The 53,207-nt window shown below is 44.9% G+C and overlaps 5 protein-coding genes across 5 annotated transcripts; 3 read left to right on the top strand and 2 right to left on the bottom strand.

Annotated features, from left to right (window-relative positions):
* Window positions 1-11,303: 11,303 nt before the first annotated feature.
* On the top strand, window positions 11,304-20,859 carry LOC139661875 (PR domain zinc finger protein 1-like). The gene is made up of 7 exons (XM_071540444.1): window positions 11,304-11,479; window positions 13,237-13,494; window positions 15,226-15,345; window positions 16,418-16,670; window positions 18,354-19,378; window positions 19,652-19,780; window positions 19,938-20,859. The coding sequence occupies exons 1-7, from the start codon at window positions 11,453-11,455 to the stop codon at window positions 20,490-20,492; spliced, it is 2,367 nt and encodes a 788-aa protein (XP_071396545.1). The 5' UTR covers window positions 11,304-11,452; the 3' UTR covers window positions 20,493-20,859.
* A 1,729-nt stretch (window positions 20,860-22,588) lies between these two features.
* xkr5a (XK related 5a) lies at window positions 22,589-29,645 on the top strand. Its single transcript, XM_071540442.1, has 7 exons — window positions 22,589-22,721; window positions 24,230-24,413; window positions 24,766-24,950; window positions 25,481-25,693; window positions 26,350-26,519; window positions 26,791-26,902; window positions 27,431-29,645. The coding sequence occupies exons 1-7, from the start codon at window positions 22,589-22,591 to the stop codon at window positions 28,375-28,377; spliced, it is 1,944 nt and encodes a 647-aa protein (XP_071396543.1). The 3' UTR covers window positions 28,378-29,645.
* A 267-nt stretch (window positions 29,646-29,912) lies between these two features.
* On the top strand, window positions 29,913-38,679 carry tram2 (translocation associated membrane protein 2). The gene is made up of 11 exons (XM_071540437.1): window positions 29,913-30,092; window positions 31,944-32,007; window positions 32,450-32,559; window positions 33,829-33,945; window positions 34,116-34,174; window positions 34,708-34,792; window positions 34,966-35,036; window positions 35,583-35,687; window positions 36,416-36,559; window positions 37,171-37,328; window positions 37,821-38,679. The coding sequence occupies exons 1-11, from the start codon at window positions 29,973-29,975 to the stop codon at window positions 37,895-37,897; spliced, it is 1,110 nt and encodes a 369-aa protein (XP_071396538.1). The 5' UTR covers window positions 29,913-29,972; the 3' UTR covers window positions 37,898-38,679.
* A 516-nt stretch (window positions 38,680-39,195) lies between these two features.
* On the bottom strand, window positions 39,196-43,590 carry efhc1 (EF-hand domain (C-terminal) containing 1). Its single transcript, XM_071540449.1, has 10 exons — window positions 43,528-43,590; window positions 42,461-42,682; window positions 42,064-42,351; window positions 41,749-41,898; window positions 41,130-41,322; window positions 40,624-40,850; window positions 40,211-40,351; window positions 39,816-40,029; window positions 39,462-39,626; window positions 39,196-39,286 (listed from the first exon to the last, which is right to left on the bottom strand). Exons 1-10 carry the CDS (start codon window positions 43,588-43,590, stop codon window positions 39,255-39,257), a joined length of 1,695 nt encoding a protein of 564 aa, XP_071396550.1. The 3' UTR covers window positions 39,196-39,254.
* Window positions 43,591-44,432: 842 nt separating this feature from the next.
* On the bottom strand, window positions 44,433-48,398 carry LOC139661874 (protein eva-1 homolog A-like). The gene is made up of 2 exons (XM_071540443.1): window positions 48,201-48,398; window positions 44,433-46,475 (listed from the first exon to the last, which is right to left on the bottom strand). The coding sequence occupies exons 1-2, from the start codon at window positions 48,280-48,282 to the stop codon at window positions 46,093-46,095; spliced, it is 465 nt and encodes a 154-aa protein (XP_071396544.1). The 5' UTR covers window positions 48,283-48,398; the 3' UTR covers window positions 44,433-46,092.
* Between the last annotated feature and the right edge of the window lie 4,809 nt (window positions 48,399-53,207).

Below are 53,207 nucleotides of genomic sequence, written 5' to 3'. Positions count from 1 at the left end.
ACAGAGTAGGTAACTTAAGTGCTTAGCTGAGGAAATGAATGGATCCTCTATATTTTAGAGATATTGAAATGATAAATTTTAGGTAATGATTTTTTTCTTTCTGCTGAGAATACTGAAGATGAGAACGATCTGTCTCTAGCCTATATCGGTGTATGGTTACATATGGAGGCTGTCCTCCTACAATGTTGTGTTATTCTTCTGTGACGCCAGAATGTGACTGTACCTCATTCTGCAGCGATGCAGATAAGAGGCTCGAGACAGATTTAATTACACACCGGTGCGTCGGTCAAAGAGTAAACACATTGTTTGGATACCGCCGCCGATCAGACGCTCAGATGTCTCCCGGGAGATGTCAAGCCACTTGTTACTTTCAGATTTGGCCCCTGTAAGTGCGTCAGGGGCCAGACACAACACGCCGCAAGAGTTCAGCGGGAGAAGAAGAAGAAGAAGAAGGAACTCTTTGCTTGTGGCATTCCCTCATGGGTGAATGCACAGTGAAAGTGGAAGAGAGAGAGAGAGAGAGAGAGGCTGTCATAAAAACACAAGAAGCTTTTCACCTGTGCTGTTTTCTTGGGGCCGGTTGGGGGGGGGGGGGGGGGGGGGGGGGGCGGAAAGTGTCCCAGGTGGTTTTGTTCCTCATCCCAGGTTGTTACATTCCTCCTCTTGGCTTGCTCTCTCCTGATTGGCAGACTGTAGGTGTAGGGAAATGTTTGTGGTGTTGGTGGACGTTTTGGGTCAGCGGATGAACTTTGACCCCCCCCCCTTCCCCTGTCCTCCCCTGTCCTCCCTTCCCCTCCTCCCTCCATTCTTCCTCCCCTTCTATGAGCTGCAGTCAGGAATACCCCTTCTATGCAAAAAAAAAAAAAAAGGGGGGGATCTCTTCCTGTTTGCTTATGTCAGCCTCAGATAGGGGTCACAGAGCAATTGTAGGGAGAGAAAGAGAGAGAGAGAGAGAGAGAGAGAGAGAGAGGAGAGAGAGAGAGAGCAAGAGACAAAAAAGACTGACAGGAGCACGTGTGAGTCTGCTATGTGTGTAAGTGCAGGAGTGAGTTAATGCGTGCATTTGTGTCTGTGTGTGTGTGTGTGTGTTTGACGTGGGGGTGGAACCGTACATGCATGAATTAGCGGTCCTCACCCCCCCCCCCATCTTCCTCCATTGTCCCGGAACCCATGGTCAACAGTGGGAGGAAGCACCTGTCTGTGCTGTTGGGGCAGAGAGAAGGATGGCCACCTGTTGTCTTTCACTGTGCAGGGTGACTCCAAGGTTAACTCCTCCACAAATCTCTATGGTTTCACTATTAATCACTGCCGACGGTGATGAGAGGTGTTTTGGTTTTTATTCCTCCGCAGATACTTCTCTTTTTCGGATTAAACAATAAACCAGGGGAGAGGTTTTTCTGTCGGTCATGGCTGGCTGTTTGTCTTGTGAGTGTGAGGCCATCGGTGGCGTGACATAATGGAGGCGGGCGGACAGCGTTTTAAAATGTCAACATCACAAGATTAGAGATTAGATATACTCATATTAAACATACCAGCGTGAGACCGTGTCACATTTATCTTTTGATGTGTCAGCGGCTTTGTTTATAAGAACAGAGACTTCCCTTCTTGAGCCGGGTAGCGTGGCGTTGGGTTCGAGACGTGTGACATCATAACCTGGGTGAACTCATATTTGGATTAGGGGAAATCCAGATAAGATGCCTGGTTTACGCTGATATTAATCGGGTTACTGTAGCATGGAGACTTCTTACTCTTTTCACTCTTGGTTTTCGCTGTCTGTGTAAATTCTCAGATTCAGTAAAAAAACGAGGTGGTAAGCAGGACTTACTATTACTATTGGGATCATTATGTCTTTCCCCTGTATTAGAAGTAGTCAACTACTGCTCAGTCAAATAGGGAGGGGGTAACTTGCCACACCTTTTCATACCTTTTTTTGTTTTATCTGTGGATAGGAATATTCTGTTAATTGGTTAATTCATGGCAACAGGGATACTGAATCAAAGGGTATTGAAAGTGCAGTAAACAGCTTAACCCAAGCTTAATTTAACCAATAGTCATGTTAATCTGTGCATGTCAGCATTGCCACTGTTTTGTCACTTAGTAGTTGATGTATCAAATCTCTCACATTTCTTTTGCACCCCAAACCTCTTTATTTTGGACGATTTCCGGTTCCTATCTTCTTTTGATATGTCTGACCAAACCTCAGCTAAAACCTGCATCACGGCCCTACGGCTTAATAACAGCAGTCCGAGGGATCTCGAAGCGACAAAACAATACACAAGCGATAATAAGGACACTTTTAAACACAGAGATCACAGGAGGCGTCTTTCCTGTCTGTTTTTCTCATTCGGCTGTCATTAGCCGGGGGCCGGGATAACAGCCTCCGCTCTGTCCCGTCCCGTGTGTGATGTGGTGGTGGGTCAGCGCAACCTGTCCCCCTCAGATGTCCTCAGAAGACAGGATGTTATTGAGGATCCAGGCAAGGAAATTACAGCGCGCGAGGAAGAGGGATGTGATTGGTGCACAAATTACAGGAAGTGTGAGATGTGTTTGTCATCGTGCGCGCGTGTGTTTGCTCACTAAGGTAAAGTAGGTTCATTTGGAGACTGTGCCAATTTTATTGGTACCCAGGTAAGACAATGCAATGAATAATATTATGGTTTGATTATTGACAAAAGAACCACTATTCGTCTTTATTTAAGCAGTGTAAATATTGTCCTCTGATGACTTCAGTTTCTTTCTGTTTCAGGATGACAGCGGCGGCACTTCTAATAAGGTCCTGTCAGTTTCTTTTCAGACGTACAGTCTTGACTCCTTTCAACAGCAACAACATATAATAAGAGCGACAATAAGAGCGAGTCAGTCACCCCGAGGAGAGGGGAAGTTTGTCATTGTTTGGGCCGATCATGTTGAAAAGGCTGAGAGAGCACTCAGGTTGCCCAAAGCAGAGTTGCTGAGAGAGTTGAGGAGAAAAGGTTTAAGAAAAGTTTCACACAACACAACTTTTCAGGTGAAAGAAAGACAAAAATGTTTAGGAGGTTCAACGACTGGCAGGGGGGAAAAGAAGAGCTGATGTCACACAGTCTGCAAACGGACGTTTATCTTTGAGTCAAGGTGAAAGATGTGTATCTGTGCACTGGGACCAGGTTTTGCACCTTGTCAAACTCGTCAGTGCGCTCTCTTTCCGACACAGCCTACGCTCCGATTTCAAGTCTCGCCAAAGCTCGACAGTCGCATTTCCAGACAGAGCTGCACACTTCTCACAGACATCTGGAGAGCCTTTCTTGTCTTAATTAGTTAGGCAAAGAGCAAGCGGAGCAGCAGAACAAAGCTGGAGACCTAATGACACATCGACTCCAGTGGCAGAAGTCTGAGTGGTTTGTAATCACTGAGCTAAAGTCCACGCTGACCGGAGAAACAGGGCCAAAATAACAACATGAGTTTCCCTTGTCATTACACACACACACACACACACACACACACACACACACACACACGCACACACACACACACACACACACTCTACCCATTAAGGTGTGTCTATCATCTCTCTGTATCTCCTCTCCCTTCATCTCCTTTTCTCTCTTTTGTCTTTGAACCTCACCCGCTTTGTTTTCTGGGTTTGTCAGAAGAGAGAGAGAGAGAGAGAGAGGGAGAGACACAGAGATAGAGAGAGAATGAACGTATCGCTTGCGTGCAGACGGATATTACCCTTTTAAAAGCAAAACAAACATGTGTGTGTGCGTGCCCTGTAATTTGCTGTTGACATGTGCACTTACAGTGGGGCTCTGGGACCCGGTTAATGACTGGGGCAGGTAACACTGGAGACAGGTGGAGGACCTTGCTGTCTGACTGGTCCTGAGAGAGAGAGAGGGGGAGAGAGAGAGTGTGTGTGTGAGAGGGAGACACGGACCAAGACGTGCAGACAGACACAATGGCACCTGATGATGTCATTGATGTTGTCACTGAGTGGCAGTAAAGTTCCCCCTTTTTTTTAATGGACACAGTCATTCCAGAGAGGTCGACTCACCAAAACCATTTGAACACATTTTACTGGAGTACATGCTACTGCACTCTGTTCTTGCTCAATCAGAAAATTACAATATTGCGCCAGCGCTCTTACCTCCACGCAGTCCATGAATGCAACACGGTTGGCCAATTCTGACTTTACACTCTTTATGTAATGTTGACTGTATTTTTGTCAATGAACACTGTTGTATTTTTGCCTGCCTGCAACTTTTATTTTTGTGACTGATGTATTGATTCGGCTTTTTTGACCTAGTCTCTCTCTCTCAAAATATCATTTTGTAATGGGACTACCTGGCTAAATAAAGGTTTGATAAAAAACAAAATGATATTTTTGTCCCTTTGCCCCTTTAATAATGAAGCAGCAGGAGAGATCCATGTCAGTATCACTTACTGCAGTGTAAGGGATTGGTGACACACAGCAAACAAGCATGCGCACACAAAGGCTTATGCATGAACACGGCAACATGCATGCATGAACACACACACACACACACACGCACAGTGCATAAGCTCCTCTGCAGGGGTCACAGTAGGCCCTACGTATTTATCGGGCATAAGGCTGTCTGTGTGCGTTGTGTGTGTGTGTGTGAGAAATAGAGAGAGAGAGGAAGAGAGAGCGAGAGAGAGAGTTAGGGGAAACTCTAGCCTTGTGCCAGAGTGTGACAGCATGGATCAGGTTCACTTCTGTTTGTTCAGCGGCCATCCAGAAATATGGCAGGAATCTGAGAACGGTAAGCTACCCAAGACTGACTGAGCTGAACTGGCTAGCTGGTCCTGAGAGACAGAGACATACAGATATGAATAGATGGGGGCATACACACACACACACCCACACCCACTAAAACTTCCCTGAAATCCATTGTATCATGTCATCATCACTAGCAATGTTGTCACACTTGAAACTACCATTTTGATACCAACTGTATGTTTCCTCTTTAGATGAGACAAAAGCTCTAGGGGAAATGTACAGGAGGTTGTGTGTGTGTGTGTGTGTGTGTGTGTACGTGCATGCATGCCTGTTTGTGTGCATCCTTCCCGGATGGCGCGTCTCACTGTTGGTCATCATTATAGCCTGCCTCAGTAATCAAGAGGAAGACAAAACAATGTGAGGAGCCTTTTAATACAGTCAGGTGTGTCTCCCGAGGGTCCGGCACTTCCTCTGCTGTCAGCTATACACTGCAAAAAATATTTCACCTTTAACATTCAATCTTGTATCCAGTGGGAAAATCTTACTTTTTGAGACTTTTAAGATTTGACTTTGATTCTAATGCTGCGATTCACCTTGTTTCAAGAAAAGTGAAGCTGGAAATAAGCGACGAGTGGCACATTCTTTCACATGTTTAAAGAAGAATTAAGATTTTTAGAATGAATACAAGGTTAAATTAGGATGGATGTTGTTTATAGTGCACAGTCCCTGTAGTCACAAGGCCTGGGTGGAAAATCTGAGTACCAGGTATCACTGTGTCTTATGGTACTGTGCTGTGTTGTTGTAATAGTGATAATAATAATAGTAAGCAATTTAGTGTTGTGTATTGATTTGGTAATAAAATATGATGAGTCAAATGTAACAACGGTGAAGATAGAGTATATGTTGGAGCTACTGCCGGTGAAAAAAGAAATAATAGCAGCTACAGACGAGCAGGAAATATTACATCAGATTGCTGTCAAAGTGTTAGTACAGTAAGCCTTTGAGAGTGGCTGATAAACAGAGCTGGCAGAACTGAAAGCAAGTGTGGGAAAAAGGAAACACTTCACTAGAGACCACATACCCAGGAAGGATGTTTTCACTCTGGATGATGAAATCAACGGTCGACCGCAGCGGCTCGAGTTCCAATTAGCAGCCGTGGGTTTACAATAAGCTCATGGGGATCTGTATGGGAAACTGTTTGTGTGCTTGTGTATATTTGTGTATGTGTGGGCGGGTGCGATCACCCATTTAAACATAGCCTACTATAATATGCGCTAATATACATAAGAGATGCAGCCTCTGTTGTTAGTTTGTCAGTTTTTGTCACTTTAGTGTTCTTGCAGCTGTAACTTGTTCAGTTACAGTTGCATTTTGCACATGAGAGCGGCAGCCCTCCTTTTCAGTAAGTCACATTTGTCAAAAAATGAGATGGACTGCAAACTTCAATCATTAAAAATCCACAGAGATTCTAGGATCATCACATTGGCTGACAAAGGCAATCAGGAGGCTGAAGGAGAGGGTGGGTGAGGATCTCAGCTCCAGCCTCCTCAGCCGCAGGTTAAGTGGTGATGCTGGTCGTCCCCAAAGTGCTCCAGGGTTTCTGGCTTCATCCACTAAACCCCTCATTCGTGATCCTCTCTCAGCTGAGCGACATAGCTGTTAGTCACACAAGCTATTTTGGATAAACTCTCTGAACATAATGCAGCATCAGGCCACATTTTCCCACTGCATCTTGGATGAGCGGGTGCTTTCCATACTACTACTACTACTTTTCCATGTCATATACACCTATTTAAGAACGAATGCAGAAAAAAACCCTATTCTTATTTTTATATCAAAATCCCCTTACTTTTACTTCCTGGAAAACTTTAATGGTGACCTCATTGTGTACCAGGATAATAAAAACCAACCAATAAAACGGTCACAGCTTTTTGAACAATCTTTCCCATCACATCAAATACACTTCCCTTCTCTCCCTATTAAAGATTATTATAACTGATATCGCATTGGTTTACACTTAAAGTTTGAAAGATTCCTAACCCTAACCCTGTGTTAACCATGTGTAACCATGTCCCGCTGTAATATCCTGTTTCAACAGGAAATACATCACATTAAGGAAGCAAGATGCTCTCAAAATGCTGTTTCATTGTGCCACAGCTGTTGACTACCATGGTGGATATCGCAGTTTAAGATCATTTCCTCCCTGCCCCTTTCAGAGTGATCAGATGTAATATCACACCAGTGTCAAGCCTGTGGTCAGCTCTGCCAATCACAAGTATCGATCAAAATAGATCACTGCCTAATTTTATTTGAGACAAATGTAAAACCCCAAATAGTATCAAATCTGTACAGTAAAGCCAAATTGTAAAAATTACAGCCAAGATGTATAAATCACTAATTTGCACTTACTAGCATTAAACTTGCATTAGTGTGTGTTGGGTCTTCAAAGTCACACCCCCTTTCTTGGGCCCCTGGTAATATATGTCGGCGAAAACTAAACTGAGTGTGAATAAATGAAAGCTCTCATTTACGTCATCCTTAAAAACAGGTGTTGTTTGTTTGTGTGTGTCTTTCTGTGTGTGTGTGTGTTGTGCGTGCGTCCATGCTTTGTCATCAGTATTGGACACTGCCTATCATTCATGCGTCTGCGCTCTGGGTCAGCCGAGCCCAGTGGCAGCGTGTTCTTCTCGTCTCTGTGGGTGGTTTCTTCGGGATTTGAAAAGACATCTGTTGTGAAGTGCGGTGGCATTCCTCTTAGCCTTGAAATCACGATAATAACCGCTGGCCTGTCAACAGGAGATCAGCCACCAGTGGGGGTGGGGGCATCGAGGATGTGTGTGTGTGTGTCTGTGTGGGGTGGGGAGGGTGCTGACATTCACACCTGATGAAATGGAAATGAGGAGGAAAAAGAGATGGGGAGAGACAGGTTATGTCACCGCTTTACTGTATTCACATCACATTCGTTACTGGCATCGTGTTGGTTTGGCCTCAAAGCTCATATTGCTCCTGTCACGTCAATAACGCGTTTCTGAATTGAATCGCTCTGACAAGACCAGCAGAAAACTGTATGTGCGTATGAGTGATTTCTGAACCACAAGATGAATACAGCACGGGGTAATGCATGGTAAAAGAAATCACTTTAGAGAACATGAAATGGACGGGGGGGGGGGGGGGGCTGACAGGCTGATATGAGGGCGACACGGGTGGGAGGAGAGGGGGGCCGCGACCACGAGACAGTTGTGACAGAATGTGAAATATTTCTCCCGGAGTCAGCCGTAAAACTTTTCGAAAGGCAGAGGTGGAGGACATGTCAAGCGTTTCACCTGTAATGGGTTGTAAAAAGGGCTCAGTCCTGACCGTCCCCGGCAATCATCATTGTCCCCCCCCCCGTCCGCGGGGGAGGTGACAGGCGGGGAGGGGACATCTTTGGTCCCGCTGCGAGAAATGTCCCTAGGCAGGTACAGGCTCCACCGTGGAAATTACAGGGCTAAAGACCATTTACAGAAGCCCCAGAGGCGCCCTTACTTTAGCCTGTATACAAGCAGGACTCTGTGGGCTTGTACTGTGTACTCTCCAGGTAACCTCCTGTAAATTTTTTTTTTAATATTTATTTTCTTAAAAATGGCCCATAGCCTCAGGGGGGTATGGGTGCACCGTGTGCATGACCTTTGCTGCATGTCACCCATCTCTCATACTATCAAATAAAACACACATGGAAATTCAGAATATATCAATGCCGCTGTCGTTGTCACTCAGCGAGCTTGTTCCTCCTGTGACAGGTAAATGTCACTTCCACTTCTTTTTGGGACAGTCATAAGCCCTTTCATCATCTTGGCAGTTTAAGAATGTTGTGTAGCATGCAAATTACCAGGGAGGCCGAGCCAGCACACATCCACACACACCAGACAAAAGCACAGGTATATGCGCCCACACACACACACACACATACATACCCAGAGATCTGAGTGCAATCTCAGTACAGATACCTCTTTACGACTCATACTGAAAAGTACATTTTGTCATTACTCATACAGTGCAAATGAGTAAGGAGTAAGACATGCCATATTGCGAAGTGTGCATTCAGGTGGGAAGGGATTTGAGAAGAGGAGGAGGAGGAGAGGAGAGCTGAATAGAAGGTGATGAATGAGATGTCTGAGGGGAAAGAGAGAGAGAGAGAGAGAGAGAGAGAGAAAGAGAGAGAGAAACAGTGAGAGAGAAGTGGACTTTAAATTACATGGCGGCTCATGTCAGCGGCCGTAATTAGTAGCTTGGTCAGGTGTGGTGAGTGGAGCAGGATACAGCAAAAGAAGGACCGGGCGTAAAAAACACAAAGACAAACCACAGAGAGAGAGAGAGGGAGAGAGAGAGAGAGAGAGAGAGAGAGAGAGAGAGAGACTATGAAGAACAGCACCCTATTGAATCACAAACTTCCTGCAAAGTGGAGAATGGGAATGAGAATAGCGTGTATGCCGAATGCACCTCTGTGAAGTGAAATCAGCTCAAAGACACACACGCACACACACACACACACACACACACAAATCACCGAGGCTGTTTGTCGCGTGTCAAGCGCGTGGAAGATAAGTCTGCAAATTCAGACAGTTCTGCAGAGCGCTGGCAGTCTGCCAAGTCAAACGTTGCCTTCGGAGAAAAGAACAAGACCAAAGCGCGCTGGGGTGAAAGCTGGGCTGCCCATAAACTCACAACACAACACAATTACCCACACGGTGCGGAGATCACCCCCGCCGAGCAGCACAGTGCGACAGCTGGACACTGGGTGAAGCCTCCTCAAATGGGGAAACACACATTCAGGACTGTTCCATTCATTCATTATCATCTATTTCAGCCTATCAAGATTCGTAAGCGATGGCACAGCTTGGTGTTTCGGCCTGCTGCACGTGTCGGCAGCTGAGCATTTGATGCATTATAGTGTTTTGGGGGGGGGGGGATTTTTCAGGATCCCGCACCAGTTCTGCAAGTACAACAAAGAATTGTATTAGGGTGAGAAGACAGAACAAAGGAGCATACTGCATCATTTAAGGTGAAGTCGACCCTTTAGAAACACCTGGAAAGAAAAGTGGGAAAGAGGAGGAGAAGAGGGGAGAATCAGAACCAAGCTGCTCTTGTTTTGTCTACACTCTTCAGTCTTTTTTTCTTTATTTTGTCCTTGACATTAATGCAACATTGTGTATCCGCCCAATGTTTATAGTATATGTCTAAGTGTAATGTCTCATTTGTGCTCATGCAATAACAAGATATTTGCATTAAAACAATGCTGTTTTCTATATTATCCAACAGTTATTTTCATGTGTACTCCACTTGGCTGTTGATTTGTATAAAAAAGTTCTTGAATATTCTAGATCTAGATTTAATGTTCCAGGATTGCAATTATAATTCCAAATACTACTTGCAAGATATACATAGAGGAAAAATGTTTGCTTAGTCTCGAACAACACGGCTTATCTCTTTATCTCTTTAGTAACTTTCTAGAGATCCACATCAGGAAGTGTCTGCATCAGTCAGTCAGACAGGCAGCGCTAATATATACAGTGACAATATTTCAGTCTGCAGCTGTTGTGAGGAAGAGTGGGCTATTACATTTCTTCATATTCATAAAGTGTCATTTTACTCGCTGCATTTTACACTGACCATCTAATTAAGCTGCAGAACATCCAAGGAATAACCAATGATATGACACATTTTGACACAATTTTGCCAAATTTGATTTACTCACTAAGACTATTACAGATGATTAAGCCTAAATGTTAATCAAGAATTATTATATCTGGCATTTTCTGGATGTTGGTTTGTATGGTTTATGATGTGATGATTCATATGTGCTCTTTTAACCCTGTAGGCAAACCAAATGTCCCATATGAGACAATGAAAATTAATTAGAATTTGAATTGAATTGAATTGAACTGAATTGAATTGAATTGAACTGAACTGAACTGAACTGAACTGAACTGAACTGAACTGAACTGAACTGAACTGAATTGAATTGAATTGAACTGAACTGAACTGAACTGAACTGAACTGAACTGAATTGAACTGAATTGAACTGATTTGAATTGAACTGAATTGAACAGAACTCAACTGAACTCAACTGAACTACCTTTCTGAGGAAAAAAAAATCCTGTTCTGCTTTGATTTTTCACAACCTACTTTACAAGCAAACTACAAGTACACACACACACACACACAAAAATCAAATCCTGTCCTTGACTTCCGAACACAAGGCAGGTATGCCCTCTCGCCCAGGGAAGGAGGAGGAGACTGTCAGAAAATGGAGATGTATTTGTCTGATCCGGACATAGCTGTGTGACAGCCAGCGCGCCTCCTGGAGAAAGCTCTGTTGTTGTTCTTATCAGCCTCACGCCCCGGGGCAAGAGAGTGAATGAGCAATGGACAGCTCACCCCTCTCCCCCCCCCAACACACATCCACATACCCACCCACTCCAAGGAGGAGGAGGAGGAGGAGGGGGCAAGAGAGGAAAAGGGAGTGTATCTCTGTCTCTCTCTCTCTCTCTCTCTCAAACGCACACCTTCCCTCCTCCCATGTGAGCAAAGAGAAAGAGACACACACTCAAGTGCTCAGTCAGTCACACACAGGTACACAGGATACTGAGGTTGATTGAGAGAGAGAGACAGAAAGAGAGAGAGAGAGAGGGGACAAGAGAAGGAGCGCTGCCACCGGTTGCTCATAGACACTCAAGGAGGGCACAGACCGCCTGCCTTATGTGTGGCTCTTCTCAAGGCTTCACAGTAAGTTGTGCAACATCACTTTCATCTCTTTTTGGCGCTGCTGTAGGATGGAGAATGTGCTTATTATTCTTATTTATGTACCAGCATGGATTGGAGTTGGGTATTTTTCACTTTTGTACTTTTTAATTTTTAATTTTTTTTTGCATTCTGACATTGTCCCGTGAAACGCAGCGCTGTCACAGTGAAGAAAAGAGTGCTTTCTAAAGTCAGCCTATTACTTGCTGTCCTGCGAGGCACAGCTGTGCGCCTTTGACTCATGTCTCGATTTTCAGAATATATTTTCTGCTGTGTCACTGGGTTCGACGGTTTCGGAGTGAGCTGTCACGCTTGTGACAGTCATTCTGAGTCAGCTGTGGTGACACGGTGAAATGTCAACCATAAATCTCATCTCCGTGCGCTTATTTATTTGCATTTCTGTCTTTTTCAGCACAAGTTCAAATAGAGTGTCATATTTTGTTCGCTGCAGCCCGTGTGCCACTGCTGCATATAGATGCCAAGTTATTGTGTTGCTTTGACAGGTTTCTGATTTATTTATTATTTCTGGGTTTGTTTGGGAGTCTGGAAATTCTTTCAAGTGAGGAAAAGTGAGCGTCGAGACGGGAATGAAAGCCAGTGCAAGAAATGAGGTGAAAAGTTTGTTTCTCCCCGAGCTAGAATAATATCTGACAAAATCCACATGATATGATAGGGTGATATTTGGGAATTTGACGCTTTAATGCAATCTTTTTGGTTGGGTCTAAGATTGATGACACTTCAGGAGGTAACTGAAGTCACATGAGCCCCACTCTTACCAGCCAAAGCCCTTATCTATTACTATCTCCAAGGCAAAGAGATGAACCCAAAAAAAAAAGGAAGGAGTTGTTGACATTATTAGATCTGAGAGGACATTTCTAAACATTGTCTTTTAATCACAAGCCGTGCTATCTTCTTTTTTCACTCTGGTTCAATGCTTCATCACATCAGTCGGCGCACTTTGCCTTGCTGTCGGGCTGAGTTATCCGCCAACTGCCTTTGAAAGACAACAATCTTCCTGAGGAGGGAGGGAGAAACACAGAGGGGGGAAAGAGAGAGCGGGGTAGCGTAGACCGGGCTGAGAGCCAGGTCCCAGTCAGCTCGGAGGAAGTCTGGCCGATTCACTGGGAGCACTGGTTTCCTTGTGAAAGTGGTCCTGACGTGCACAGGAACCTCCCTCGTAGCCTGGGGGGGGGGGCGCGATTGGGATAGTCACAGGATGTTTGGGACAGCGGGGGCAACGGGGCAGCGAGCATGAAGGTTCCACTTTGAAGTTTGTTTGTCCGGTAGTAGCGGTCGATGGGAAAGTTAGATTCCCCCACCGCCACCTTACCTCCTCTTGTCTCACACCTCACGCTCGGGAATCTAATTTTGGCTCCATTCAAGACTGGACTTCCCCTGATCCCTCAGCTGTTGTTTGTGGTGTTTATGCTTTATTTGTTTCCTTGAATAGTACGAGAAAGGGACAGGGTGAATGGGGTATAAGGAGGAAATGTAGAGCGGCAAAGATGAGGATGGACTCAAGAGGAACAAGGAGTTTTGTTTTTAAATGAGATATCTACCATTTGAAAAAAAAAAAATCCTACTCTTACAAAATGATTGATTTCAGGAAGTTACTAGTAGGTCACATTTGATAACACTCTCATAGCCAGAATCCTCTATTCTTTACAAATACGGAACGATGAACATAAGGCAATATTTTTCCCATCTTCTTATATAGACACATCTCCCTGTCTCCCCTGTAGGCCTCCTCCTCCCAGCACAGCACAGCCATGTTAACCTCAGAGGGGTCACCGCAAAGCACGGGGGTCATCACTGCGGCAACGCCAGAGACACGGGATGCGGACATGACATCGTGGAGCGAGGCCGAGTTCGAGGAGAAGTGCACTTACATCGTGAAGGACCAGCCTCTGGAGGAAGACTCGGAAAACCACGGCAGGACGCGGGCCGAGAGATCCCTGCCCAGAAACCTGGCTCTGAAACGCCGCCCCGACTCAGCAGAGGTACGCAGCAAAGTGGGCCGCACTTTTCCTGTTTGTGAGCGAATGGTTAAGAGTGTGCAAGCAGTGGAGTTGTTGTCAGGTTGTTGTATGGGACTTAAAGGGATGCCTTGACTTCTTGAATTTTTCTTGACCAGAAAAAAGTCAAAATGTATTTTTCAGATGATTCAGATTTCCTAAAAAGGCTTTTCGGAAGTGTTTTCTTCAATAAAAACCAAGGCAGTAAAATGACGACGAAAACTAACCAGCTAAAATTCCAAATATCTCAGTAAATCTCATGAAGTGGTGTGTGAGTGTGCGCTGTATATGTTTATGTTTTGTGTAACTGCCGACCCCTTGCGTCACTCCAACATCCTTCCATCTGCTCATCCATCCTCGGGCAGGAAGTACTTGACATGTTGTTGTCTAATTTCAGCTTTTCCTCTCTGCGATGTACGTCCTCGTCTTGAGACAAGGACAGAGACAATAGCCAACCCCCTCACCACACAGCCTGAGGTCCCTATGATTAGCAGCTACCACAGATTCCCAACCCATTGTCCCCAGCGCACAATTACACCGTAAAGCGGAGGCAGTGGGTCCCACCTTACAGAGTGCACCATAAATAATCCTCCGGATAAGGGCACATCAGCCACAGTTACTTACATGAAAGCCGTAGATGGTTGATGTTTAACTGGATGGACCGTGGCACCGAGATCGCAGATAGCGCGGCATCAAAGCCGCTTCTTCAAACGGACAAGAAAAGATTTTAATTGTTTGTGAGGATGCGTGGAGTTTCCTGTTCAAATACACAATAGAGGATTAGGGTAGAGTCTCTGTAGATGAGAGATCATAGTCAGGTGAGATCAGAGGAGATAGCCCAGGTGTCTGCCGCTGAATACCTGCACTACCACTTTGACCTTCTAATAAGGTCTGTCTGGAGTCTGGATGACACCAAAGAGCAGGCCGCAGGTTACATAGGGGTACAACTGTGTCACATAGGGACCTAAAATGGAGTTCTCAAACTAAGCCAATGAAAGTGGGAACAGCTACATGGATAAACTGGAGATAAAACGTATGGCTAAGCGCAGATATATATATAGTCGGTGCATACACAGGGGAAAATCCAACTCCACAATGCCAGTATTGCTCTGAGATGAAAGAGAGAATACATTACCATTGCTTTAGGGGATTTGAAGGCAGAGCTTAAGGTGCCGTTGACGGGCTGGGGTGTGCCCATGACACCCTATCCTCTCTTCCCCACCCCGGAGGCTTGAGACGGGGGCTGAGTTTCACACCTGGAGGTAGCAGAACAAGAGTAGTGGTTAAATTTTAATACGGCAGAGAAACTGAAGATAACTCGTGTGATTGGCTCATGAAATATTCATCGTGTGAAGGAAAGGACATAGTCTTCTGTCACAGCCTCGCGAATTCTCATTTACAGATTTTTCACAACGTGGAAATATAATATATTGTCGTGGTCGCCTGTACATGTTAAGAAACTCATCTGATTGCTCATTTCCTTTTCTCGGGCCAGTAATTCTCGGGAGGCAATTTCCTGTTGAGCTGACCTGATCTTTCTGATTAGTCACCAAGGAACCGACAGATAGGGGATCTGATAAGGAAGACTGTATTCTCTAGAATCTCATCACTTTAATCTTGGCTTTCTTACTCAGAGGGCATCCTTTTGCTTGTTCAAGTCCCCATTTTGAGTAAGAGCCTACTGTTTGATGATGCCATATCCTGCTTGTTGAACAGGTGCTCGGCGTGACCAGTAAGGAGCTGATTCCCAAGGGGACACGCTTTGGCCCTCTGGTTGGGGAGATCTACACCAATGAAACAGTGCTGAAAGATGCCAATAGGAAGTACTTTTGGAGGGTAAGTGAGGTGCATGTGTGCCTCTGGATTTGTCTCTACATGCATGTGAAGTCTGAACATATGTGTTTCAAAACTTCACATCCTGTGTCTGTTTCTGTGGAGGCTGGTGTGGCTGTGGTCTGGCACGGGATGGCAAGTGTGGTCCGCTTCTGACATCCTGTGAAACTGTGACTGTCTGTGAATGCTTAGGCAGCTTTAAATGCTACTGAGTTATGATATGCCTGTGTGCGTGTGCGTTTGTTTGCCAGTTGTGGATATGGCTGTTTGAGGTCACACACAGCTGTTTGGTTTCAGTGACGCAGCGGTTCTCTTCTCTCTCCGCTTCTCTCGGCAGTGCCACGGTCTCACTGCCAGTAAATACACATGTACACACTCCTCCTGATTCTCAAACTCTCACACTGACTAAGCAAGGAAGTGGCTTTGAGCCTGAGAGCCTCTACATTATGCTACATGATGCAGTCAGCAGGATCAGGACATTAGTCTACAAAAACGTATTACACATGTCTGTGTAATTCTACAGATAAGACTCAGCAACCTTGAAATAATGAACCGCTGACACAAACTTAATAGTCATAACACAGACAATATGTTTACATTACAGCCATGACTCAAGCAATAATGTGGCTAAGGAGCAGATAGCATAAAGAGTATAGACCTAAAGAGAGGGAGCGAGAACTCTCTGTGATACACAAAAGCAAATAAGCAATTCATTTAGCTGAGTATTTAGCAGATTTTTGAGAAGGATGGCAGTCATTCAGATACACAGTAATGATTCATTCACGCCGAAGGCAATGGGGAGTAGAGAGTGGTAGTGGGCGAGCATAGTATAGGCAATACTATATCCAGTCATAAGGTGAAATTCTTGTTCAGTGGTGCTATCATAACCCTAGATGACTTGTGTGCTGCAAAGACACACTAGATGTAGCACCCCATCATCGACTCCCTCAGCTGAAAGAATACATTTACCATAAAAGCCCGTGGAAAGTGATAACGTCATGGTCTCAGATTCAGAGGAGGATGTGATGTTGACGTGCAGTCATCTGAACGTCTTTCTGGTTCTCTCGTGCCGCAGGTCTTCTCCGAGGGGCGCTTACACCACATCCTGGACGGTTTGAACGAGGAGCGCAGCAACTGGATGCGTTACGTCAACCCGGCCTGTGGGGCGGAGCAGCAGAACCTGGTTGCGTGCCAGAGCGGCCTGGACATCTACTTCTACACAATCCGGCCACTTCAGCCGGGCCAGGAGCTCCTGGTGTGGTACTGCCCCGAATTCGCCCAGCGCTGTAACTACCCACCGCTGGGGCAACTGGTGACTGAGAGTATTGGTAAGTGTCTATGTGTGTGGTAGTATCCATTTAGGATGGCACAAACAGAGTTGTTGGACACCTAAGGTAACGGGGACCATTGCCTTGCCAACACTCTGGGACATATCTGGTGTGTGTTGTTATTTGAGGAATAAAGCTCTCACTCAAAGCGCTGGCCGACTGACACACTCTTTGTGTGGGTGTTTAACAAGCTATACAGTCACACCCACGGCCCTTTGTTAAGGGTGGACACAAAGGAAGAGAGGAGAGTCCTGAAAGGGGAGAGGGCCTATCTCCAGGTGTAGCCATAGTCCCTGTGTAAGGTGAGACCAATTTCAGGACTTTAGGCAATGTTTCAGTTTCCCTTTTTTTTTAAGCCCACATAGAAGCACAGCTGGCAACTCACTCACACACACACACACATATTCATTCGCACACACTCCAGCAGTGAGACACGAATGCATGCGCCCCCTAAAATACTCATACAAACGCACACACGCACACTCCCACACAAGAGGAGTGGGGGGTTTGCCTGAGGTGCTGACAGCGTTTTGGCACGACTCCCCTTATTTATTTGGCTCTTAAGGAGGAAGAGGGGTAGGAAGCGCTCCAGTGACTACTTGAACTTCCTGACGAGGCATCCCGCTGACAGATTGATATCTCACTGAGTGTCGGCTGTTTGTTTGCCGAGAGCTCGCCTCTCAGAAAAGGGGGAAGGGCAACACAGGGGAGCACACAGTAGATAAGGGTTGCTCTGTGTTTGTGAGCTTGTAGCTGGATATTCCTGTGTCCAAGTTTAGGTGAAATGCACGTGTGTACTGTATTTTGTCTTCCTCTGTTTGTCAGCTCTTGTCCTTTGTCTGTTCTGGAGTGAGTCAGTTGAACAGAATCTCTCTCCCTGACTTCCTGGGTATACAGTGGAACAGAGTGCTGAGACAAAATACAGATTTGGATCCAGATTTCATAAACTCAAGCTGTTTGTAAAACCACAATGGAAAATCAACATTAGCCACCAGTCAAATGTCAAAGTGGTGAAATGGTGAAACTGACTGGTGAATTCTTTGGCCAATCAATCACTGTTGAAGGCAGATGAAAAAATAGTTTCCTATCCTGTGTAAGTTTGTGGTGTATATAGTCAATTGCAACTGTACCTCATTTACTCATCCAGGCCTCTAATGCAAGTAACATACTGTAGCCACTCACTCCTCTCCTCCATGCTATCTGTATCCTGATCAGACCCCTATTGTTTCACTTCTGGTATCCGCTTTCATAGAGTGCCCAGGCAGGTCTGGGAGACTGCAGACGATCTTAACAGACGCATACACACATGTTGGCCTACGCAGACACACAGACACATCAGATAAAACCGCACTTGGTTGTCTTTTTCATCAAAGCAGACAGCAACAGGTTGGAGTAGTTTCCTTTAAGAGGAAAGCTGCAGGCTGCGGTGATGTCAACAAGGAACTGATGAGTGTATGATCACAGACGACATGACTGTCAGGAGTGTCTGTATCACTGGATGCCATTGCTGGGAGATGACGTAATTCTATAAATGTGTCACTGGTGCGCATATGACATTTTTTAAAACCTGTTATGATAGTAGATACTTGCAATGCAATATCAGGCTTAGGCTTACATGTCTACTAATGATTTCACCTGATCCTGATGTCCTGTATGCATTTCTGCATGTTTTTTGTCCCACAGAGCAGAGTCAAGCTCAGGAGAAGACTACAGGGAAACGAGGACACAGCGTCTCTGAAATCCTCCGGGAAGAGCCTTCCAAATCCCTGACTCCCTGCCCCAGGCGCCCGGACAGTCCTTTGTCCCAAACCAGCCTCCCCATCTTTCCCTTGTGTCCCCGTGTTGTCTATCCCCTTCGCCCCCACTCAGAATCTATCCATGGCCCTAGTTACGCACCTATGCCGTATTGCGGCCCTCCGGCTCCCAAAAGGCCAGCTGTGAGTAGTCCCACCACCTCCCATTTGCACTTCACCTTAAAGCACAATCAAGGGCCTATCGCAGCCAAACCTTACCAAGAATCCTCTGTGCCTGACCGTGTTCATCCTGGTCTGAGGCCCGCGCCCTACCTGCTGCCTCACTACCCAGTTGGCCTCAGCAGCATTCTACCTCACTCATACCCATTCTACGGTGATCGACTAAAACCTCACATGACACTCTCATCTCATTTACTGCCCTTCAGTGGCTATGCACACTTCCTCCATGCTTCAGCCAGTGGACACAAAGACTTGACTCTTGCACTAACCAATACCAAACAAGACCTCATTCTTTCACCGACCAGTGGGCACAAAGACAACAAGGACCTCATGTCCAGAAGGGCAAACTACCTCAGGATCCCCAATGTCACGTCACCTGATGACCTCAGAGATTACAAACTCTCCCCCTCCAGTAGTGTCCATGCGGACCTCCCTATACCTGCCACCTCCAGTGCCTCATCTATGGCCACCTCCCTCCGGGGGGCACTGCCCTCTCTTGCGGCGAGGGGAGGCTCACCACCGGCGGGCATGGCTGCCTACTCAGACTGTCTCCCTTCCAAACCCACCTCTGCCACACAGAGCAATGATGAGGATGCAATGGACCTCAGGAAGACCAAACGAGGACAGGCCATTGGCTACAAGACCCTGTCCTACCCTCTCACCAGGCAGAACGGAAAGATCCGGTACGAGTGCAACGTCTGCGGAAAGATCTTTGGCCAGCTGTCCAACCTCAAGGTTAGTTCCTCCTCATCATGTCAGTATGAGCAGAGTGGGAAATAAATGCCAGCCTCCAGCCAAAATGTGGCTGGCAAATCTGACTACGCTACAAGTAACTTTGTTAGATAACAACCATCATTTGGAGGTTCTGCTAATTTCTAAAAATCTAGCTGGCTTACAAAACAATGAAAGTGGCTGGAGAATATTAGAATTTATGAGCCACTATGGTGTGGTGGCCTCTTAAAGAGTTTGACAAAATAAATGCACTCATCCCTGACATGCTGTCCTCAGGTCCATCTGCGAGTACACAGTGGAGAGCGTCCCTTCAGGTGTCAGACCTGCAGTAAGGACTTCACCCAGCTGGCCCACCTGCAGAAACACTACCTGGTTCACACGGGAGAGAAGCCACATGAATGCAAGGTACAGCTATGTCCAGAAATTGTCCCTACAATTGGTATTGACACTGTTTCTCAGTGGCTTATTGTATCAAGACTAGAAGCCGTAAAAGCATGTTTTTATCCTTTGACTGCAACCGAAGCTTCTCTAACTTATTCCCATTCTTTCTGTCTTGACTTAGGTGTGCCACAAGCGTTTCAGTAGCACCAGTAACCTGAAGACCCACCAGCGGCTCCACTCAGGTGAGAGGCCCTACCAGTGCAAGCTGTGTCCGGCTCGCTTTACTCAGTTTGTCCACCTCAAGCTTCACAAGCGCCTCCACACTGGGGAACGACCTCACCGGTGCCCTCGCTGCCCCCGTGCTTACCTCCACTACTGCAGCCTCCAGGTGCACCTCCAAGGCTTCTGCCCTCTCTCCCCCTCCTCAGCCTCCCACGGACCCTCGCCGGAGGAGCTGCACCGAGTCAACATCGAGATCGAGAGGTTTGACATAAGCGAGGCAGCAGAGAGGCTTGAGGCCATGGCTGCAGAGGCCGAGCTGGACAAGGGGAGTGTTATTGGCCTAATAAAGGAGATGGAAGCCCAGAGCGGCGCCGGAGGGGAGGCCATGTCCTTAGAGCTGAGCATCTACAAATCAGCAAAGGAGTCTTCCGCCTTTCAGCTGCCTCACGGCAGCTCTCTACCTCTGCATCCAGCCAGCATCAAGCTGGAGTCAGGCTGCATATCAGAGTCCTAAGACATCCTTGCTAATCCATCCATATAATCCTTAGAGGTCAGCTCAGCAGCTGTCTGTTACTGCCCTATTTGAAGTAAAGCCTTATCTCAAACACGGATTGCCTAGCCTACAACCTACCAGGACTGCATGTGAAGAAGAGGGACTTTAACAGAGCGCCCAGGGAGCCGTGACTTCATTGTGTTGATGTCTACATGTTTGTTAATTTATTACACAGTTAATATTAATCTAAAATTCACAAACACTGAGAGATTTGTGATGATATTTGCTTAGCAGGGTTTTCTATGTTTTCTACTATTTGTTTTGTATCTCTAGAATGTTTGTCTACATGGAGTAACAACTAAACATGTGATTATGCATAAAGAAAGTTTGCCCTTCTTCATGTTCTTATTATATTTTTGTGTTTGCACTGTGTGAAAGTGAGTCTTTCCATCTGTGTACATGTGTGTGTATTTATGCCTCACAGAGTTGAAGTGATAACAGGTGAAAGCTTGGGTGTGTGCATGTGTGTATGTGAGTGACACAAATAGAGAGAGAGAGAGAGATAGAGAGATAAGGAGAACAAGGGAGACATAGTGTGCACATTTTGTTAATGTTCACACATGCATGCTTTTGTATGAATGTGTGTGTGTTGGTGTGGGAAGGTGGTGACGTGGATATATAATCTTGTTGTGAGTCTTGAAGTACTCACCAGCAAGCCTTAACCCCTTCAATCTGGAAAAAAAGGTCACACACAAGTCACAAAATTAGCTTATGAATAAGAACCTGCTGCTTATTTAGTACTCTTTGTCTCCGACATAACAGTTTCGGTGTGAATCACTTGACCCCAATGGCAACAGTCGATGGCAACAGTCGATGACTCCAGTTTCTGTGATATGATAAAAATAACTACTTCTGAGTAGCACTTCGCTTGATTCAAATTCAAGGAAATGTAAACTAAAAGGAATAAAACAGACATATTAACATATTACAAAACAGCTATAATAAAGGGGACTGCTGGTTCCATTGAAGCCGGATAGCAGAATAGGAATAGCACAAGACTATATAACAGTAGTGTTATCATTACAATACAAAACTACATAAGAAGATTATCATAACAATGCAAAACTAAAAGACCATTCAGTGGTTCATCAAAGTGAAGCCAAATGGCAAATGATACTGCTGGCTCAGTCAGGATCACTCAATGAAATTAAGATTCCATACTGGTCTAGTTTACTGAGAGCAATAGCAAATCAGTTAAATGTGAGTTTATTAGTCAATTGATTCAGAGAAGACAGACTTTGTAAATAGTATTTCCTAAGGCATAACTATGCACCAAAATATCACACCCTGTAAAACTGGTCAACCTTCATCTGTCTCCTCCTACACAGTGACATACTGTATATATGAAAGATTATCTGCAGAACGGAGAATGAGACTATGAATGACAGATAAGCACATGGACAGAGATGACTCCTACTTTCATCCCTTCACGAAGAACAGCCAGGAGAGAAGGATGTATGCCCACCAGTGTTCAAAAACTGAAACATAAAATGCTTCTGCCAAGGCATATGGAGGGATGATAGACCATACTGAGAGATGGCTTCTGTATTTGTCAGAGGCCGTTCCTCAACGGGACAACCTGGGTACAAACCCCCTATATAGCATGCATCTGCCCTGCTGAAATACCCTTGAACAAATCAAAGAGTTCCTACCAGCTCCAGGGCTGCTGTTCTTTAGCTGACCTTGACCTCTGACCTCCCTGGAGGGGGAGAAAGTGAAAAGAGGCTCCCCTACTGAGATCAATGAAGTATCACATCTTTTTTATTATTAGAAATAATATAGTGTCCCAAATGAAACATTAGGGCATATCCGTATGATTAAAAGAACAGGTCAGTAGGAAAAGATAGGGTTTCCAAGGTGAGCTTCAGCACAGCTCACCTCCAGTACAGTGGGCGGACGGCCACTGATGCCCCTTTAAAACCGTGCAGTGACGTCAGATATTTTTGACGGGGGGGCAGGCAGGCAGGCAGCGGGAGGTAAAGGTAACGGATCTACCGACGGTGAAGGATGCCCAGAATAATGTCACTGGTTTATTCTCTCGCCCACGTATCCGTATCATGATAAACGCTGCTGGGGCGGTCGCCCGTAGGATGCCGTCGGCGGCCCGGCGGAGCGGATGCTGGATAGCGTGGTGCCAGGCGGTGCTGCTCGGCGCGTCGGCGCTGGTTATTGTGGCCGAACGGAGCGCTCGTAAGTGGGCATACAATTCCCATAGCAGTCGGACTCCCAGTTTGCTGGTGTGTGAAATAAAAACGATTTTAATTAATTAAAACGATGCAGTAAATTATCTGTTTTGCTTTGGATATGCTCGTTAGTTACAGTGAATGGAAATGCTGTTGCACAGCCATGATGCTTCGCCGTGCCATGGCTCTTCCAACAGCCGTAGTTCTGCTCTGACCGTTGGGCTACATACAATTCAAATAGTCACGCTGGCACAGCCGTTACATTTTGGCTAACCTAGCTAGTTTATCTAGCTGTAACGTCTGTACTGAGCGACGGTTAGCACAGCGTTTACCAAATTGGGGTCCTGCAGGGGGTTCCCCAGCAAAATGAGGTCTAGTGTCATGTCACAATTATTTCACTATTTAGACGAATGAGCGCATGCAGAAGAATGAGTCGTATCTACCAACATCTTTGTAAATGGGGTTCATTGGGACGAAATCATAATGCAAATCTATTTGGGGGGGTCACTGACATTAAAAAAAAGTTTGGAAACATCCGGGCTGACAGCATTGCTGGACTCTAAAAGCTTGAATAAGGTTTATGTTACATTTCTGTAAATCGACCTGCCAGCCAGTTGTCATTTATTTGAAGGGCATTTGCTATTTGGTAAGCTACATTCTGGCTTGTCTGGTGAGGTAACGTTAGCTAATATCCTCTGCAGTTGTCCTAGTTGACTGTCATCAATGCCTACGCATAGCCACAATTTATAGATATCCCTAGCAACCCCCCAAAATACTGTATTCCAATCCAGACCCAACTGGTGTCTGTATTGAAAACATTGTGCAGCACACTCGGTATGAAAGATTCCCTGACTAAGCAGATCAATGACAAGGGCAGGACACCAGAGGGATGAGGTGACTGGATGTGCATGAAAAGTGACTTTGTCCTCAGCACGTATACCATTCCCAGCAGATAAAAATACTGCGCCTCCAGGGCTCCTCCGGTGAAGTCTGTCAGTCACAGAAAGATGAGGCGTTAAGTAAACTGATCTATAGAATAAGAAGCACTTTAATCCCCCTGGTCCTTGTCGAGTCAGTGTTTTCTGAGTGCAAGCTTATAACTAACCAATAATCTTGTATAGATAGGCTATGTAAAGGCCAGGATTCAGTCCCTTCTTGTGGGAACTTATATCACTAGGTGCTAGATAGCTTCCAGGCAAGTTGAAGGACAATTCTGCTTTTCTGTGCTTCAGTGAGGTGGGTGTGCTGTTTGAAGTCTCAGGGGGTCTGCTCTCTGCTCTGCCGGCCTCTTGAATCAATGAATCCTCACACATTTGCTGTGTTTTATGTGCTGTGTTTCATCTCTTAACTGAATACATTATCATAAAAGAGTCATAAAAGAGTTTTGCCCTATAAATAATTTATTATAATATATTATATAAACAGCTCTCATTCGGTACAGAAACAATGAACACTTACTCCACCTTTTGCATTTATACGTGTGTGCATCTGTGTGTGTTTGTGTGCGTGTGGTAGTGATCTACTGTATAGGGTTTTACCTCTGGAATGAGGAGACGCAGTGGGCAGGCCTCACCCTCGGCCTCTTCCTGCCGGGGACGGCGGTTCAGCTGTTGAGTGTGAAGTGGTACTACGATGACGGCGATGACCGCCGATGCTACCTCTCTGTCATACACCTATTGCACTTGGGCATCTTCAAAAGGTGAGATCTCTGGCACTTTGGGAAATAACTGTCCATGGGCCTAACCTCATATAATCAGCATCCGGTGGCTGATGTTTCTTGTGCAAGATCTTTAATCCAAAATATACCATCAATGACATTATTAAGATATGCTATTTACAGGAAGATTTTATCCAATATGCCACAGTGGGAATCAAACCATTACGCTACCTATAGAGCCATATAGGCACATTGGGGTCACATAGCTACTAGATGCTCATCAAAACACACACAATCAGAATTCTGTGCACATCATTGAAATCCTCTACTAGGGTTGCATTAGGAGGTGGGTCTCACTGCTGTGCCGTTTGTCTACGTCTCCCTCTGCTGGCAGGTTATGGGACTGCATGAGGTCAGTGTTGCACATGCAGGGCTCAGTGGGCGAGCTGGGCGCTGTCGTCATGCAGCAGGCAGATGTTGCTGCCCTTTGGCTGCTGGAGGCCCTCGTCCTCACCCTCCCCCAGAGCCTGCTGCAGGCGTACGTGGTGGTGTCCACCGATGTGGGCATCATGTCCCCAGGTAAAGTGACCTCAGCACTCATTTTTGGCTGTATGTAATGTTTGTGATGCAGGTATTCTGCTGCAACACATGTTGTCAGTCGCTCTAGATGAGAGTGTCTGGATAATGAGAATCTGAAAATTAAATGTAAGAAAGGCAGTGCCGCATAGGAGAACAGGCCTGGGGTGAGGATAGATCTTGCATATTATTAATAGTCTGTTCCAATATCTTTATTAGGACAGACAAGATAATTATAGTGCATGGGAATTGTTGGGCTTATGGTCCTCCTTATATTAACTCTCTTTCAACAACCAGTTCAGTTTAATTCAAAGACAATTCTGCCAAAGCATTTTACAATAATTACAACATTCAGCATCAAAACCACACGGAGAAAACATTAGGCTACTAATTTTGGTATAACAACAGCAATTGAATTGTTGACATGACAATTGGAGTAGTTGATTACAATTATGTCTCTCTCTCTGTCTCTGCCTCTCTCTCTCTCTCTGTCTCTCTTTCTGTCTCTCTCTCCCCCTCTGTTTTTCCGTCAGTGGCCTATTGCTGCGGTCTGTGCCTGCTGTCTATTTCCTGGGCCCTGGTGCTGTACAGCCGAGCCTGCTGTCTGATCCGACCAGGCCACCTGGCCATGCCGCCGGCCGCCCTGCTGTGCCAGCTGGTGTGGAGGGCGGGCATGCTGGGCGCCAGGGTGACCTGCCTCATGTGCTTTGCCAGGGTGTTTAACTGGTGGGTCTGCGGAGTGGCAGGTGAGCGAGAAGCAGAATTACGTTAGTTGCTAGGTACGATAAATGGGCTGGAATTGGTCTAAGTGTGGAGGTATGTCAGTAACATACATCACGGCCATAGGGTAGCCTAGACCAGTGGTTCTCAAACTGGGGGTCGGGACCCCCCGGGGGGTTGCAAATTAATTTTGGGGGATCATGAGATGATTGATGGGTTCACCATTCTTCATATGAAGCTTGTGATGTGGCAAGTGAAAAGAATATTTCCCTATGGGGATCAATAAAGTATGTAAATGCATAGTAACATAGTACGCATACTAATACTTGGAGCCCAGGGAGATAATAATCCAGCTAAACATTGTAGGTTTTGATGCTTGAACTGTGTTGTATGAAAAGTCCTGTAAACTATTGTTAGTTAATGGCGCATTCAAAATATGATTCTGAATTTATGAATAATAAGGAGCAGGATGGATTTCTGTGGTTGAATAGCTTTTCATTTACATTCCAGTGAATGAGTGATGTAATCACAGGCAGAGGGCACAGAGTGATGCAGCATGTCCTCTTAAGCCAGTTGTCCAGTTGTTCTTCTGCTTCGGCTTGGTGTACAGATCCTCTGTTGCACTTGTATCCCCACAGGGCACGCTCACTGACTTCAAGTCTATTTTTACGCTGACCTCCAGGTTTCCACTGGCTCACGGCCTCCTTCTGGCTGGTATCCCAGCAACCAGACATCTGCAACGGCCCGTGGTGCTGGCGTGCCTTCAATGGCATCATGGGTCTCGTCCACATCTTCGTCTTCCTCAATGTCAAAGACGGACCATCGCGCTTCCGCATGGCCAGTTTTTATGCGGTAAGAAGTGACTTCTAATGTATCTGTCGGTCCCAAATTGGCTTCAGGTATGTTTTATTCATTTCCTGGTGCTTGTTTTTCATAGCTGTGTTTTTATGTATTTCATGTATAGCATTTCGGTCTCACTGACCTACACACAGGCACAAACACAGACACACACACAGACTGGCAGATAGTTTGCATTGTCATCCTCACCTCTGCGTCCTTGGCGTACAGTGACGTCAGACCTGTCTGCAGATTACTGATAGTGTGACCTTCTCTCCTCCTTCAGTTCATGCTTGTAGAGAATGCCACTCTGCTGCTGGCCGCCTCCGACTTCCTTAGCGAAGCATCATGGGACAGTATGACCCTTCCCACCACTGTGTTGTGTAGCTTTCTCATCGGTGAGTCACACTCTCTGTCTGCCTTCCCACTCCTTTCTAATGAATTTAGCCGACGAGGCCCCAGGTTACCCCTGGGGTTTATGCGTCGAACAAAGTAATTAGCACATTATCTGTAAGTGTTACATTGCATAGTGTTAGATGCTCCAGGTTAGATTACTGTCTCAGAAACATTAAGATATTGACTGTTTATAATTAGACCTGGCTCAAACTTTACTTGTTTTAATGTGCCTGGCCAGATGTGTGGCTGAACAGAAAATTAGTGCCTGAAAGTTTGCATGCTATGTTCACCCAAATGCAGTTTTCTGGCAGTATGTATGCAAAAGGTACTACCAACACACCATACAGGCATGACTAGTGAAATAACTTCAAAAACTTTTACCAAAACTCTTTAAATAAAATCTTAACTAAAACTAAAATCAAATTTTACAAACAAGAAAACATAAAAATGAATGGAATTTGTGAAACTAACCCTGGTGGAGTACAGACATATTTCATGGGATAACAATTTCCTCCTCTTGTGCTTTCCAGGCACTACTTCTCTGGTCCTGTACTACCGGTTCCTCCACCCCAAGTCGACGGAGATCTCCCAGGGCTTGAACCACAACCATATGGGCAGCACCTGTCTGGAGCGGGGCGAGTCCTTCTTCTCTCTCGGGGACAAGAGCCTTCCAGCCCCCTCCATGCACAACCACGGCAGCTTCTCCCTCTCCGGTGTGGCGGGTTCCCTGGTGGATCATCCGGGGACGTGCGGCGCCCGGCCCAACAGCTCCTGCCCCTGCTACCACCACCACTGGCTCCTGATCCGGCTGGCCCTGAAGACAGGAGACCTGGGAAAGATCAACAGGGCGTACGGGGCCGGCGGGGCGGCGGCCATCCTGGACATGGAAGAGTACAACCAAGAGTTCAAGAGCAACGACGGCATCAATACCACGGCGGGAGGCAGCTGCGACGGGGTCTCCACCTCCGAGTCACAGGGGAAGGGCCTGGCGCCCCTCTCGGACTGCAAGGAGGAGTTCCAGAGCGTGAGCGAGCCCACGTCGACGGAGCAGCCCGAGGAAGAGGACGACAGTCTGGAGATGGAGAGCCCACTGGAGTCACCCGCTTCAGAGTTCAAACGCAGCTCACCGGAGGGCAAGTCTGTATTTGGAGACAGTCCGGAGCCGTACTTCTGCCCCACGGAGTCGAGTTCAACCCTCTACTTCAGCGCCGATCCACAGTCTCCCAGCAGTGCCAGTAACCCACGTTTGGACCGGGACATTGGGGGCCTGGAGCAGGGCTCGCGCCTCAACTCCATCCCGAGCGACCCGGCCCTTCACAGGGACGTCCGCGGGCTGATGGGCCGGGTGGGGCCGCGCTACACCTCCACCCCTAAATTGGACTGTGGAGCACTGGACTCCCCGCCCACCGTCCCTCACCTCACAGGCCCTAGGAGGCAGCTCATAATGTCCCGTAGAGATGAAGACGAAAACTTCTAGGTTTGTCATGAGAGAATCAGGGAAACAGTAACAGCAACTTATCCAGCATTAAAGGAAAACACCAACTTTTTGGCAAATAAGCTTTTTGATCAGCTTACTGTTGTGGAATGAAAAGAATGGTAGCGGTTTCACCTCTGTGTGCCCAGTATTTAGTGCACTCTGGTGCATATGCTAACACTTTTGAGATAATGCTAAGCTAGCTTGTACTGCCCTCTAAACATATACAATGTCCCTAAAGCATTAGCATGCCCCATAGAGAACTAAATACGGTATACACTGGATACACAGAGGTGAAACTGCAGTCTTTTCATCAGACAACAATAATAAGGTGATCACAGAGCTTATTGGCCAGGAACGTGTATGGAGCTCAGACATGCCTTCCCCCTTACGCTCCACAAGTATTTTTGTATGCTCGTACCCTCCAGCGATAATTAATGTCAGCCACAAGAATTTTACTGTGCAGCAAAGACTACACAATTAGTGCATATTATGGTAGTGTCATATTAGATTAGATAAATACAAATGATTTGTGATCTTGGAGAACTAGGGGAGTGTTTCTTGCACCGTAAAAGTCCTGTGAGTAATGTAATCGATCGGCAGGGGTTTGATAAACTACTTCCAGATCCCAAGGGTGCAGCAGTGTCTGAGCTGTATTCCTTTACCATCTCAGCGCAAGCCAGAGCTTTGTTGGCCTCTTAAAAGCACAAGTATCTTCTGTACCATACATCTCCTGCTGTGATATTTGTTATTCCCACTGAAAGACAAATCCCCTGTCCCCTCAAAGAATAACATACTGTATTTATAATCTACTCTCGTTGACCGGCATTGCTTAGAACAGGGCTATTGCGTCAACTTGGCAAAACTGTGTTTAATGTTTGAACTTTTTTTTGTTTGTTTCAAAGACATGTTGACCATGTAATTGCTGAACTATGTTTTGAACTTACATTCTGTAGGGAAAAAAGTATGTCTCAGGCACCTATTTGACTTTAAAAGAAGCTTTTAAATGTCAATTGTGAAACAAAATGAAAACATGCTCTCTAGGTACTTCTTGTGACTGTTTTTTTATGTGCTTTTTGATTGCTATATCTAGGGGGCAATTGCATTTTTGCTCATTACTGTTCTGTAAAAGGGATCAAATCCACAAACGAAACAGTGAAATTATGCTGGGTTTCATATATACTTTCTCCCTCTCAGGTGATTGCCTATCTGAAATATGGATCTGTGGGGTGCAAAGCCACTGGTGGCTTTTAACAAGCAATAAATACATATTGGGGTGACTTAAGGTAAAAATCTTTGTAGTTATTTCAACTTTATTCATTTTTTCTATATTTATGGTACAGGAATTTGACCTTTTTTAAGATGCTATAAATTAAAACTTGATTGCTCTGTGTGGACACAGGCTGTCATATCTTGAAATGTAACTTGTCATGTCAGACTACACACTTGTGAAAATGGCCTCAAAGAAGGAATTTATGGCACTCTCCCTTTAAGACGTGGCGCATGCGCAGGTCAATGAGAAAGTTAACTCCTGAACTTCGTAGTCAGAAAAAATTTCTGATTTAGAAAATAGTAGGAAAAAATCCTATTGTGCTGAAATGGCATTTCGCCGAAGAAACAAGAGTTATCCTTTCTTCAGCCAGGAGTTCTTAATTCAAAACCATGCCGACATCGTCTTTAGTTTGGTGATTTTCATTCTGATTGGACTGATGTTTGAGGTGAGATGAACTCAGATTCTCATTTTTTCCCTCGTCTCGCTCAGCTGTTTTAAGTTGGCAAGTCTGCTGCAGATTCTCAGATCTAGTTAGCTGACGTGAAATCTCTTATTCGTTCAAAATGATTTTGTTTTGCAGAAGTGTCGCTTGTTTGACTGCATCTGGGCTCTCTATCAGTGTATTGAGTTCCGCGGATATGGTGGCTGCTTGATACCTTGCTGCAGTTTTACAAGTTTTGTGAACAATGAATGTTACTTTGTGTTCGCAGTCAAAGTAGCAACTTTTGTCTCATACTGAGCTAAAGCTGACAAGAGCAGGCTACAAACTGCAACATTAGACTTTTTATTGTCACGTTACATGTTGAGACTATTCGGCGTCTTTCTCGTCATACTTTAATCCCAAATGAGGTGTCTTTTAAAATTGGTTTTGTCAGATCAGCTGTTGTAACGGGACACTGGCAATTAGTATAAACTTGACAATTTGGTGAATTGGGCCACAAAACTAAACTGCCGTCAGCATGCTCGTTTCTACTCCAAACTTATACACTGATTATGTTTCCTTATCGACGACTTCACCCCATATTTTACCCCCAAAAGTGTCTTGATTCTAGTCGCCAGGAAAGAGCCCGCTGCAACAATTTGATCCTCAGTTAACACAGCTGCGTCAAACTTTCACAGGTAGCCAGAATAAGACGAGAGGTTAGGCGTTTTTGCCTTCAAAATAAAAGCATCGCCATAACACACAATTCATTACAATACGTGTACACCACTAAATGTTTTATTTTGAAAGGTATAACCGGAAGTGGAGTCTGTGTTTAGTCTCACTGTCTTGACACTGGTAGTTAACTGCCACGTCTCAATCTCTGAGCTGCTGCTGCTGTGGGCTAAAACTACTTTAGTCTGAGGGGATTTCACCACTGACACATGCTAATTGTATTATTTAGCTCTTAGATTACATAATAGTTTGACATAAATGCGCTAAAGTACATTGCCAGGCCGCGATTTGCTTATTTAGCAAAGTTTCAATCCGGAATCTCGGCTATGATTGCATAGCTGGCTGTATTTAAATTGGGAAGGGGATTTCCTTCAGTTTTCAGGTTTCGGAAAAAGAGAACAGCAGTGTAGTATCTGGTCTTGTGAACTCGGGACTTTGACGTTGACAAGGCACCTGTGGCCCCGGCGCGCAAGGAATGCTGGTGACTTGTTGCACTCGAGCAGTGGTTCCCAAACTGGGGTTCGGGGGCCACCGGGGGTCTTTGAGGGGTCCAAACCGGTCCCTCTGCAAAAAGAGGACGTTTTTGAGTGTTATTTCAGACACTAGACGTTAGCGCAATGACAAGGAGGACTGTTTTCTCATTGGTTGCACTCTAATGATTCTGTATCAAGCCATATCTAACAATAAGCAGCTTCTCAGATGGGGTTCCTTGGGGCAAAGTCTTATCCCTTGGTGGTCAGTGGTCTAATGCAGATCTGTTTGTGGGTGCTTGACATGAGAAAGTTTAGGAACCTGTGCATCTGAGCTTCCAAGTGGAAGTAGCAGCGTCTCGGGTCAATGCAAGCCTTGTCATGCCAGCCAGGTTTTTCATCAGCTCAGCACCGTCACCTTTAGGAATTCACCTCCCAGCATCCGATTACAACGCCAGAGGGGAGGATTGTGTGATGATATAAATTCTGAAATGTTTGGATTCTCACCCCACCCTCTTCCCCCACCACCCCACGCTCTTCCCCCCTCCACCCTCTTCCCCCCTCCACTCTCTTCCCCCCTCCACACACACACACCTGCATGAATGCGAGGCCTCTCGGAAGACGGCTTCATTTAAATATGCTGCTAATTACCATCTCATGTAATTTCCAGGCAACAGCCAAGACGGCCATACTGTTCATTCAGCCTCAGTACAATGTCAGCACACTATCACCAGGTATGCAGTGCAGTTCATACATTGTTCAACAGCAGACACAGCATGTTGTAATGAACAAGGCCAACACGGCTGTTCAGTTGTTTAAAGTGGATAGGCGCCACACACTCTCCATTAAAATGACAGCTCATTGCAAAAGTTACAAATGTAATGCAGGAATCCAATGCCAAAATGTTGCTCTTAACTTTTTAAACTAATAAATAGATTTTAATACACAGTGGTTGGCCTGCCTATCCATTTTGCACTTAAAACATGTCACAGTTGCACTTCTGCAGCTATTTTAAGAGTGTGATTTTTCTTGCATATGTCATCATTATATTACTGCTGTTTGATTCTGATTGCAAACACAATTTCCATTACTTCAGGATGCATACCACACCTCTGAGTGCAAACACACTGTGCGTTTAACAAACACTGTAATTTGTCCCTTCCTCTGTGTGTTTAGAGGGAGAGGTGACGCTGTACCAGTATGGATGGAAGGACTGCGCCACCATCCTCTTCTATTTCTTCATCACCATCATCCTCCATGCGGTAGTGCAGGAGTATGTCCTGGATGTGAGTAGCCTGTCACTGGAGCACAATGCATCATGGGTAGGGCTGGACATCCAGGTCAGGAGATTCAAGAGAAAAGCGTGGCAGATGTTACTGTGGCAGTAATACCAGAGAGAGGGCGTTCTTTATGGTGATTATGGGTCTGAATGTGATGCGGCTAAGCACCCAGGGGCGTATAATATCCTCTGGCATACTATAGCTTTTATGCAACACATGTACTGTCTGAAGAGTCTTCTCCAAAGTTGTTAAAAAGCAGGAGAAATCAAGAAATGTTGCTAAATAGCTCCCTTCAGTTGGTAAAGCAACCAATAGCTTTGCTTCATGGGAGTTATCAGCGAGGCTGGAATCAGATTGCTTGGCTGAAACCTGCCATTGTGTCATTGAACAATAATAGGTGTGTTTACATGCACACTGATATCCCATTCATATTTGGGGAAACTCAAGAAGTCGATTTTCATCTTGGGTAAACATCTTGCTGTGTTTGGCATAATTCAGATACACTGTTTTTGCAGCGATGAGGAACCTGAATGATAGCTGAGGAATACAAATATAGCCTGGATACTTTAGAGGCTGTTTACTGTTTCCATGGTAACATTGGAATATTCTATACAGGAATATGAAGATGCATGTAAACATCTTATCCTGGATAAGACTTAAACCAGGATATGCATTACTATTCCTAATAGTGTGTGTATCTAAATGCACTTTGTGATACTGAAAAGGACTTTTTGACCAGGATAGTTAAAAATCCACTGAATAAAAAAGAAATGGGAGCACTCTGCTGCCTGTTTTAGAGACTTAAATGGACCAAAAAAAACAGGCTGACATTTCTCAGACCTTCTCTAATGCTCTTAGGATAGATAGAGCTGTGGAGAAAGGAAGAGAGTCGCATTTGCGCCCCGCGAAAGTATGAGGCCTTGAGCAATTGTTTAGAAATAGGCCAGCGATGAGGAATGAGATTTTATTTTGGCACCGCCGTCACGCTTTCCAAAGGGTTACGTCTTGAATGGAAGACTTTTGTCTGACGTGCGTTTGGAGGAGCAGCCATAAATAGCTGCCGCCGCCTTTTGTCAGCCCAGGTATTCCTATCACCCTGCACTTCCTTGTGCGTGATAATGAAAGGTTGTTTTTTTTTACGTAACCAGGCGCTGTCACTTGCCATAACAGGAGCTTGATCTGGTTCTATTGTCATCAGACGTGCCACCCGCGATGTCTGGATCCCGCTCCGTTCACATGATCTGTCGTATTGTCCCCCCCCCCCCCCCCTTGCAGAAAGTGAACCGGCGTCTCCATCTCTCCAAGAGCAAGAATAACAAGTTCAATGAGTCGGGCCAACTGTGCGTGTTTCACTTGGTGTCGAGTGTGTGGAGCCTCTACATCCTCATAACAGTGAGACTGATTATTTACACTTAAGTCAAAGAAATGTATTCAGTGTACTACTCCCCACTGGAGGCAATATCACACACACTCTTAACTTACACACACACACACACACACACAAATGAAAGACAGTTGAAGCATTTTTCTGAAGGATTCTTCTCTGTAATTTCTTCACACAGGAGGGATACCTCCTGCATCCCAGCAGCCTTTGGGAGAACTATCCCCATGTACACCTCAGGTATGACTGATGATATGGAAATTAGAACGACTACAGTTTCATATTTCATCGTGGAATATTTGGATAATAAAATCAGTACATAGTTTTAGGGCTGGGAAATACGCCAAAAAATACAATATTGCACTTTTTTTTTTAGATTATGCATGGCATATTCAAAGCTTCTTAGTTTTTCCCAATGCAAACTATATTTTATGAACAATACATTTTTTGGAAAGTTGACTTTTTGATGCCACCTAGTGAGTTCACATGGCTTTCTTCCACATTCAGATTGTTTATTGATTATACTGCAGTAAAAAAATATTAAAAACTGCCATATAATATGATTTTCAGACTTAAAGAAATTGAAATCATTGATGACCTTATTGTAAATACTCATACTTTTGTGTGGACCCATACTTGTAGACCTTAATATGCAATACAGTTTCCCAGCTGTACACAGTTTCTGCCTTCTAGCTTATCAACCTTTCCTTACATGTGTGCAGTGACTGTTTCAGTAACCCCCCCCCCTCTCTCTCTCTCTCGCTTTGGTCCAGGTTTCAGGTGAAGTTCTTCTACCTCACTCAGCTGGCCTACTGGCTCCATGCCTTGCCAGAGCTCTACTTCCAGAAAGTACGCAAGGTCAGTAGGGAGGCCATGGGAACTGGAGGAGTTCTGGAGCGCGGCTAGATAAGCTGCGTGTGTGTTTTTGTGTGTGCGTGTGTGTGAGACAGTGAGCGAGAGAGAAAAGAAAAAAAGGATCCAGGATGTATCCAAGAAAATACCTATGCAAATAAAGGCCGTTTGTCTTCCAGGAGGAGATTCCTCGTCAGCTCCAGTACATCTGCCTGTACCTGCTGCACATCTCCGCAGCCTATTTGTTAAAGTAAGCATCCGGCTGAGGGACTCTTTGAAAGACGCAGAGTTCCTGGAAAACATGAACATTCAAAGACAAGTCCATGGAAAATGAGGAAATAATAATGGAAAACACAGAAGTTTGAACCATGAAAGACATTTATCTTTAGCAGCAGAGCTATATTTTGTTCCATTGCATTACTAGACCATAGAGGCTCCACTTTACTTTGTATCTGTAATGTTCTGGAAATTATTTCACAATAAGATTAACATATGATATGGTGACATGATAGAGCATATATCCATTTATTTTAGTATTGATACAAACAGGGAATCAAGGTACTTCTGGGATACAGCTACTCTATTAGCGACAGCCTGTCTAAATAATAGTAATATGATTTGCAAAACAGATTATTAGATTTGGTTTATCAACAATCTAAAAGTACATGGTATCCATGGAAACCTATGAGGATGTACCCCACCGGTGTGTTATTTCCTTTTTCCACCTGATCCCCCTGCTCTCCGCCTCTGCCATCAACCCCTCTGACCCACCGCCTCTCTCTCCTCTCCGCTGTAGTTTGAGCCGTGTGGGACTGGTGCTCCTCTTCCTCCAGTACGTGTCGGAGCTGGGCTTCCACATCGCCAGGCTCTTCTACTTCACTGACGAGAACCACCAGAAAATGTGCGTGTCTCGCCATTTTCATGCTAAGTTTTAACGGTTAAAAAAATTAACAAGCCAATGTCTCCCACACAGTAAGTTCGATTGACATGACATGCAGTGGTGCACATATTACAAATTTGCCTCTAGGACCATCAGTGTATGCCGTATTGGATTTTCCATTATTTAGAATTTCTTGGACAAGCATTTTTTCCCTTAAGGCTTTTTCACTTTTTGACCTATTGACACCAAACTTGTTATTTATCCTAAGGAGAATGAGATACACTTGTAGTACATATACAATATATTCTATACTATACTATACAATTGGGGGGTATTGCTGCTTGATTACTACATGGTTCAGTTGCAGGTCACGACATGTTTATTGTTGCCTTGTTAATGTACTTAATACATATTTTTTCCTCAATACTTCATCCTTTGAATCAAAGTTACCCTTACAATGACTTTTTAGTGACATTCATTTGAGTTAGTAAAGAGTTAGTTTTTGATATATTCTCATTAAATAATTTACTAGAAATTGACTTTTAAACATTAATATTTCAAAAATCTCTCATTTTTGACCTCTGTGTTTGCACCCCTGGGAGTAACTGCCTCATTTATGGATGACAACATGTTTATTGTCGCCTTGTTTGGTTGATTTTGCCGGTTGGTTCTTATGGTGACCATTGGCTGGAGTTCACAGTGTACCCGCTTTCCTACTGACCACTGCTTCACTTTGTGTCATGGCTCAGGTTTAACCTGTGGGCGGTCAGCTTTGTGTTTACACGGATGGTGACTCTGACCCTGATGTTCCTCGCTGTGGGGTTTGGTTTGGCCCGTGCTGAGAACCAGGGGCTGGACTGGGAAATGGGCAACTTCAACACTGTACTGATAAGGTAAAGGCTAAACTGGTAAACACAGGGAAGGAAGAAAATATTTGACATGTTTAGATAATGATTTCTTTAGTGGTACTGTTTGATTTTGTTCAGAATTGTTCTTTTTTTTCCCCCTCAAAGGACTAGTATACACTAACTGGGGGAAAAATAGCCAAGTGTTTGTGTTTTGTCATGTTTTTTGCACTGATCTTCTCAGTTTTCTCATGTTTTTTGCACTGATCTTCTCAGTAACAGAAGATATCGAACAAATGCTGCTTTTGATATATCTTCGGAAAGCCAATATTTTTGCATCAATTTATTAGTCAGCCCCTACTCCACACACACACACCAGGGCAGGAAAGTAAATTTTTTTGTCAACTTTGGCAGGTCCATTTTAAAATAAATCCACCAGCCAATTTCAATAATTTTACCTGCCAACTAGAAGCTAAGAACAGAAGAGAACATCCAAATTATGGTTGGTTGTCTGCCGAAACGGATATTGCTGCAATAAAGAACGTCCTTTCAGGTGTCATTGCTAAAATAGCTTCTCCCACAGTTCCTCTACCTGTGATTTTCCACCCTGACACACATGCACAAAAACACACTAACCGTTCCACCTTGGGTCCCTGTAGGATGACTGTTCTGCTGCTGGTATGTTTGACCCAGTCCTGGCTGCTCTGGAAGTTTATCCGCTTCCAGCTGAGGCGCTGGAGGGAGTTCAGACACGAACAGGCCGCTCGCAAGAAGGCTGCCGCCAAGCAACCCCTACGACCGCTGAAGAGAGACTCGCGTGAGTACAGACACTCACTCACACCTCTTTCATAATACATATCATTTATGATTTATGACTATTTAAAAACACAAATCTGTGTAAGGCCTGACATTTGATGGTAAAAAAACATGCTACTGAAATTGCCATCTGTTATTAGCTGATCTTTGGTGCCAGGTGACATTACCGTCTCTAGAGTACAATAGGTACAGATTTGGGTTTGGGGTTTAGTAACTCTTTAATAGTTACAGATCAATCAGGCAGCAACTGTTGCAAATTGTTGGCAATCTAATGTCGTGACAATCAGAATTTTGGGATGTGATTTTATTTTATTTTATTTTTTTCAGGATTTCTTGCTTTTTGAACAAAACCTTTGGATTAATTCCTATTGGAGTGTTCTTGTTTTCCTATTTTTGTCCCATCACCCCCTGCGGTCTTGTTTTGTCCCGATCACACTGATTATATTATGTGTTGTACAAGTCCTGACTTCTGACTTCTGTCTCTCCCCGCTAGTTGGCCACCATGAAAACGGCGTTCTTAAAGCTGAGAACGGAGCCTCTCCTCGGACCAAAAAGCTCAAAGCCCCCTAAGCCCTGACCCGTAACGGCTAGTCTGAACAGCGGCCTTAGCCCCGGCTAAGGCTTCTCATCAGCACAGCGGGGAAACCGGTGGCCACTGGCCATCAGCCTCCTGGTGAGTATGTCCGGAGGTGTCACAGGGACTCAGGCGCTACAGACACAGGCTTGAATGCTGGAAAATGAAATCCAAGGAAATCCCTCGAGCCCGACAGACATTTACTCTTCTCATCATATCAGTATTTTTTTGTTTTTTTTTTATACACCCACGCCGCCTGCTATCCCACCCTATGGAGCGCCATTGTATACAGAATGATTAAAATGTAAACGTGAACACAGTATGCGGCACACACTCCGTATACTGTGCGTGTCAATATTGAATGTGTCAATGCCTATCCTCATACATAAGTACTGTACTGGTTGTAGTGTTTGTCTGATGCTGCCGCTGTTTTGAGCTCTTGTCATAGAGCCGGCTTCGCTTGTTTTCTAGTCTGGTCCATTGGTGCAGAAAAATGTTACTGATGCTATGGTAGCCAGTAAGAGGCTTACTGTAGCCTGGCCTTGACATTATCCATTACCTAGTCAGGGAAGGGTAGTGTGGTGAACGGGTTCGTCTTTGATATTTGGCCTACCAAAGGGGCGGCCACCTCGGCTCCCCCCGCTGGTTCATGTCAGTCTAAAAGCCTGCACTTCTCACTGGTCGCTTACAGATAAGAATCATGTATGTATGTTGGATATTATCGCATGCCATTCCATGTTTTGTTTTTTGATGAAGATGTGTTTATTACTTTATTAAATGATGCATTTTTCTGAAATAAGGTGTGGACTCTTTCATCTGTTATTGTGAATGACATTGATGGGTGCAGTTTCTCTATTTTCTTATTCAACACTAGACACAACATCTGTCAATAAAAAGGCATTATTATGGCAAAAATGAGCCTTCATAGTCTATTTTGCACCTATAGAGGAAAAATACTGTATACGAAGAGTCAGTGTCAACACAGCCAATGAGAAATGAAGAAAAACATATGCAAAAATATTTTTCAATAATCTGGTCAGGCCTGTTCCACCCCAGTTTCTTTTCCAGCTATAAATAAATCTTGCATTTTCAGTGTGCTTTCATAATGGGGGGGGGGGGAAAGGTAATTCGAGGTCAATCACACCAACAGCAAATTCTGACTGTATTTCATACATTGTCCAGAAGGTGGCAGAACAAAGCACACAAATCACTTCATCTGTCCAGTGTTGGGGAATTTATTATGATAAGAAACATACTGAATAGGCTTGAATTCATTAACAATGGATAAAGGTCACATTTGCTGCAGAGGGAATAACACTAGAGGGCAATATCCAAAGCTATCCAGCCTTGACATCATGAAGAGGGCTCCACTGCTTCATTATCACCTGATGAAGAAAGAAGAAGAAAGGGCATAAGCGGTGGGTGTAAACTTATCACCCATGAGAAGAGTTTTGTTCCAAAATGAAATGCTGACCATTTTGAAAACGAGTGACACCTACTGAAACAACTGACAGACAATACTAGAACAAAGTATGTGTTGCTGATTGGCTTGGATTTTACCGTTTCGGTCAAATGGCTGGTTATTTGCTGTCCCTTGGTGTGGATCTATGCCCAGCTTCTGGCGCACAGACTCCAGAGTCTGAGAGGGAATCTGGTCTGAGATGGACTCCAGGTACTTCAGCACATAGTGGTCAGCATCAGTCAGCACGAAGCGGTGGCTGAAAACTAAAGGGAGGGAAAGATGGGTTAAACTGGAAACTTTTTGTGATTCTCTATTGATCCCCTATGGGTGAATTCTATGGGGCAATGTTGAAAAGGCTCAGCTCTTGCTTAGAAGGTGTTAAGTTCTTTATTCAACTGAAATCAAACTGTATCTGGCTGTATCAGGCTGTTAGAGCAACTGAGCAATCTTACCCTCCACAGTGGCTCCAATAGCGAAGTCAGCGGGTGAGTAGAACTCAGGATGTTCCACAGTAGAGCCCGGCTTGGGCATGCGTGTCTTTTCCAGGAACTTGCCACCGAGGATCCCAGAGTTACGGGTGGGCTTTTCAAAAATACTGATCATGTCGTCGGCCAGGAAGTAGGAGAGCATGAAACGGCGGCCCTCGTCCTGGGGATTCTGGGAGTCCTGGGATATCAGCAACAGGGGACAGGTGGGAAATTAACTGTGGCCACAAGCCAAATGCTGGTAAATGTCTGTGGCTCAGAAGTACGTTTGTTCTACAAGGTCCCCGTCTATTCTGAAACTTTTAATTGACTGGTACAATTTAGTGATTCAAACAGGCAGCTGAAACACACGTTATTCTCACCAGCTTGGCAGCGTAGCGCAACACTTTCTGGTCATTCTCCAGCATCTTGATCATGTTCTTCTTGGGAGGCTCAGGGACTAAAGACAAGCAGTTTTGGAGAGAGTCTTCCAGTGAACCGAAACCATTGTAGGGAGGAACCTCCTGTACGGATGGAGCCCATGGAGAGGAGAAGGTAATGACCGGTGGATGACAAGAAAGAAGAGAGGATTAGTTATCACACCACAAAGCCACATACCCTCAGATAATACAGATTATAATCTCCCTCTAAGGCAGTGGCTGTCAGTAGATTTTTCCATTAGGAAATTTGAACTCATCTGTGCCTAAAGTCCAAAACATTTAGTCTTGTGTTCTTCTCAGAAAAAGAAAAAATGGTATAATGTTTTTTTCTGAGGGTGTAGTTCATGTTTTCTCACCTTCTTCCGGTCCCGAAACGTGTCAGCCTTCTTTGGCCCCTCCCTGGGCTTCATCTCCACCTCTGGGTGGTTCTTCTGGAAGTAGCTTTTGGTGAAGCCATCGCAGTCATACAGCAGGAAGCGACGGCCCATCAGCTTCACCGCCTCACCCACCTGGAAGTCCTTGGGGGAATAATATTCATCCACTTCCTGCTGTGAGACCTCCAGCACACAGCTAGGGAAGGGCCCTGCAGAGAGGAGACAAAGGGAACCACTGAGTCCATTATACTGTTATGACAGCATCTGTTTCAAGAAGAAGTGCCGTCTCATCCTGATGTCATATTTTTAAGACACAAAGTAGGATGGATGGTGCCATAAGATCATTGTATAGAGCTGAAAGTAGGAGGTAAAAATTACCCATATATCATAATACAAATATCCAAATAAGAACTACTCTACTGCATTGCACTGTATTTGACTGCATTGACAGTAAATATAGTTAAAAGTGACGCAGTGTTGTGTCTCACCGGAGGCCTGCTTGATTTTCTTGGGCAGCCTCTGTCTGCGCATCAGAACAGGGAAGGGGTCTCGGCCGCTGTTGGCTTCGTGAACCTCTCTGATCTCCACCGTGTCGTCCACCAGGTAATACTGGATGGTTACAGGCCTGGTGTCCCCGTACAGAGAGTCAGCGTTGTCCCACAGCGCAAAGAAACGCAGCACCTAATGGAGAAGGGGGGTAAATATGGCCAGGAATTAGAACTGGTATGGCAGTTTTCTCAGGGTAGAAATCGGTTCATTTTCTTCGGGGAAGAAATTACTGTTCAAAAAGACTCCTGCTGGCATTGCTGATCTTGAATGACAGGGGAAAATGCTCAAAAATATAACTTTTTTGAATTTGACCCTATAAAGGATGACATAAAGCTTCAGTTCAAGTAGAAACATGAAAATCACCAAAACTGGAGTTACAAGGTTTTTTCACAATGGTAGCAATATAATAGCTATCCAGTTAGGTTATGATGTTGCTGCCATAGATACACATTGGCCATCTGGGTACTTGCAGGGTAACATTCACTCTGTGTCTATCTATCCAGACTAGGGTTCATAATGGCTACCTAGTTAGTTTGGAATTGAGGGAATTTCCTTTACCTTGCGGTCCATGGTGAGGAACTGGTGTAGGGCATCGAAGTCAGTGGGCGTGATGTAGGAAGGCTGAGGTTTGTTGCGATGTGTGATGTAAGGGTCCACAGCCATTGGCTTCGGTTCATTAACAATCATGCCTTCACTTTCCATGAAGTCCTGTATATGGTGAAAGAAAGAGAGAGACAGACAGAGAGTTTCATGTTTACAACATCAGCATCAATATCAAAGGTCAATAAGAACAGCTGACCTCTTATCCAAATAATTGATAGAGACAAGAATAACAAAACGAGCCAGACACAGAAAGAGAGAGAGAGTGTTTACCTGTGTGTATGTGTCGCAGTGTGTGAGGTGGTACTTGACCCCGTACACCTCCAGGTCCATGCCCAGGTTGAGGTCTTTCCAGTGGAAGTGCTCCCCGCGCTCGTTCTTGGGCAGACGCTGGCGTTTGATCAGCTTGCCCTGCGGTATCCCAGAGTTCTCCACCACGGGCTCGATGATGCACATGCTGTCATCCTCCAGGAAGTAGTGAACGACCACGGGGCGCACGCGGTACTCCTCGTCGGGGGAATACAGCACGTCCTCTTTGAAGTACGCATAGAAACGCAGCACCTACAAGACCAGGGAGCGGTAGAAAGGATAGACAAAACACGGACGGATGCATCTTTGTAAATAGTAAAGAAATATGATTATTGAGTGCATTTCCAGGTTTGGTGTATACCTTCTTGTCATAGGCCACATGAGCAGGGATGAAGTCTAGGGCTTTGCTGTGGCTGGAGGAGCCATAGGTGATGTCTGGTGTCTGAGAGGACAAGTCACTGATCTCCTGCTGGGTCAGCTGCTCTGACAGGAGAGGAGTCTGTCCGATGCCCACAGTGGGCCGACGGGGCAGAGCGTAGCCATTCCTATAGGCCAGTGTCTGGGGCCGATGGAAGGCTGACTTCTGTACAGAAACATCAAACATCATTGAGGAGAGAATAAACAAAATGCATGCTTAGTATGTTAAAATTAAATGATATGACAAGAAGCTCTGCTCATCATTTGCAACACTATTACTACTGATAGATGATAGATATGTTTATGATATATATGTTTAGAGATATGTTTCAAAATAAACAAAAAAAGGCCCAAAAATGTTACAAAAATGATTACATTCATTCAAAATATAGGATTTTGAACATTAGAAACACATCTTCCTATATGTGCTTTTGACAACATACTGTATATTTGCAAGAATATCCAAATATATTTTGGCCAGGAAAATGTATGTCAAATGCATGTCATCTGCTACAAATACATTTAACGCTATGTGGTCAAACATATCTCTAAACATATGTTTTTTTCTCTTTGTGTATTGGGTTATCTTATCAGATCGGATTGCCACGTTTAATAATTAATTGGCGCCTATACACAAATCCCAATACATTTGACGTTTTTATGCTGTAGGCCACGTTAATACGTTACTCTGATATTCTGTCTCTGTTACAACAGATATTTAATTAACATGAAGATTCATGAGTTGCCACTATGATTACTATAATACTGTAGTAAGTAGATCATGGTGAACACCGACAGGGCATTGAAAAATTTGTGACCCAATTAAGTTAAGCCACATTAAGCAGGAAGCAGTCAAGATAACAGAATGAGAATGCAACTAACGTTAACAACTAACGTCCTAGCTAGTTAACTAACTTCGACTTAAAGATAGCTAACGGTAAAATAGCTTAAGTTAGTCCACGGTAACAGAACTTCAGAAGACATTCACTGAGTTTAACGTTACATTCTTACCGTTACATCTCGGAAAGTGTTTCCAGGTAAAAATGGCAAACCATGGCCAGTATTTATGGACATTGTTAGCCTTGTAGTATTTATTTTCAGTCTTCAGAAGATATTAAATAGGACTCTCTACTGCATTTTGTAGACGGTCTAGCTCGCTAGCCACAGGCTACCAGTGGTTAGTTTGTGGTATCCATGGAAACTAGAATGGCAACAATTTCCTTAGAAAAAGCAAACAAATAGGTCAATTACTATAAAGTAGCCTAGGTGAAATTCAGAATGAAGAAACCAGGAAATAAAGTAACTATCTGGATTAGAAATACAAGATGTATTGAACTCTTTAACACTGATTATTAAAAATATATATTAAATTTGTTTATCCAATATAATGAATTCCTCGCCTAAATAAATCAGCACCTCTGGCGAACAACCTACTAATTAACAAAACAAAGACTCATGCCTGCAATTTATCTGGCATGGCTTCCAATAATTTTGCTATGATTAGGTAATTTAGGTATTCATTTCAGATCATGTAATTTATACAAAGTGAAGTACCCAACCTTTACCACCAGAGGGCGAGCAACGCTTATATTTTCCCTAAAGCAAAAAACACTAGGCTGTAATATCCCTATAGGACTTAAAGGGTGTCTGCGGTGCTTATAGGTGAGTTTATAAAGATTTCATTGTACTCTCTGGTATGTTGTTTTTTTTCATTTCATGTGGTATCACTATAATATTTCTATTATATTCCTACTGTGATATTTGTATAATATCCTAAAATTAATTATGGGAACCACAGTTCCTTTTCTTGAGGGCTAACACAAGCATCATGCATATTTGAGGAAACAATAAATGAAAACTTTCTTTTCAAGAGGAAATGCAAAAGATTAAGTAGACAGCTTATTTTTCAACACAGTTTATTCCAAGCACAGGAGTCATATTTTGGTCTCACTTTACCAGCTATTGGCACATTTTAGTCCCATTCAAATTGAAACAAAAAAACTGTCTTAGTAAAAACCATACAAAGTGGCAGTCTTAATGTGGATGACCCTAATATGTCCTGTGTACTCTCAATTCAACTCTCTCAAGTCAGGAAAATACCAAGCTTTTTATGAAAACTAGAATTTTTCTATAGTTGAATCCAGTGCAACGCAAACAGAACTGGATTGACAATAGCTTATATTATTCAATTGGCAACATGATTTAAGAGACTCAGGTTGCATGTCCACTGGGAACCTCTTTTCACAGCACTGGCTCCTTCTACAGATGGCCATGACCAGCACTTCCCATAAGCATCTGTTCAGCACTAGCATCTTTAAAAGAGGGGATCAGTGGACACAGGAACTACAAGTCCCATGGTTTTCAATGAGGGAACCCTAACTAGTATCGAGGATCACAGTAATCCTTTGTTGCTGATACAAAACTGGCATGATCTGATGATGTACGTTATCCATCTGGTGAGATAGCAAGTGCAATGTTTGACAGAGACATTCACCATTTCCATTCAGAGTGTACATATGCCCATTTAACAAAGCAACAATAATAGAGAAAGGGAATACACAGAAAGATCAGATCAGCTTGGGATCGATGGATCATCTCACCAGTCAGTAAGCGATAAACCAACTGCATTCTTGACGCCAATGACTTCTTGATAGCTAGGCAAGGCACTGCACTTTGAATGAAAAAATAAGGTTCAAATCACTAAACCTCTTTGAGGCTCTCGACATGATATCTCTAATTCTTTTTCTGTTTTAAATGCTGACACAGCTGTTGACATGGACTGATCCCCTTCTTAGGAAGCAAATACATCAACCAGACACAGAAACACTAGGATTGCATCCCTGAGGTGCCAGACAACCTTCGCCAAGTATAAAAATATCTCATAATAAACCATAATTGAGAACAAAAAATACACAACAACAATAAACTATTAAATATTATAAAATAGATTTCATAAGGGCTGAGATGAATTCCCAAAAACAACATCTTTTGGTTTTTTTATAAAGTTCAAAAGGCAGCATTGGTTATTGACCGTGGAAAGATTGTCTAACATTGTTCTTCTTCTCTTGTCCCACCGTCCAGATTCTCTTTGAAACTCCCCACTTGAATACTGGAGGGTACTGAGCGTAAAGCAAGCTGCAAGCGTCATCGTCTTTCAGGTACGAGGCATTGGTCCTTCAGTCGCCATGTAGTCCTGTGTGTGTCTAAGGCAGCTATCCCATAAATCCCCGCTTCAATAAGGGCCTGCGGTGAGGTCACAGGCGGGGCAGTGCAGCAGACGGCCTTCCACCTCTAGCTTCCACCAATAAGAGGCAGGTTTCTGGCCAAGCTTACCATGCAGAGTGGGAGCTTATTCTCTTACTGAGTGGGGTCTAGCTTATAGCACCCACAGGGAGAGGCATATCCTCCCAAATCTGCCACATCTCCCAGTGTGGGTCCAAATCTGTTGCACACTTGCTTAGAAAGATTCAAAGGGGACTAGTCTCTCACCCCTTTCAGCCCAAGTGCGTCCTTTTATATTTAGCTCGAGTCAAGTCCGATCAGCGGCCGCCCCCCCCCTCCCCAAACGGGCGGTCCTCAGTAATACCGGTTGAGGCTGCGCGTCCCGGGGATGTCGGGCTGGCCGTTCATCCAGATCTCCCGGATGATGCGCTCCCTCTCCTCGAGCCGCTGCGCCCTCTCCAGCTCCTCGGCCGACGTGAACACGTTCATGTTCAGCGTGCGCTCGAAGCGCCGGTGCCGCCGCGCCGACAGGTCCGAGGTGGTGTCCCAGTCCGAGTCCGAGTCGCTGGAGTCGGAGGACGAGTCGGCGGGGCGCGCCCGCTTCTTGGTGGCGGCGGGCCGCCGGCGGGGCTGGCAGTCGGTGCGGCAGGAGATCTGCACCACAAGGGCGAAGAGGGTGAGGAAGAGGCCCAGGCACACGCCGCAGACGAAGAAGAGCGCCGCCCGCTCTGGGTGGTCTGGCGTGGGAGAGAGTGACAGATAGATACAGAGAGAGAGAGAGTTATATTTAGTTGATCTCTTACAGAACACATGTCAAATGCTTAATCAAATCCGTCTGACTTGTGTCGGGTCTCCCCCTCTTAAAGTCTTTGGTGCGAAAACTCATTTTCCTCCGACCTGTTCTGCCAGCTCTGTTATAAAACGTTTCACTACACTGTCAGGCTCACTGGCTGCAGAGTTACAGCTCATATGACTATGTGCTTGTGTTGCCATGCCTGCTGAGACTGGAAATGACATGTAGGACACAACAGTGATTCAGCTGGGACAGTGATCAAGCACTAAATGAAAAGGTTAAACTACAAATATAAACAAAAAAATATATTTTTTAGTTTTTAGTCAGTCTAAGTTTTACTTTCTTGAAAAGGCCCTACTTTCATGTCATTTAGATACCATAAATGCATATCATTAAATTGTATGGCAGCTTAAAAAGGTGGGTAAACATTTTCAGAAGTAAAAAGTTAGGGGAAAACAGTGTGCAGGTTTAGCCACTACATCCCTAGCCCTTAGCCTATGTACAATATGCGGAGTGTGTATTTATTTGACTGTACGCTCTGTGTGTTTCACCATGCATAAAGTGTTTATTTGGATGACAGAGTGGGAGGTAATATAACAGGAAAGACCCCAGTGTTTTAGCAGCTGGCTGGAGCAGGTGACTGACAGTGTGTGTGTGTGTGTGTTTGAGTGTGTGTAGTCAGGTATCTCTGCTTAACATCTACATTCCTCTAGCCCACATTTACCCGCCTCTCAGTCCCATGAAAAGGGAAACAGGGGATTTTACCCACAGTACAACAGTACAGCGTACCACCCACATGCACCACACATGAAACCGTACGCTCAAATACCAGTGTCACTCACATCACTTGCCTAGAATCAACATTGTGTTGATACTGCTCTTGAATACTAAGATCCAACACCTACTAATCCACCAACCATTTGGTGGCGGTACTTTACTCAGACTCTAAGTTATTGAGCAAGCGCTAGCTAGCGTTTTACATTTTTGGAGTACTTTTTGGCAAAACTTTGCGTCACATTTTAGGTTTTAGGTTGTATTTATTCGCACCATAAAAAAGAACAATAAAGACATTACAAACCAAAGAAAAAAACACAGGGCATGTACCGGAGAGGTTTGAAACCCAAGTGGGCTTATAAAAGTACCTCACAGAGAGGTACTTGGGTTATTGGGTGAGGCTATTTGGTGGCTTGATTCCTCAGACTGGCCCCCAATCTGTTCTTGAAATTAAGATGAAGGGCGATGATGTTTTGGGAATATGAAGGTGGGAATTCCAGAGTAAAGAACCTCTGTATCTGACTGAGAATTGACTATGTGTGGTGCGGCAAATTTATGCAGTTATAAATAAAAAAAACCCAGTGGATGTTGGTTCAGTGGATGTTGAGCAGCTCCATTGGTGCAATTGAGATGAAGTGCCTTGCTCAAAGGCACCGTCACATTTATTATTATGGGAGGTGAGAGTGATCCTCATTTACTTTCCCTGCCTTGGGTTAGGGTTAGTGTGATAATGTGATATTTTAATTATTCCCATAGGGAAATTCTGGACACGGGGCTTTGACCTGAGTCCCGCAGTTGAAGGATTGTCTCTCTAACCGCAAGTCACCCTGCTGTCAAAAGTCTTTATCCTACCAATCTGATGTTGACACAACATTATCTCAACGTTTCCCCCTACCTGCTACGTAGGTGTAAGCTGCCAGCGCGTTGCTAATGAGGGCCATGTTGGAGCTGGAGGTGGAGTTGATGATGGGATTCATGTCCGGCGGTCGCAGAGGCTTTTCTCCTTCTCCTCCTCCTCCTCCTCCTTCTCCTCCTCTTCCTCCTCCTACTTCTGAAGACTTCTCCTCCTCGGAGTAAGAGCCGGATTCCCTGACCCGCTTCCTCTCTTCAAAAGAAGACACAACAGGAAAGATACATTTAAAGATACAATCCAGATTTCTGGGCCAGCCCACTCAGTATCTTTCATCTTTATTATCAGACACATGCATTCCTGAAAAGTTTCACTTGTAGATGAAACATACAGACACTGAAAGGTCAGCATCTGTGACCACAGACACGATGACAGATAGCCAGCGTGAAGTTTCATCCTGTTTTATGTCTCGAAATGCACGAAAAGCAGTGACTCAAACACTTCATCACATGTCCAGTCAGATTGTGACGGCACTGTTTGGGTCATTTACAGTAAAGCGAGTGGGGTTATCGTCTCCGGGGAATTGTGACTACAGCGCTGAATCACACACAACCCAAACAAGTGGTTTTGATTCTAAAAAGATATGCTGCTGTGAGAGGATGCATCACACACACACACACACACATACAAATGACATGACATCCGCTTCTGTCAAATTCATTCTGACTCAGGTCATTAAGGGAGCAGATCCACATGGAAAAAGTTTCAACTTTGGAAACATTTCAGCAGCTCCCCCCCCCAAAAAAAAATCTCCCAAATGATCTATTTATAGATGGGAACAAGCGTTTCCTCTGGAGTTTCAGCACAGCGTGACTTTAAACTTTCTCTCAGTGTTTGAGAGAAAGTGGCTTGTTTTGTGTATACTGGAGATGAGAGAGCAGGAGAGTGAGTGATTGGATTCCTTGGGTTCATAATGACTGCTTGTTACCCAGGCTCTCTAGTGAACCTGAAGAAGTAGTTCAGGTGGGGTACATAGCGTAATCCAACTCTTAACTGGGAGACGGACCTGGGAATTTTAGTTCTGTTTATGAGCAATGCTTCACTGAAAACAAAACACTCGAGTCAGCCAGCCAAAATAAACAGGAACATTCAGCCTGAGCCTAAATTTAGAGTTCAGTGACCTGAGATTTGTGGATTTGAGTGTGTGTGTGTGTGCACGTATGTTCGTATCTCCATGTTTTATTTTCTTTGTCAGTGTGTGTAAGCATGCTCTGGTGATCTGTCTCACACACACACACACACACACACACACACGGGTGACCTCTAATTGCAGAAGCTCGGAGGTGTGTCAGACTCTCTTTATCTGATAAATGCAGTTTAGACTGGAACTGTTCACTGAGGAGGTAAGTGTTTCCACCTGGACCCGCTGCTGCTGCGCACACATCAGCTAGCGTTCAGGTTCAACCAATAGACCGCAACCCCTCTTGCTAGCACGTACGAAGATAGACAGACGGATCACCGATGGAAAGAGCTGAGGAGGGTGGAAAATACTGAGTATACAAAATATTAATAATAGCTGCTGTTTCCATGGAATAATCTGACAAGGTAAACCCAGGTGAAAGCTATCATCTCTTATTGATTTCAGCCATTACATCTACTTAAGTTATTATCCATGACATTTTCATATGAACACACTGTTTGATTGGCAAGTGAATAAAAGGAAGGTGATCCTAATGTTTTGTATCCTCAGTGAGAGATCCGATTATTTTTCTCCTCTCATCCCTTTGTCCAGATGAAAACAGAGAAAGGGTAATGAGTCGGATCGGACAAGAGGATCAGGACAGACGTATTTACAGTAAATGTCAAAACAGCATGTTCCCCCTTATCGCTGCGTCTGAGATGGAAACGGGTTTTTCCAGACCAGCGTTTGAAGCCGGCGCGCGGAAGTGAAGCCCGTTCATGCGTTCGGGACTGTCAGCACCGCGGCGCACATCTCTCCTCCTCTCCCTCTCCTTTTCCCTCATTCGTTCAGTCTATCCTCCCAATCAGCAGAGTGCCGGTGGCTGAGCAGAGTAATTAGCGTCCTGGACCCGGGCCACCGTCCCTCATGAATAATGCTTTGTTTGGTTTCCTTCCTCGCCGGCATCCTCCTCTTTTACACTCTTTCATTCCATTGTTCTTGCCCTCTCTTCTCTCCCTCTTTCTCTCTCTGGGAACCTGACATTATGAAAGACTGATTTAGACCTCGGGAGCATATAAATGCAATTATTGGTTCCTGGAAAACGGCATATTTTTAAGAGCAGTGATCGTAAAAATGGTCCGAACCAATGGCTCAGCGAGGATACACATGGAAACAGTTGAACCCAGCTGACTTCAAATGTATATATATATATTTGTGCCCCGACTCCAGACCTGAATTACCATTCCTCTTGACGCCTGGGAGGCCTTGGGACTGCTTAGCGTTAACTGCTCTCCATGGGAGGCTGTGTGTGTGTGTGTGTGTGTGTGTGTGCATGAACTCGAGCTTACGTGCAATGTGTGTATGTGGTTTTGCTCACCTGGAACCGTGTCAGAGGTTTTGACTAAGGTCCCCTCTGGGGGGGCGCTGTCTCCCACCACGTTGGGGTCATGGGCGCTGGGCGGCGGGGGGTACACCGGGGGTCTGGGGCCTGGCTCCTGGAGCAGCTTCTTTGGAACTTCAAAGGGACGGACAGATGTACAACAGAGGAGGGAAGGTTGGGGAAGGAGAGAGGGAATCAAGGAGAAGACAGACAGAAATGGAGAACGATTAGATGAGGTGCAATCTGGGAAGGAGAGCTTGTTATCCAGCAGGTGAAAGTTAAGTTCTTCTAATTTAAGAAGTAGAAGAAGAACTGCCCTATACCCAGCTGCCCTTCCACTGGTTCCCTGGTTCAATTTTGACTTGTCAAAGCAACTGAGTCAGTTGAGAGGAAGCTGGCTCCTCTTCTTAAGCAACCAAATGTTGCTTTGAGTCAAATGTGTAAATCTCTTGTGCGTTTCCTTTGGCCTTTATTAGGAAAGTGAAACTACTTTAACTCAAACACATCAGGGAGAGTGAAGACACGGTGTCACGGCCGTGATTCACACACTCCTCCTGACCTTTGCGCCGCGATTCCCGAAAGTTATGCCGCTCTCCTCTCACCCCGCCGCATCCCCCAACCTCACAGTGTCCTGTGAGTCAGAGAGTCTGCACTCTTCCCCCCAGACACGAACCCACAATGCATCGGCCTATACATTCCTGCCCTCTCACATGTGGTTTTGGAAGCCCGGCCGCACTCCGGTCACTGTGCCATGTCAGATCAGTGGTGATTTACAGCTCAGCAGACCGCTGTCTGTCCATCTGTCTGTTTGTCTGTCTCTCCATCTGTCTCTCTGTCCATCTGTCTCTGTCTGTTTTACCTTTCTTCCATTTCCATTGCTCTGGACAAAAGCAACAGGCAACGAAAAAAAATGAAACAAAGCAAAACAAAAAAAAAACAGCTGCCTGGTTTTGCTGACATCAGCAGTACTAATGTGATTTGGGATAAAAATGGGCCATTTGTTCAAAACCCTCGATGAATAAACACACTGACCAAGTTTCCTGAGATGTATTTCGGCAGTTCTCCAAGAGCCAATCAAAGTATACAGCCCCATAACACAGCCCCCTGCTACTTATATACTGACTATAGAACTTTATACACACATTTTTTTCTTCAAGTGCTGTACAGGCATTTAGCATAATTTAGCATTAGCACAGATTTGAAGATCTCGATCTAAAAGACCTAGCGTTGCAATGGCAGACAAGCACTACTACCACATAGTATATTGTCTTGTATTGGTCGGATTCTTATGTTTCAGTGGACTGAACAGAGCTGTGCAGACTAATGAAGCTGTGAGAGGACACATTTTCAATCCTAACTTCACACTGTGGAAAAGCTGAGCGCCAGACAACAAAGCTGGTTTACTGAAACTCTGATCTCCACTGAATCTGAAGTTCCAGCTTTTGCTTTTCCGCTTGCCACGAGCAAAAGGGCAGAAGGCTGGTGCCAGACGCGGGCCAAACAGAGGCTATGAGTGGTTTCTAGTCTTTGTTTCAGTCTGCGTGGATGTGTAGGAGGTTACTGCGGTAGAAGAATCCATACGGTGTCATGGAAGCTGCCAGCCACAGAAAACTATACATCTCTGACTTTTAAATACCTTCCTGCAATTGGCTAGACTCGTCCTACGTGGCAAACCGCACCAATCTGTCAACTAAATAGGCTAAAACAAACCATAAAAAGCATTTGAAAGCCTATTTGACCCGGGTCTGGTTGGCACACGCTAAACAAACAGAGCGACCCATATGCGGAGGTGGAGGAAGGAGAGAGGGAAAATGGAGAAATGTGATTGGGCCTGGCAGTTCCCCCTGTCCCTCCTCATCAGCCTGACACACTAATCACGGGTCTTATAACCCCCCCCCCCTCCCGCCCCCGCGCTGCCACCATCCCCACGCCCCGCCCTGATTACAGCCCTCTGATTGGCCCTAATTGGCTGCACATGTGGCCCAGGGTCACAGCTGGGAGACGCCACGATGTGACACACACACACACACACACACACACACACTCACTCTCTCACACACACATTCTTACGCAGGCGTAGGACTGCACATATACTTGAGACACACCCATATGTACAGCGGTGCATGCACACACACCCGCACCAGATGCATGCACATGCACCAGACACATATGGATGCATGCCCTCGCATATGTGCATAGATGTACAGGCACACACACACACACACACACACACACACACACACACTTGCACCCCTTTCAAATGTGACAGAGAATGTTTATTGTCATTAGGCTCCACACATTCCTCCACACACTTTGTTAAACATCAGAGCATCCATCCATCCAAACAGCCATTTCAACTTTTCCCATGTTTTTCCCCTGAGCTTGCTATAGTTGGACCCAGCATGAGCCTGTACAGTATACAGTAATGACTGTCGCTTGTCTAAAAATAATTGTCAAAAGGCTAAAAACCTCTCGGAGCGCACGCCCGCAA

This window comes from Centroberyx affinis, unplaced genomic scaffold, assembly GCF_046629955.1.
Source record: "Centroberyx affinis isolate AG114_WGS23_722 - 3 ecotype Tasmania unplaced genomic scaffold, CSIRO-AGI_Caff_v1 ptg003635l_1, whole genome shotgun sequence".
Classification (NCBI taxonomy): Eukaryota; Metazoa; Chordata; class Actinopteri; order Beryciformes; family Berycidae; genus Centroberyx; species Centroberyx affinis.
This window is presented reverse-complemented; position numbering and strand designations above follow the sequence as displayed.

Bases quoted from the DNA above. Each gene is read 5' to 3' on its own strand.
- LOC139661875 (XM_071540444.1), top strand. From the start codon at position 11,453: ATGTGTGGCTCTTCTCAAGGCTTCACA. The intron at 11,480-13,236 runs GTAAGTTGTGCA...TCTCCCCTGTAG, and splicing joins GCTCTTCTCAAGGCTTCACA to GCCTCCTCCTCCCAGCACAG. The intron at 15,346-16,417 runs GTAAGTGAGGTG...CTCGTGCCGCAG, and splicing joins ATAGGAAGTACTTTTGGAGG to GTCTTCTCCGAGGGGCGCTT.
- xkr5a (XM_071540442.1), top strand. From the start codon at position 22,589: ATGATAAACGCTGCTGGGGCGGTCGCCCGTAGGATGCCGTCGGCGGCC. The intron at 24,951-25,480 runs GTAAAGTGACCT...TTTTTCCGTCAG, and splicing joins TGTGGGCATCATGTCCCCAG to TGGCCTATTGCTGCGGTCTG. The intron at 26,903-27,430 runs GTGAGTCACACT...TGTGCTTTCCAG, and splicing joins GTTGTGTAGCTTTCTCATCG to GCACTACTTCTCTGGTCCTG.
- tram2 (XM_071540437.1), top strand. From the start codon at position 29,973: ATGGCATTTCGCCGAAGAAACAAGAGTTATCCTTTCTTCAGCCAGGAG. The intron at 35,688-36,415 runs GTGCGTGTCTCG...GTCATGGCTCAG, and splicing joins GACGAGAACCACCAGAAAAT to GTTTAACCTGTGGGCGGTCA. The intron at 36,560-37,170 runs GTAAAGGCTAAA...GGGTCCCTGTAG, and splicing joins TTCAACACTGTACTGATAAG to GATGACTGTTCTGCTGCTGG.
- efhc1 (XM_071540449.1), bottom strand. From the start codon at position 43,590: ATGTCCATAAATACTGGCCATGGTTTGCCATTTTTACCTGGAAACACT. The intron at 42,683-43,527 runs GTAAGAATGTAA...GTTTCTGTACAG, and splicing joins ACACTTTCCGAGATGTAACG to AAGTCAGCCTTCCATCGGCC. The intron at 41,899-42,063 runs GTAAACACTCTC...CACCATATACAG, and splicing joins ACTGCGACACATACACACAG to GACTTCATGGAAAGTGAAGG.
- LOC139661874 (XM_071540443.1), bottom strand. From the start codon at position 48,282: ATGAATCCCATCATCAACTCCACCTCCAGCTCCAACATGGCCCTCATT. The intron at 46,476-48,200 runs GTAGGGGGAAAC...CTCCCACGCCAG, and splicing joins AGCTTACACCTACGTAGCAG to ACCACCCAGAGCGGGCGGCG.